The sequence below is a fragment of the Phyllostomus hastatus genome, unplaced genomic scaffold (assembly GCF_019186645.2).
Source record: "Phyllostomus hastatus isolate PE091 unplaced genomic scaffold, TTU_PhHast_1.1 phas_scaffold_129, whole genome shotgun sequence".
NCBI classification, from domain to species: Eukaryota; Metazoa; Chordata; class Mammalia; order Chiroptera; family Phyllostomidae; genus Phyllostomus; species Phyllostomus hastatus.
Window position 1 is genome coordinate 6529070 of NW_025334009.1, and position 69197 is coordinate 6598266.

At 52.2% G+C, this 69197-nt stretch overlaps 4 protein-coding genes across 14 annotated transcripts; 3 read left to right on the forward strand and 1 right to left on the reverse strand.

Annotated features, from left to right (window-relative positions):
- Positions 1-8136: 8136 nt before the first annotated feature.
- Positions 8137-15777, reverse strand: CCR3 (C-C motif chemokine receptor 3). 7 transcript variants are annotated; one of them, XM_045857062.1, is made up of 5 exons: positions 15709-15777; positions 15029-15101; positions 14477-14631; positions 14079-14152; positions 8137-9731 (listed from the first exon to the last, which is right to left on the reverse strand). In XM_045857062.1, the coding sequence occupies exon 5, from the start codon at positions 9718-9720 to the stop codon at positions 8641-8643; it is 1080 nt and encodes a 359-aa protein (XP_045713018.1). In that variant the 5' UTR covers positions 9721-9731; positions 14079-14152; positions 14477-14631; positions 15029-15101; positions 15709-15777; the 3' UTR covers positions 8137-8640. The 7 variants fall into 7 exon arrangements, with proteins under 7 accessions (XP_045713018.1, XP_045713017.1, XP_045713020.1 ...); XM_045857061.1 differs by having other exon boundaries at positions 14477-14638; positions 15709-15747; XM_045857064.1 differs by lacking the exon at positions 15709-15777 and adding an exon at positions 15253-15361.
- A 10864-nt stretch (positions 15778-26641) lies between these two features.
- On the forward strand, positions 26642-54770 carry LOC123830401 (C-C chemokine receptor type 1-like). 5 transcript variants are annotated; one of them, XM_045856576.1, is made up of 4 exons: positions 26642-27018; positions 34044-35421; positions 53012-53304; positions 54120-54770. In XM_045856576.1, the coding sequence occupies exon 2, from the start codon at positions 34111-34113 to the stop codon at positions 35176-35178; it is 1068 nt and encodes a 355-aa protein (XP_045712532.1). In that variant the 5' UTR covers positions 26642-27018; positions 34044-34110; the 3' UTR covers positions 35179-35421; positions 53012-53304; positions 54120-54770. The 5 variants fall into 5 exon arrangements, with proteins under 5 accessions (XP_045712532.1, XP_045712531.1, XP_045712530.1 ...); XM_045856575.1 differs by lacking the exons at positions 53012-53304; positions 54120-54770 and adding exons at positions 36338-36630; positions 37445-38432; XM_045856574.1 differs by lacking the exons at positions 53012-53304; positions 54120-54770 and adding an exon at positions 41275-41312 and having other exon boundaries at positions 34044-36630.
- Positions 46639-52998, forward strand: LOC123830403 (C-C chemokine receptor type 1-like). The gene is given in 3 exon segments (XM_045856578.1): positions 46639-46994; positions 50715-51111; positions 51113-52998. Coding segments are annotated over 2 exon segments (1068 nt in total). The 5' UTR covers positions 46639-46994; positions 50715-50781; the 3' UTR covers positions 51851-52998.
- A 2909-nt stretch (positions 54771-57679) lies between the features above and the next one.
- LOC123830400 (C-C chemokine receptor type 1-like) lies at positions 57680-64466 on the forward strand. The gene is made up of 2 exons (XM_045856572.1): positions 57680-57910; positions 61595-64466. The coding sequence occupies exon 2, from the start codon at positions 61662-61664 to the stop codon at positions 62730-62732; it is 1071 nt and encodes a 356-aa protein (XP_045712528.1). The 5' UTR covers positions 57680-57910; positions 61595-61661; the 3' UTR covers positions 62733-64466.
- Positions 64467-69197: the final 4731 nt, after the last annotated feature.

Consider the following 69197-nt stretch of genomic DNA (forward strand, 5'->3'; position numbering starts at 1 on the left):
GTATTTTTTTCTGGAGCTTTGATCTGTTCTTTCATTTGGGCCATGTTTTTGTCTCGATACACCTGTCAGATAGTAAGGGGTGGAACCTTAGGTGATCACCAGGGTGGGGCAACCTATATGGCTGTTGTGATGCTGTACATGGGGGGGGGTCTAAGAGGGAACAGTGTTGCTTGCTCTGCTCTCTGCCAGTTTTCAGTCACTTCTCCCACTACCCACAATCAAATTGGGCCCTTCTGGTGCTGATTCCCACATGGGTCGGTTTGTATATGTTCTAGGACCTTGTGTGTCTCTCCAGCGAACTCTCCTGTGAGGCTGGGAATTTCTCTTGCTGCCACCTCAACCCTCACAGGTGTTTTCAGTCAGAGGTTTGAGGCTTCATTTCCCCACGCTGGAACCCTGGGTTGCACAGTCTGTATTGCTCCCCAGGTGTCCCTCCCAGTTTATCTGCGCACGAATGTGGGACTGCCCAGTCCACCAGCTGCAGCCTTGCTGTGAGTCCTTTCCGCCCAGCTGCCCATCTCCAACCCTCCTACTGGTTTGGATGAATGTTTCTTCTTTAACTCCTTGGTGGTTGGACTTCCATACAGTTCGCTTTTCTGTCAGTTCCGGTTGTTTTTCTGTTTTTGAATTTGTTGTTGTCCTTCTCTTGGTTTTGCCAGGAGGCCCAGTGTGTCCACCTATGCCTCCATCTTGGCCAGAAGCTGTTCTGCCCTCTTTTATTAAGCACTCTCAAAATCGAAACTCCGAGTTTTGAAACCACCCATGAAACAATTTCTGTAATTCCTTATGGAGTCTTGCTCCCTACACTGATTCTGCATTATGCCTTCCGGGCCGTGTCGAGTTCAAATCCTCGGTGCTAGGTGAGCACCCGTGAGGGGCGGCACGTGGGATGAGCCGCTGCCTTTAGTGCGCTAGGGAAAACGGCCCCTTTGGGGATGGGAGGCGTGGATGCCAGGGCGTCCGAGAGCACAGGGGGGTTGGGAGTTCACGGGTCCCCAGCATCCTTCCAGGTATTCTTATCCGGTTTTCTGAAAATGTGTGCATTTAGCTTCTGTGGTAATTAAGATTCATGCCAAGTCAGGCTCTACATTTGTTTCCGAAAGTCTTAACGTGGCAGCTTCAAGTAATCAGAGGGGTTTTTTTTGTTTGCTTGCTTTTGTTTTTTTTTTTTTTTCCCAGCATGGTCACAGAAAGGCTCTAAGTTTCAGTCTAACTCGAAGACGAAATCTGCAGTATTTGCAGAAATGTGAGGTTTCCATTGTGGCTGTTCTGTTTTTATTTAAGTTGCTCAGCGCCTTCAGAAGCAACCCCCCTATCTCTGCTTCCGGCGTTCCTCACTTTCCTCATTAGCTCAGGGGACAGCAGCATCTTCCGGCCACCCCCCACCCCCCACGCCCGACCAGGCTCTGTCCTCAGTGGGCACACAGTCCAAGGCGACAACTGGACGGAGGGTCCCTGTCACATGTGCCGCCGTTTTCCCATTCTTGATGTGATGTGAGTCTCACCTCCTGAAGTCCGGTGTCTGCAAGCTGCTCTCCAGCCCCCAGCCCCCCATCAGTTAACCCCCTTGATGGACGAACAGCCCCAGCTGCAGCCTGGAATGGCTCTATGGGCACAGGTAGGACAGCTCGCAATGTGGGAGGAGGATGGACCATTGGACCCCAGGTGGCGGGGGGCGGGGGCATGGGGCCTCTCTCTAGGCCACAGCCACAGGGTCAACCAGTTCTACCCGTCTCTGGGTGTCTTCATTTGAGTTTTCAAATTCCAGTTGGCCTTGCTCAGGTCAGGCGAGGACCAGTCACTCGTGGGTCAAACGAGTCAAAGGGGACCTGGGAGAAGCCTGGTGAGGGTCACTGTAGGCATCGCCATGAGCCGAGCAGACCCTCTGGTTTGCGTCTATAGCACAGTCACCCCCATTGCCAACAGGATACGTTCAAACCCTTGGCGTTTCAGGCCCTTAAGGCAGTCCTCAGTGCCCTTGCTCCCAGGCCTCTCTCCCCTGGCCCGCTGGCGCCTCCCTCCCACACTGACCGCTAGTCTCTGCATTGCGAACTTCCTCTGCTCGTCCCCAGCTCTGCATTTCCTTAACCCCCTCCCGTAGCTTTCTTGAGAGGTATGGCTTCCTGCCTTTAGGAGCCAGCCTAGTGCCTCCTCCTTCAGGAAGTCTTCCCTGAACACTTACCTGACACTTTCCATATATTTTCTTTTATTGCCAATTTGTTCTCCTGTGCTATATATTGTCTCCTTGTGTCGCTCAGGGTCCCAGCAGGAAATGACACACTCAAATTGGGCAATTTGAGGGGAGTTTAATAAAGGAACTATTTACATGAGTGACTGCAGGGGGTGAAGGGAGAACATGAATGACTGCAGGGTGGAGTGACAGCACTGAGTGACAGTGTTGGAAGGGAGAGTGCTGTGCCCTGAGGTGAGTGAGAGCAGGATGACCAGCCCTAGGTCTGAGGGGTGAGGGGTGGGAGACTCGGTGTGGAGGGGTCCTGAGCTAGGCTGTGGGACCAGCTGTCCGGGGGGGTCAGCCACCCCCCAGTGCCGCTGCATACAGGTGGAGGCTGGGGGACACAACACTCTGACCTTCCTGCCCTCCTTTCTTCCCGCCTCCTGCAGGTCCTCCCCTGGGCCGCATCCAGAGAGCAAAGACAATACCGACGTGGTCTGCGCAGAGCAGCTTCTCAGGCACACGGCAGGGGAGAGAAAGGCAGAGCGAGGATCTGGGTTGGGAGGGGTCACACAGTGTCCCACACACCTCGTTAGATAAGGTACAATCCCCAGGGATGTAAATGGCATCTTCTACAGCTTTGCAACTCAATTGGACAAGGTCAGACATGGACATTCCTGAGTTTCTTGCTGTAATATCATCCAAACATCGAGTTCCTCCCAGCAAGCCGGCATCTTCTCAGTGTGACCTGCGCAGGGCCTGCCGCGGCTCTGGCGGTGGCGCAGGCCCCCTAGTGTTCACATTTCCCACTGCAACTGTAACAGAAGCCGGTGTCAGCAAGGGAGGCCCATTGGCGGCTTGGGGCCAGCCTGCCTGGACCACGAACGGAGCCGGGAAGCATCGTGTCCTGTCTGAACATTGAGATTTCAAGCGGCAGCCCTTCTTCTGACGGCCTGGGTTCATATCTATATGTGTTTACTATCATTGCTTTTTTTCCCCCCTCCTTGGCCTTATTTCTCAGCCAGGACTTGGGTCTCGAACATCTTTTTGAATTCCTGCAGGATTTTGTCCTGCAAGTTTATGCAAGCTCTCTGTGGACCCGACAGGGCTGCGATTTGGGGGCGTTGAACGTGCCACCAGAATGTCGAACCCACGGGGCCCGTGCAGCATAAATAGAAAGAGTCTTTATGGTTGTGCCTCTCGGTCCCTTGAAGCTGAACGAGCGGATGAAGTTCTGGCCTCGGTGAAAACTGGGGCAGCCCCGTGACTGTGTCGCTCACCCAGGTACAGAAAAGCCCCCTGGCCACGTGAGGTCACAAAAGGATGGAGTTTTAACTCAGAGATAGAAGAGCTGATGATCCCCAAGTAAATATCAAATCTCAACTTGATTTGACATTTAAATCTGACTCTCCGCACGGCCCCAGGTTTTGGCTAAGGGGTGAACCGCCGGCAGGTAAGCGCCATCCTACTCACCTGTACCCCCCCCCCGCCCCCCCGTGCACTTCCTCCCTCCCCCAGCTCTCCCAGCCTGGCGCCCAGTCCTTCCACGGGGTGGGCACTGGGAAGAAAAGGGAAGTTGGAGTTGGGAAAGTTTCTGGTTCTGTCATAAGATGATGTCACCGCTGGGGACTGGCGGGAGTTTAAAAGTTGATTCTCTCACGGCCCATTTCGTTACGTCACCAGACACGCGCCTGGGAATATTTAACATAATCTCTGGGACCACACACAGCGCATCTCTCCTGGCTGACAGCTTCCCACCAGCCTCTCTGCTGTTTGGCAGTGCCCTGTGCATGCACCTGCTGGGGGGGGGGCCCACAGACCACCCCTGCCAGGCAGTCTCCTTGGGCGAGAACAGAAATCCTCCTGTCAGTGCCCTCTCATCTGGTCCCTGGAAAGAAGCTCATAAAACCAACTCTGAAAGTATAGAAGCACCCCAAAGTAGTGGCAATTTTTCTCTACTTCCCTCGCCAAGCAGCTGGCTGGCCTGTGTCTTGCCCTCTGACTTCCGGTGAGGTCGGTCTCAGTGCCCACTGCTTCTTTAACCCTGGGGACCGACACTGGGCTCGCGTGGCAACTCGGTCATTGCTGACACCCGCCCTGCCTTCCTCCCTTCCATCCAGGGCAGATGGCACTAGCAGCCCTCAACCAAAAAAAGAAAAAAGAAAAAGAAAAAACAAAACCCTCCGTATCGTTGCCACTGTAATCTCTTTGTCCCCAGTATCCATAAGGGGTCTCAGGAGTCGCGATACCTGTGTTTACGATTGCTTTGTAAACCCTGCACATCGAAGATCCATCAGCCCTGCCACATCAGTGAAAATGTCGACTCGCGATTTGATACATAACCGTCCGGGTTTGGCATTAGCGAGCAACAGCCGCCTGCTTCACGATTTAACCCTATTTACCTGGGCGCGAGCTGCGCCCAGCGTCCGGGGAGAGGTCCCCTGGGGGCTTAGCAGCTTGTCTCCCAACCTCACATTCTGAGCTTCCCCCACAGCCCGGTCTCCCTCGTCAAGGTGTGACTGTCAGAGCCCCGGCCCGTGGGGTGCGGATTATCAGGGACAGGGGACTTCTTCTGTAAAGGACCAGAAAGTAAATGTTTTAGAACTGTGGGCCGTACAGTCTGTGTCGCAATGACTCAACTCTGTAGCGGAGCAAAACCCACCTCAGACAATTCGTGAACAGCTGAGTGTGGCCGCTCAGGGATGCACAGAGCAGGTGCCTGCATCCGGCCCCTGCGTCACATTTCACCGGGCCTGGATTGGTTCAGTGAACGGAGAAAGAGAACGGCGCCCCCTGACTCCACTGCGGACTTACCCCGGGGCAGGAATGGAGGGAAACCCCAGGGGAGTGATGGACAGCCCACAGGCTGGGAAGGACTGGAACCTGCTCTGTTCAGCAAAAGTAAAGACTTGAAAATTTTAGTTCTGGGATTTGAAGAAAACCTACAAATTCAGGCTGGAAAAGGATCACTTTTTTTTTTTTTTTTTAAATAGCAGATTGGTGCAGCCACTGTGGAAAGCAGTAGGGAGATACCTCAAAAAAGTAAAAATGGACCTGCCTTTTTTGACCCAGTGATCCCGCTTCTGGGAATTTATCCAAAGGAACCCAAAACACTAGTTTGAAAGAACTCAAGCGCTTCTATGTTCCCTGCAGTGTTATTTATAATCACCAGGTTGTGGAAGCTGCCCAAGTGTCCATCAGCAGATGAGTGGATAAACATAAAACACCTATGGGTCATTTACACAATGCAATACTTCTCAGCCATAAAATAAAAAAAGAAAATTTTGCACTTTGTGACAGTATGGATGGACCTGGAGAACATTATGCTATGGGAAATAAGTCCAGTCAAAGAAAAGACAATACCATATGATTTCACTCATACATGGAACCTAATGAATAAAGTGAACTAACAAGCAAAATAAAGGCCGACTCACAGATGGAGAACAGGCCGACAGCTGAGGTGGGGTGAGGCGTAGGTGGGTGGAGGGATTGAGCAAAAAGGAAAAAGGACTCAAGGACACAGACAGCAGTGTGGTGATTGTGGGGGAGGAGGCGATATAAGGGGGCTAAATGGTGATGGAAAAAATACAATATCTTTTTTTTAAAGAAAAAAAAATAGCAGAGTGTGATGTTCAGCACCTGGAAGGAAGAACAGGGGAGTCCACACTGAGGAGTGGTCGTGACCCTCCGCCATTGTCAAAGTCGCTACAGCTTCCCCCCCAGCAATTTCGCCTTCCAACACGTTGACCTACCTGCCTGGACACCACCCTCACTTCCGCCCTTTGCTTCGAGGAAAAGTGGTTCACGCAGCAGTTCAAATACGCAACCCTAACGGAGTGTGCCCAGCGGGCTTCGACACCCACTTTCCTGCCAGCTTTCCCCCAGACTAGGAGGCCTCCCTGCCCCAGCCAGGCAGCCGGGTGCTGGGGAATCCCTGACCTGAGACCCCAAGAGCAGCCATCAGCCGGGGCTGACAGCGCAAAGTAACTACCGCGACTCCCTCGCCCCTAGAGTGGATAACCGAGGTGTGAGTTACACCCTTTTGCGCTCCATGCCCCCCCGGAGGGGAAGGCAGTTTGGTAATGAACCCTGGGCTGGCATCTTCCTTTTCCTGCATCCCTTCCCCGTGCCCTTCTGGACTTTTCTGTACTTTCCAACTAAACCCTTTGCTCTCACACCGTTGCTCGGGCCCTGCTCTCGGGGCACTCCCAGCCTAAGCAGGATGTCTCTTTGTATCCTTTCTGAAATGGCTTCTTTCTGCTTTCTGCAACAGGGTCTGTGGGACCCCCGCCGCGTTCCATGAGAGTCGTTTGAGTCAGAGGGGTCTCTTCTGCTAACCCGTGAGTGAGTTTTCTGGAAATGGGTCTCGTCTGACTTTGCATCACGGGCATTTTCGCTAGTCCGTGGCACGGTGCATGAGTCTCGTGTTTGCCAACTACAGGAAGTGTGTCACGTAGGGACCGGCCCTGCACCACTAAGCACACGTAGCAGCCACTAGCCGCGTGTGACAATTACAGTGGAACAAAAATGAAAATTCTACTTCTTCAGTCACACTAGCCATGTCTCAAGTGCTCAGGGCCGTGCGTGCTGGTAGCGACCACACCGGCCGGTGCAGAGGGGCTGGGCTGGGCTGGGGGGCGCAGTGGAGCACCCTGAATCCGTGACTTGGGTGTGGGCAGCTTTCAGGGGCCAGGGGAGCATAAATGAGCACGGACACCCTGCACTGTGGTTACCTAGGGCAGACGCCGCTTCACAATGCAAGTCTCTCTCTCTCTCTCTGTTTTTTTACATGTGATATATCTTCTTTTGGCTTTTGAATTTTTTTCAATCAACCATATGAGTATATTTCTCCTGGTGCTTTGACCCCTGATGCTCTCTCTCGGCCAAATTCTTCGCCGGGTGCCCCTGGCACCTCTCTTACCAGCTCGGGGGTCTTTCCTCGCCTCCACACTCGCGTTTGTCTGCTCACTCCCCTCCCCCCACCCGCATGGCCTCGGGGCCTCCACCCCATCCTCCGTGTGTTACCAGCCTTGTCTCCCTAAGGCACCCCGCTGATTGTTTTACTCCCCTGCGTGAAGCCCTTCACTAGCTCCCCTCGCCCCCGCAAGATGCCTTGCCTGACATTCACGGCCTTTCCCGGCCCACCCACCCACCCCTGCCCTCCCTATCACCCCACGCGTGTTCCTGCTCTCCCCTCTCGCATGCATATTGGGCGTGTTGTTGTCTTAAGGTGCTTCCCCACATCCTCCCCACCTTTCCAACCCTGTTCCTCTTTCAGAGGCCTGCTCGAAAGCCACTTCCTCTATGAAGTCTTCCTCTCTCAGATTCCTGCTGGAAACGCTTCCTTCCTTCCTGGACCAGGCAGAGCACTGAGCGTGCTCCTCTGTGCGCTGGGATCCCGGGTCTCCTGTCCCACAGCCCTGGCTCAGTGGAAGGTCTCACGGAAGCAAGCATTGTGCTTGTCTTAGACGTTTCCGCCTCTCTCACTTAACCAAAAGCAACGTTTGTGCATCCTGTGTGCATCCCCTCACACCCAGGTGTTGGATGAACGGGGAGAAGGGCGTCTAAGAGGACAGTGTACACACATTTCGGGGCTAAGAAGTGTCTATGAGCAGGGTCTGTAGTCTCTAGACTGAAGGTACCAGATGGTTCTTCTTCCGCTGAGCCCTCATGGGAAACGCGGTCAGTCGGTGGGCATAGAAAATGGATTCGATGTTAAGAATATTCAGAACAGGTGTGACAGACCAGGATGCTGCTTGAGAATACATAGCCATAACTTAAAAGTCGAGTCTTTGCATCAAGCAAGAAAAGACCTAGGCACATTAAGAAGTAATGTAATTGATTTATTGTATTTTTAAAAAATATTACATTGAGATGTTAATTTTTTAAAAGATTTTATTTATTTATTTTTAGAGAGGGAAGGGAAGGAGAAAGAGAGACAGAGAGAAACATCAATGTGTGGTTGCTGGGGGCCGTGGCCTGCAACCCAGGCATGTGCCCTGGCTGGGAATCGGACCTGTGATGCTTTGGTTCGCATCCTGCATTCAATCCACTGAGCTACGCCAGCCAGGGCTGATTTATTGTATTTTGTGAAATATGTTTCATGCAATCAATAGCTGGCCGAAGTTAAGATTTCAAATATACAAAGTTTTACCTGTCTGTAGCTGCATATACTAACTATTGAACATGCAGCTGCATTGAAATGCACTGAACTTTTCAGAGACTCAAGCAAAGCTCTGCTTTTTGGGGTTGGCAATAAGTACGCTGCCCAGCCACTGACCTGTGGTAATGAGTTTGGGGTGCATAGGTGTACCACGACCACTGTGAATATATTTTAATGTCTTCAAGAGCTTCTCCAGGGTTGCACTGGAAGTTCAAAGGTCTGGTATAGGGGTCAATGTCATTGGCTCCGTGTATTGACTTCATGTGCCCAGAGCATTTTCTTAAGGCAACTTTTAGCATCTCTCCTAAAAGACACCAATGAGTTCCTGCTCCATGGTTGATGGAGATGCAGAGCTGGCTCTTTCTGGCATCTCACTAGGACAAAATCGGATGGACGTGCCCGGGCACACAGCCAAGTGCCGGCGGAAGAAGTGGCGGAGGTGCTTCCGGAACCTCTCGCCAACGAAGGCGTAAATCACGGGGTTGATGCAGCTGTGCGTGTAGGCGATCACCTCTGTCGCCATGATGGCCACGTCCAGCTGATTGCTCCGCTTACAGCTGCTCTCGAAGAGAGTCATTTGGAAAGCGTGGAGGAAGAGAGCCAGGTTGTAGGGTGTCCAGAAAATGAAGAAGACCACCATGATGACAAAAATGAGCCGGATGGTCTTGTACTTCATCCTGTTGGGGCATCTCACCAGGGTTTTAATGATGCCCGAGTAGCAGACTACCATAACGAGCAGAGGCAGCACCAGACTCAGGATGTTAATTCTCACAATGTAAAGGCGCTTCCAGGTGTAAACGTCTCCCTCTGGGAAAAGGGAAACACAGGAGAAATACCCCTGCTCATCTTGGGCCCTAGAGAAGACAATTTCAGGGACGGCTATCAGCACTGTCAGGACCCACGTGACGGAGCTGCTTATGATACCGAAAAACACGGTCCGGGCTCGGATGGCAAACATGGCGTGGACAATGGCCAGGTACCGGTCTATGGTCAGCAGGATGATGAAGAAGGTCTCCCCATACAAGCCCATGCTATAAAACCCTGAGAGCAGCTTGCACATGTCATAGCCAAAAACCCACTGACCCTGCTGTGCATAGTGAATCCAGAACGGCAGAGTGATTAGAAAGAGCAAGTCAGAAATCGCCAAATTCAGCAGGTAGATGTTGGTCAGAATGGAGAGGCGCCGGTATTTTATGAGGATCACCACCACCATCACGTTGCCCAGCAGCCCAACCCCAAACACCAGGCCGTACAGCGGGGGCAGCAGCTGGGCTATCAGTTGCTGGACATTGTATTTCTCACAGGGCTCTGTAAATATATAATCGTAACTAGAGGTCCCGTAGGCCTGTAGCTCAGTCATGGGCTCGGCTGCTGGGGTTGCCATTTTTCTTGTTCCTATGATAGAAGAAGAAACAACGACCCCACAGTTAGGCACGACCACTCTTTCTGAATCCTAGTTGATTTATTATTTACCCAACAAAACCCCGTGGGATAAACTGCCTGTACATTTACAGGTATATATCAGAGCTGCCATGGGGGAGGAGTCAGAAATGCAAAGGAAGTTTTGAAAGGCGACGTGACCGGCTGTGAGAAAAGAGACAGGAATGGGGTGGGTGGCGGTGAAGAATGGGAGTGTTGACTTCTGAAAGGAGTTGAAAGAAGAAGTATAAACCAGGGGGGAAAAGAACCCAGGCTGGATGGTAATCCTATAATAATTACTATTACGACTGTAACTTTTAAGCATTTTGCGTTTTACTGTGTATAGATGACCTTCCAAATCACCTTACCGATTTAAAAACCAAGTACTTTCCATAATCATAATGATTCGTATTGTTACAAATAACTGCCCCTGTCCGTGGCCCCACGGCAAGGAGCCGTTCACCACAGCCGACGGGGAAACTGAAGCTTGAAGAAATCTAGCGATTTCCCCCGAAGCCTCTGACAAGTAAATATAAAAGTTCAGGCTAGATCTTCAGTCTCTGTGTCCAACAGTCTCTTCGTGAGATTCAAATGCAGTGATTTTTAAAGCTGACTTTTGATGGCATGGCTATGGGAATTATTATGAACTATTATGACAATCACATTATAAGCAGTATCGACCCAGGTTAATTGACTCCTTTTCTGCCCCTCGTGATACGGACACAGCCTGGGCAGCCATCAGGAACAAACCCCGTGCCTCCTCCTTCACAGGGGAGCTGCATGGGAGGGCGAGGCCAGTGGGATTTCTTATTGGATTTGATGTTTTTATATATATATATATATTTTTAATTTTATTTTAATCATTGTTCAAGTACAGTTTTCTGTCCTTTCCTCCCATCCCAGCCCACCCACTCTTCCCTCCCCAACTCCCTCCCGTTTCCTCCCCTCCTAGTTTTTGTCCATGTGTCCTTTATATTTATTCTTATAAACCCTTCCCCTTTTCCCCTGAAATTCCCTCCCCTCTCCCCTCGCCCCTCTGGTCTCTGTCAGCCTGTTCTCTGTTTCAGTGTCTTTGGCTGTATTTTGTTTTGTTGTTTAGGTTCCTGTTAAAGGTGAGATCATATGGTATTTGTCTTTCACTGCCTGGCTTGTTTCGCTTAGCATAATGCTTTCCAGCTCCATCCACGCTGTTGCAAAGGGTAGGAGCTCCTTCTTTCTTTCTGCTGCATAGAATTCCACTGTGTAAATGTACCAGAGTTTTTTGATCCACTCATTTACGGATGGGCATAAGACCAGGATCCCTAGGGTCAGGGCCTGCTTTTCTTACAATGGCAGACCTCCCCAGAGCAGGAGGAAAAACAGACAAGGAGGAAGCCCGAGGAAGGACAGTTAGTCCCCACCCTTCGTCCTTGAAGGGGCCCTGCTGATTTTCTCCTTCCTATGGGGAGGATGGAGAAGGACATGAAGAGATAAGTCAGTAGGCGTTTTGCAAGGTAAGTCCTGCAAACGCAGTAATTGGAGCCAATGGCAAGGATTTGCCATCAGATTCTGAGCCCCCGAAGGTCAGCCCAGGCAGGGTTCTGTGGAGGTGGGGTAGGCGCACAGCGGCTGGTCTTAGCTGCTGTCTCACCAGCCGCAAGACTGGGGCCAGCCCTTACCTCTGAGGTTCAGCTTGTGTGGCTGGGCACTGTGCTTAGATGTTCTGGAGTGAACATCAGAAAGGCACCTCAGGGTTCATGATCATTCAAACCTCCCTGTCTTTGAAGAGGCAGGGACCCTTTCCCCGAACCCTCAGACACCTCCCCTCATGCAAGCCAGAGCTCCTCCTAAAGAGCAGCGACAGAGAGAGGCTGGTTTGACTCCAGGCGCCCCAAGGAAAACCAGTGCCCCGGACTCCATCCACCTCCTTGGTCTTGAGCATCAGCACCCATAGCGCCTCTGAATGACAGAAATATTCATTTTTCAGCACGGATCAAATAAGGCGCAAAATGGCACGTTCTTTACCTTGTTTGATGGATTTTCCCCCTTATTGTAAACAACCACCTGGGAAGGGGAAACTACTGAGAAGAGAATGGTCTCTGAGTTCGGGAAGTTGACATTCTTTGCACGTAACCGATGCAAGGTAAGAGTCTGTCATAGTTGTGTCTTGCTTAGGTCAGGCACTTTACGTATGTTTGCTTGTCCTCACGACCTTGCAAGGCGGGCACTTATATCCCCACTTCACAGATGAGTAGAGAGAGGCTCGGGGGGGGGGGAGCTCAGTCACTACAGCACTGTTAGGGCATGACAGAGCTGGGACTCCGTCCTATGTCCTTGGTCTCCAAAACCCACACCGTCACTGCCATAGGGTTACATTTAGGAAGAAGCTCCACACCCCCAAATTACATAAATATTGATCTATATTTTAGCATCTAAATGTTTATCTATATTTTAATATCTGTATGTGTCATTTATCCATAAAAACCTATAACACATTTTAAATGTATTTTGTTATATGGCATGAAATGCATTTCTCTTTTAGTTCTGTCTACGCGGTTGACAATTTAAAGACACCATATGTTGAATACCCGCCCTCGCCTCCTTGGGCATCAAACACCAGCTTTGCCATGTATTCTCGAATGTTCCTGATTCGGCCTGTGCACTGCACATGCCACTCCACTGGCCGGGCAGAGAGCAGCAGGTGCAAACAGCCTGGGGTAGGAGAGTGCCTGGATATGACTGTAGAAGGAAAGGGGGCCAGTGTGGCCAGAAAGGAGTGACTAGTGGCTACAAATTATTTGAAAGTATAATTTGTAGCCTTGGCTGGATAGCTCAGTTGGTTAGAGCTAGAGCTTCATCCTGTTATGCCAAGGTTGTGGGTTCGATCCCCAGTCAAGGCACATACAAGAACCAACCAATAAATGCATACATAAAGGAAAATATAGTTCACAATGACCCCAACATATTATATAGATATTCATGGTTATTTTAATCACTGTCTTGTTGATGCATAATGAAGTTTCCCCCAATTTTCACTTTTATAAATAATGCTGCAGTAAACATATTTGTCGGCAGTTTTTCTTATTTTCTTAAGGTAGATTTCCCAAAGCACCATTTCTACTTGCAATGTATTTCTAAGGCTCTTGATGCATTTTGCTAAACTGTTTCTAGAAAGGGTATAAAAATGCACACACACACACACACACACACACACACTGGGCTTTGGTGAGCGGTGACGCCTGCCTCAGCGTGCATCCATCAACACAGAGAAGATCTAAAAGAAAATAATTACTTGGCCAATTAAGCGGGCAAAGGGATGTCACTATTGTTGTAACTAACATTTATTTAATTTCTTTTTAAATTGTAACGATTAGTCGTACGTACTTTCTTTACCATGCATTATCTGTGTGTGCCTTTACTCATGTAATTCTGCTGAGTGTATCTCTTTTTTCTTATTGAGCCACGCAGTTCTTCCCCGGCAGAAGTAACTCGGCCTGCATGGCTCAATGTCATGATCAGCACCTTCTAACAAGGGCTGTGTGTGTGTGCCGACTCCTCTTGCTGCCACGTGCCAAAGACCCCATGTTCCCGCCTTCCTACCCAAAGCACTTGTCAGACAACAGTTAGCTTCCATCTCCAGCCAATTCAAGGCGGCCCAGCTCTAAAAAGCTCTCTATCCCTGCCCTCCGGCACAGGTCCAGGTAAAGCAGTCAACCTTGTAGAATCAGACAAAAAGACTCCAAATCCGTCAACTGATTCATCTAACAGCCTGACTCAGAGTGGATTTCCAATGAAAACTTGAGACATATATATACATATACAAATGTAACATATAAATGTACGCACACACATATATGCCAACTGTATTTTCACGGTTTCTTACAAGTCGGTATGAATAAACACAAATCCACTCAGTGTGACCCTTTGGAGTGGCCATCTTCTCAACAGCGGAGGATTCAAGAAAGCCTGGGCCGTGTGGGCGCAGCTCTGGGCATGTGCACTGAGGGGGCATAAGAGGCGGACTCTGGGTGAGTGGGACAGGCAGACGTATCGCAGCGTGGTCGGGACAAAGACAGGGAAAATGGGAGAAAGCGAGAAGACGACAGAAGTGTGTCACAATACACCCTCCTCCATGCTACCCACTAAATGGGGGTGAGCCTCCCTCCCCTCCACCCCCTTGATTCAAGGGCACTCCTGAGAGGTATCACTTCCACCTGCCTAGACCCCTCGCTCTATCTCCTTTTTCCTAGAAACCTGACAGTCTAGCTGGAAGTCTCTTCTAAATGAACAACTTCTGTGTCATTTAACGAGTTCTCCCCCAGAGAAGAATAAAAAAAGTGGTACCTGGTAATTTAGTAAAGTCCTTTATGCGTCCAGTGATAGCTTAGGTCTCACCACTGGCGAAGTGGAGATACCATCTGTTCAGAGACATTAGAAGATGAGAAAAACACCAACTTCCTTATCTGAACAGGCTGGTGTTTCGGATTTTGCAAGTTTGAAGAAAGATATGAAGCTGGCTACTACGCACACTCGATGTTCAGTTGAGTAACCCTGGACGTGAACGTGGCTGGCATTCAGCAGTGTTTTTTTCCTCTGGGTGGTCTGTATTTGCTTGGAATGGCTCATTTTTGAGGAAGGGGGGAGGATCATTCTTGAATAAAATTGCTTTAACCCATGGGGAGGCAGGATAATAAAACAGTATTGGAATTGCCCTGGGGAGGAGGAAGAAGGGGATAACTTACCATTCTGCAGAGCTCAATGGGAGACTTCGAGGAGGTGGGGTGCAGCGCAGGTTTACACACCCCAAGAAAACCTGAGTTCGAGTTTCAGATGGAGCTCCTACTGCTGCACGACCTTGGGTTAATCATGTAATCTTGCTGGACTTCACCTTTCTCACCTGTAAACTGCAAAAAATAGTGACTATGCCACAGCGTGGGACTAACTGGAAACATAGGTAAAAGGGCCGAGCAAACATAAGGTGTGGGCAGAGCGTCATCCTAACCTAAGCCGCGCAGGACAGAGCCAAGTGCCTGCTCGATGCGCTGGGGTGCTCAGAGGGCTCAGCCTGGGGCTGAGCACAGAGCGGGAGCTCACCCTGTGGTTGTGGGAAGAGCTCTGACCATGTCTGGTGTGACCTTTGATGAAGTGGCTAAGTGGACGGGTCGATGCAATTTGTCCCATTTGGTATCATCTGCCACGTATATAGGGCTGTGCTCTATGCTTCAAATACACAGAAAAGAAGAAAGGACACTCTGCGGGAAAGTCATCTGGGGCCCCGACTTGAGGGTGCTTACCAGTCAGCAGCAGCTCACTGGGTCAGCAGAGTCCCCCACTGGAGAAGAGGTAGAGAAACTGGAAGCTTCTGGTCTGGAAAAGAGAAGTTAAGGAGGTATCAGAGAAGGGGCCTGTTGCCATGGGTTTTCTGAGGCACCCCCGGGGTGGAGAGGTTACCAGGAGGCAGATTTCTGGCCCCTGGGACGAGAGCAGTGTCAGCAGGGTGCCCCAGAAGGGGACCCACCCTGGAGCCCGCTGATGGAGCCGGGGGAGCCCAGCCTGCGTGTCCTTCCGTGTGCGGGTCACTCACACCCGTGAGGGCGGCTGCTGGGTCAGGGGCCAGGCCTGCCCTGCCAGCTGCTGCCTGCCCCTCCGCCTGCACGGTGTGGGAACAAGGTATTAACCAAACACATGAAAGAAGGAAGTAAGCGTTGTCATTTTTGTAATAAAAAATTTTATGTAAGAATAAGGAAATCTTTCTCTGTAGGTGAGGGGTTGAATAGAAAATTCCAGAGTCCTCTCCCAACTCCACTTGTGTTTGTTTCTCAGGACTCCCTTTCTGCCCTGAACCACCCCCCGCCAACTTAAGCCCCAGGGGGTACCCGCTGGCCCCCAGACATGCCTCGGACAGGCCCACCATCTCATGTTCGGTCCCTTAACTTTTTCCTTCTCCTCTCCTTTCTGCTGGGCCGAACCCTACCTGCAGTCAGGCTCCGGCTCCCGTACGGAGAGATCCGTTTCTGCGTAGAAAAAGGGCCTTCGTACCACTCACTTGGCGATGTGCTCTGGCTTCCTGGCCTGTAAACGAAGATCATATTAGCACCTAAGCCGGAGTGGGCAATGGGCGGGGTAACACAGGAAAGGGCCTGGTTTGCACAGTGCCTGGCTTGTAGGGTATGGTCAGCCAATGTCCACCACAGTGAGCCGTGTCTTAAAGGAGCAGGCCCCGGGTAATCACCTGCTCCTCTGAGGTCCCGCAGCATCTGTGGTCTACACAGCTGTCTAGTGCTCAGGGTCACCTGAAGAGTCCTGAGCGCTCCCCTCTCCCCTGGCCCCTTTCCTGCCTGGGCTCTGAGCAAAGGAAGAAATCGGAGGGCCAAGAGTGAGCTCGTTATACCAACCGGACCTCCACAGATAGGTCTACTGAAGGAAAAAGGACAGAGCTGAGCCAAGCGCAGTCTTTCCAAAGCTGACCGATTCAAAAGCCACGCCGCGTCCGGCCAAGGTGGGGGCCCGTGCGCCCACCCCGAGACCCCTGCACGAGGCGCGAGGGGCGCAGGCATGAGGGCTACATGTGGGAGTCACAGTCGGCTGCCTCCGAACTCGTGGCTGACTTGCAATTCTCCTCAAGTGATCGAAACAACCAAAGAACTTCATTTCTCTCTGCAGCAAGCTAAAGTGCTGGTGACGGTGGTCAAGGAAAGCCGGAATGAAGAGATCTAAAACGGCGATCATTCTGGGGCGGAAAACAGAGGTTTGGGATAACGAACTCAGGGTGGGGAAGTGTTGTATTTAGCAGTGACTCAGACCTTTGTGGGGGTGGCCCTACTGTGTGCTCCACGTGGAAGCAAGGCATCATGGGAACACTGGAACTGGGTGCTCTGGTCAGGGTGACGATTTCTCACCAATCGAGACATCAAGCTTCAGAAGACGTTAAAAGGGGGGTTAATGTATGCAAGGAGAAACACAGGCTCACGTGCTTCTTGGTAGAAATGTGCTGAGGAGTCTGTGCAGACTCGGGGGCGGGTATGGGGCGGCTCCGGCAGACCCGGCTCAGGCTCCCCACGCGCGGCCCGAGTCTTCCTCCTCAGCTGTTTTTGGTGTCAAAGGCCCGCGTGTCTTTCAGGTTGGGGCCCCCCTTTCACTCTCCACTGGATTCATTAAACTAACGAGTCCACCCAGTGGACCCGAGGTCTCAGGATCCGGGCGTCAGCGTGGAAGCTGGCAAGGAATTCCACGCCAGCGTCCTCCACGGAAGGACTGTCCGGTGTCACCCAGTCTGCCGTTTCTGGAGCCAGACGTGCTGCCGTCGAGCCACGAGGCTGAGTCTGCTGTCTCTAACCGAGGGCGTGGCGGGGGACCTCCCAGCTTTCTACGTCACGATTCCCTCCCACACGGTGTGGGAAACACTCGTGCAGACCCAGAGGACACTGGGTCTCTGAGCAACCCTGCAGCGGAGAACCGACTTATACTTCGCCAACCCAGAACTTTCCAAACCTATGCTTAACGCTGAGAAAAGTTCTTTTTCAAATGACACCTGCTGACGTTTGTCAGGACCAGGAATCCTCAGGAGGACTCAGAAATGCCGGCCTGACGCTGGGCCAGCACCACGCAGCTGCAAAGGCTTCCTGGCCCACTCTCTCAGGTTGGCGGGGGCTCCACAGCAGCCCCGTGAGGTGGGCGGGGTGCTCTTGTCACCCCATGTTGGAGAGGAAATGGGATTCAGGAAAGGCTTCATGAGAGCCACGGAGAGAGGGATGGCCAGAGCCGGCCCCGCCCCAGGGCTGGGCGGGTCCCCCGGGCACTCTCTTTCCCGCACCACACTGCGGTTAGACGCACAGGTGCCTGCGGTCCTTCCACTGAAGGTGAGGATGGCATCGTGACCAAGGTGAAGGCAGGGCCCAAAGTGGTTCACCCGAGGTCTACAGTGGTTCGTTCTGTCCCGGCCCTTCCCAGGGTGGGCCAGAGATTGTTGGTGCCCCTTTCAGGCTATTCAAGGTACTCGGGTCCCAGGTCCACAAGGTGTACGGGACAACCGGGCTGAGAATGCTAGCACTCTCCCATCTTCCAGATTCTCAGCATCAGATAACTAAAGCAGAAGTGTTTCGGGGGGAAACAGCCAAACAACAGAATATAAACAGCAAAACAAACAGAAGACAGGTTGGGTGCGCAGGAGCACGTAACCAAAAACCCAGCCAACCAAACAAGAACCTGAGAAGTTATGAAAGAGTCCGACACTTCTCACAGGAGAGCTCGCGTCAACAACAGCCCTGAGTGTGTGAAGGGAAGTAGTCGCCAGGGCAGCAGGCAGAAGCGCACAGCTTCCCTTAATCAGACCTGGCCTGTCCCCAGCTGGTGGGGGTGGGGGTCGGGGGGGGGGGGGTGCTGGTCTTAGGACCCACCTGGGACAGGAAGGCTGGGCGCAAAGCCAACACCTCCTTGCTTAACCTTTCCCAGGAAGTGAATGGGGAGATTTACGTCGCCAGCAGGGTCCTGGAGGAGGCGTATATTATCACTCCACCTTCTGCTACACAGTGTCCCGAGTGGTTGTACTGATCCACACCCCTGCCAGCAGCGGATGAGCATTCTACTGGATCCACACGCTCATCGACACTTGACATTCTCCGCTGTTGGCTCAGTTTTGTGTTTTCCTTCCTTTTCCCTTCAGCCATTCTGGTGGTGTGTGCTGCTGTCTCACCGTGGTCTTAATGTGCATCTCCCAGAGGATGAACCTGCGGAGGCTCCTGAATGAGCGTCTTTGCAAAGGCCTTGGCAGGGGCTCTGGGCCCCCTGGGCAGAGACAGCATGAAGCACATACGTAGAAAAGCTTCATAAACAGGAAAGGATGCTCGAAACGGGAATTGAAGATAAGAAAAAGCACCGAGCTGTCAGAGGGGAGGGGCCTGGGGGGCTGGATGAAGGAAGGTGAAGGGATTAAGCAAAACAATGCATATATATGTGTATATATATATATATATATATATATATAATCTCACACCGACATAGGCAACAGCAGTGTGGGGACAGCCAGAGGGAAGGGGGGTGGGGTGGGTGGAGCTGGGAAAAGGGGGGATAAATGGGGATGAAAAGAAACTTTGCTTGGGGCGATGGGCACACAATGCGGTGCGCAGATGGTGTTTTGTGGAGCTGTACACTCGAAATGTGTATGCTTTTGTGAACCAGTGTCACCCCAATAAATACAATTAAAAAAAAGAAAAGAAGAAAGCACTGTCGGGGGAGCACTGAAAGGGGACAAGTGGGGGAGGCCTGGAGTGTGAAGAGAGTGTGCTGGGGGCGGGGTGGGTGGGGGGAGGACTAGAGCAGGGAGGGAGTGGGCTGAGGGGTGGAGGGGGCACGGGGGAGGCTTGGAGCAGGGAGGGGGCGTGCTGGGGGAGGCAGTGCTGGCAGAGGTCACCGCAGGGCAGAGAAGCCAGTTCCACGCCAGAAGGCACGCTCCTTTGTGGACCCTGCTGTGTCTCCAGGGACCTTGGGTAGGTCTGCTGTGCCAGGGCTGAAAGGGTAGCAGATTATCACCGGAAAAATGTGAACACTCGGTCCAGTAACAAGAAAACTGCCAAGCGGGACTCAGGGGAGAGTAAACACCAAACATGAAGTCCCGAAAAAAGAACAAAATATCACTACCCCCTTCTCACTCCCTCCCCAAAACCCACAGGCGGCAGTGTGACCGAAAAGGGAAGTAGAAACTGCATACACGATGCTTCTCTCGAAGGTTCGAACTCTTGGGCGAGCTTCTGTTTGTGTGATGTGAACCAGAGCCCGCCCGAGGGGGTAAAGCTGGCCTTGCTGGGTGGAGGACACTGGGCTGTGGCCGTCCTGTGGGGAAAGGGGGCTGGGGGGTGTCTCGAAGGTAAGGGGTGCCCCTGCTGTTAGGGAACCGGGACCCAGATACCTGTGCCAAAGGCAGGCAGGCATTCAAGTAAAAGTGAGTTTCTGCTCAAACCAGAGATTTGTGCAAACTCGGGTGCAAAATTTGTTCTGTGATCAGATCCCTTTTCTCTTGAAAATTTCAGAGTAAAGAGATGTAGACATTTCCTCTGTGCCTTCCTGGCCTGCAGGCACCCTGCCGTGGGTGCTGCTAGGCGTTGCCAGCTCTGCAGGAGAAGAGAGAAATCGGTGCTGACCTGTAGCATTTACTCATTTCCAATTTCCCTGGTGTGAAGACTCGGTGACCTAGTTTGAGCTGCCAACTTAAGGTCCCTGGGAGCTGGGGAGCCTGAGTGTACTGCAGGGTTTGGACAACCACAGTAACAGTGTTCACTGAGTACTTGCTGTGTGCCGAATGCTTTATGTGCGTCATTTTATTAAGATTATAGTGAGGGCCCTGGCCGGTGTGGCTCAGCTGGCTGGAGTGTCAGCCTGTAACTGAAGCGTTGCAGGTTGGAGTACCGGTCAGGGCGCATGCCTGGGTTGCAGGCTCCATCCCTGGTCGGGGCACATACGATTCATGGTCTTGCCATCACATGGTAAGCAGCCAAGGTCTAGTGCTGAGTTTCAAACTCCAGCATAAATAGCATGCACATGGAGGACTTACTCAAACAAAGCCTCCTGGGTCCGATGCCCACTCCTGGGGGTTCTAATTTGGCGGGTTTGGGCCAGGGCCTGAGAATCTCCATTTCAAGCAAGCTCCCGGGTGATGCTGGAGTTGCTGCTGGCCCACAGACCTCACCTGGAGTTGACACCAAGTTTCAGGCCTTGCCTGACTCATGTCTGAGGCTCCTACCTGCCCCAGCGCTCCACAGAAAGAGGGCACCCCACAGACGTGTGATGAATCAGATGGGAGGGCCCAAATGCCAGCGTGGGCCAACCATGCCATTTAGAGCCTTCCGACTAGGTAGAAGAGGTGACAGGGACTTACACGTCACTGTCTGCAGGTACAGAGGGTCACCATCCACCTCTTCATTCCTGCCTGCCTCCCACCAGGCTCAACCCGCAGTGAGTTCGCAGACCCGCCGTGGTCAGGTTAGCAACCCCTGGCTCCGGCTTTCTCGGGCTCCATGGCTGTGCTCTGGGCTCTCTGCCGGCGGGAGTCGCCCCGTGGCATTTGGGCCAGGGTGGGGATGGGGGGTGGGGGGGTGCTGGGAGGGGATAGTGCTCTCCTCCACTCGTAGACCCTCAAATCTCACCCCCACCCCATCACGTCTGCTTCCTGTTAAACATCTCCCTGTGGCAGAAGAATAGCAAAGAGGAGCTTTCCCCTGCATCACCGTCACCCAGGCTCTGCCCAGGAGGGTGAGGTGGGGGGTGGAGGGTGGGCCAGGAGGAGGGGCTGTCTCTTGGTCTCTGCTGAGAATTCGCCTCTCAAGTAGCTGTTTTCTCACAAGGCTCTTCAGAGCTTCCTGTTCTCACCAATGGACAAAAAGACGAGGCAGCCCTTTTTTCTGCTAGATGTCATTGTGCCTGGGTGTGACACCAGGTGGCCATTCGCAGAGCTGGTCTGAGTATGTCAGAGGGATGGGAGGGACCCTGGGTCCTGGGTGCAGCTGCAGAGCCTCTCGATTATCCGACTCTGCGGCCACCTCCAATTCTCACCACCCCCACCCCCCGAACTTCTTGTGATTTATCTATCCAACACTGCTTGTTCCGCTCCTACCATGTGGGGGCTCAGCAGTGAACAGAAGAGGAAGCAACAGCCCTCCGGAAGCTGGCATGGCTTTGGAGGAAAACAGGGTACAGCTAAGTAAATACATATTGTGTGTCAGGTGGTGACAAGTAAATCAGGGAATGGAGTCATGGGTGTCTTTGGGGGGAGGGGGGAGGAGATTCAATTTTAAATAACAAGAGCAGAGAACACCTCACTGAGAAAGTAACACATGCAGGAGGTGAGGGAGCAGGTCATGCGGGTCAGAATTCTGAGGGAAGGGCACCCACGCAAAGGTCCTGAGGTAGAAAGGCACCTGGTGTGTTCAAGGACATCCTAGGTTCAGCTTGGCTGGAGCAAAGCGAGCAAAGCGGGGAGTGTTGGGAGGTAAGATCAGGGAGGGAACGAGGGCCGGGGGCGTGCCCCCTGGCAGGCCAGCGTAAGGACTAGGAAGAGAAGGGCCCGATCTGAGATAACTCTCGAAGCATCGCTCTGGCCGCTGTGTTGGAAAGCGACTGTGGTCTTCGGGTGGTTTGAACCACAGCAGGGGCAGTGGATGCGAGCAGGGATTGGATCTGTGTATGTTTGGAAGACAGAGCCGACAGGCACTGGAAACATTGCATGTCAGGTTCACGGGAGCCGAGTCCAGAACACCCGCAAGAGTTGGCAGGGTCAACGGGAGGGCGGCGCTGCCATTTACCGCCAGAGGAGGACGACCGTGGCGGCAAAGGGTTTGGAAGGAAGATCAGGAGTTCACCTTGCACCGTCTGTTAGGAGCCTGAGGGGAGACCTTGGGCAGAGCCTTGGCCGTGAGCCTGGATCTGCGGGAGGGGGTGGGGCTGGAGCTGTACGTTGGGGCGTCTTCGGCACGAACATGACACTGGGAGCCGTGAGAGAGAAGGGTGCCACCTAAGTGTGAGTGCAGGTGGGAGAGAAAGGGGGCACAAGGGCCGTGCCCTGGGGCACGCCAAGTTCAAGAAGTGGGGCTACTGAGCAGGAAGCAGCGGCAGGAACTGAGCCGGAGCTGCTGCTGAGAGAAGAGGGAAAGCCGGAGGGTGTGGGGTCCTACACGCAGGAAGAGGGACTGCCAAGAAGAGGGAGTGACGGCAGCGTGCGCTGTGCTGAGCGGTCAAGGCCAATGAGGCCTGAGAACCAGCCATTGCATTTAGTCCCGTGGGGGTCCCTGGGGGCCTGGACAAGAGCAGTGGACAGATGGGTTCCAGAAAGCCTGGGGAGAGTGGAGCCGGACCCCAGTGGACACAACTCTGAGGAATGTTATCGTCAAAATCGAAGAATTGAGTCGGTCATTAGAGGTAGAAGCGGAATCAAGGAAGACTGTCTACTTGTTTGCTGGCCTGCTTATTTGTTCGGTTTTTGTTTTTTAAAATAGGTTTTACGGATTGTGCTATTACAGTTGTCCCGCTTTTTTCTCCCCTTCATTCCCCTTTGCCCTAACCTCCCCTGCCACCAGCATCCCCCCCCTTTGTTCATGTCCGCGGGTCATACATCTAATTTCTTTCGCTTCTCCATTTCCTGTGCTCGCCTTAACCTCCCCCCATCTATTTTGTAACTACTATTTATGCTTCTTATTCCCTGAACCTTTCCCCCCATTCTCTCCCCTCCCTGCTGCTAACCCTCCATGTGATCTCCACTTCTGTGGTTCTGTTCCTGTTCTAGTTGTTTGCTTAGTTTTTGTTTTGTTTTGTTTTGTTTCAGGTTCAGTTGTTGATAGTTGTGATTTTGTTGTCATTTTACTGTTTATATTTTTGGTCATCTTCTTTTCCTTAGATAAGTCCCTTTAACATTTCATATAATAAGGGCTTGGTGATGATGAATTGCTTTAATTTGATCTTGTCTGGGAAGCACTTTATCTGCCCTTCCATTCTAAATGAAAGCTTTGCTGGATAGAGTCATCTTGGATGTAGGTCCTTGCCTTTCATGACTTGGAATACTTCTTTCCAGCCCCTTCTTGCCTGTAAGTTTTCCTTTGTGAAATCAGCTGACAGCCTAATGGGAACTCCTTTGTAGGTAACCATCTCCTTTTCTCTGGCTGCTTTTAAGATTCTCTCCTTCTCTTTAATTTTGGGTAATGTAATTATAATGTGCCTTGGTGTGTTCTTCCTTGGGTCCAACTTCTTGGGGACTCTCTGAGCTTCCTGGATATCCTAGAAGTCTATTTCCTTTGCCAGATTGGGGAAGTTCTTCATTATGTTTTCAAATAAATTTTCAATTTCTTCCTCTTCCTCTTCTCCTTCTAGCGTGCTTATGATTCAGATGTTGGAATGTTTAAAGTTGTCCTGGAGGTTCCTAAGCCTGTCCTCATTTTTTTTTTGAATTCTTGTTTCTTCATTCTGTTCTGGTTAAATGTTTATTTCTTCCTTCTGCTCCAAACCGCTGATTTGAATCCCAGTTTCCTTCCCTTTACTGTGGGTTCTCTGTGTATTTTTCTTTATTTCACTTTGTATCACCTTTACTAGTTCCTCTATTTTGTGACCATACTCAACCATTTCTGTGAGCATCCTGATTACCAATATTTTGAAATCTGCCTCTGATAGGTTGGCTATCTCTTCATTTCTTCATTGTACTTTTGGAGCTTTGATCTGTTCTTTCATTTGGACCATATTTTTTTTTATCTCAGTGGGCCTGTTACCTAGTCAGGGCCAGAGCCTTAGGTATTTGCCAGGGCGGGGCAACCCACATCACTGCCTTGTGGCCCTGTATGTGGGGGAGCCGAGAAGGAACAATGCCACTTGTTCGGCTCTCAGGTGGCTTTCAGTCACTTCCCCTGCTACCCACAAGCAAATTGGGCCCTTTTGGTGCTGATTTCAAGGTGGGTGGACTTGTGTACATTCTAGGACCCTGTGGATCTCTCCAAAGAACTCTCCTGTGAGGCTGGGAGTTTCTCCTGCCACCTCAACCCGCACAGGATTTTTCAGTCAGAGGTTTTGAAGCTTTACTTCCCCGTCCTGGAACCTTGGGTTGCGCAGTCTGTCTTGCTCCTCAATTGTCCCTCCCAGTTTATCCACATTCAAATGTGGGACCACCTGGTCCACCAGCTGCCACCTTGCCCTCCCAGTCCTCCAGCCACTGCCCTGCCACCCATTCTCTCTGCCCTGGCTGCCTGTCTCCACCCCTCCTACTGGTCTGAATGAATATTTCTTATTTAACAGTGTGGTGGTCGGACTTCCATACAGTTTGATTTTCTGGCAGTTCTGGTTATTTTTTGTTTTTAAACTTGTTGTCCTTCTTTTGATTGTGGGAGGAGGCAAAGCGTATCTACCTATGCCTCCATGTTGGCCGGAAGTCTCTGCTTGCTTGTTTGTTTAGGACAGGAGAAGTAGGAGGGTGTGTGTGAGCTGGTGGGAGCAATCCAGCAGAGCAGAGAAAACCAATGATACCAGAGGACAGGACTAGGTCCATGTCCTGGAGCAGGTGAGAGGGTGGGATCCCGTGCGACGTGGAAAGGATGGACTTCGATGGGAGCGTGGAGAATCCACTCACAGAACAGGAGGGAAGGCAGAGTAGAAGGGCCCAGAAAGGGCGGATGGGACGAGAGGAGGTAAGATATGCGCAAGGTCTCTTCTTATGGCCTCTGTTTTCTCTGTGATGTAGGAACAAGGTCACCAGCTAAGAATGAGCACAACAGAGTGGTGTTGGAGGTTCAGGGAAAAGGCGGAAGGTAGGAAATAATGTCTAAGAGAGGGAAAGGCGGTTGGCTCTCGTCATCTGGAGTGGTCCCAGTGAGTACGGTGGCACAGCCTCATCCGATGTCATGGGTGCAGGTGGGCAGTCAGACTGAACCAGGACAGGGCATTTAGCAGGTGAACATGACAAGATCAGGACAGAGGAAGGGAGTCGAGGCTGGGTTTACGTACAGGAGGGACAGTGACAAAGGCCCACGGACTTCAGCATGATGCCACGCAAGGGCACGAGGAGGCCAAGGGCCAGTGGAAAAATGGAAATACCAGTGAAAAGAAATGTTGGAGCTGAAGTTCTAGAAGGCGGTGGGGTCAGTGGCTGGGCCACTGGGAACCGAGATGCGCAGGGCCACAGACGTCAGTGATGGGAAGATCCAGAGGTCAGGATCGAGGGTGTGAGTGGCTGAGGGAGGGAGAAGACGAGACCGTTAGAGGAAAGGAGTTCAGGGCTGGGGAGCCACAGGAAACCTGTGCTTTCAGTAGAAGGTAAATGTGACTTCAAAGTCCTTCCATCTGGGTACACACAGCCTTTTACCATGGGACTTTACTGCTCCTCTTAGAAAGGTAGATATCACTCACTGTCCGACTCTTTGACTGTGACTTGGCTCGGTGGCTTGCTTTGACTGACAGAATACGGCAGAAGCACCATTATGTGACTTCCGAGGCTATGTCTTAATATGCTTCGCAGTTCCTGTTTCTATCTGAGACAGCCAGGCGGCAGAGCCAGGCCAGACGCCCGCCCGGAGGGTGAGAGGCCGCAGGAGCACAGAGACACCCAGTGGCCACTGCCGGAGGTGGAAGCGAAGCCACTGTGGGCCACCCACCTGGTCCGCAGAGTCACAAAATGTCATTGTGATTTTAAGCCCCTGAGGATGGAGGTTGTCTGTTAGGCAGCAGAGACAGACATAGGTGGATAGTGAAGTCATGAAGAATTATTATAAGAGAATGGTAGGGAGTAGTACCACACCAGAGCTGACTCCTAGGTTTGTGAGAAAATGTTTCTGTTCTTTTTAATTTTTGGAGCTATTTTGAGTGAACTGCTTTGTTATTTATTGTGAAAAGTGCCCAGAGTATATAATTCGGTGCGGAAAAGGGATCTCCACTCTCCCCCACGAAAAAGAAAGACTGAACCCCTCAGAGAGCGTCTGTCCCTCGTGGATGTCTCCCTACTGCAGAGGGCGGGGCGGCTCCCGGGAGGAGGTGACCTCTTGGGTAATTCAGGGGGGAGGATCTGACATGGATGCGCCCAATGCCCCCTTGCATTTTGGGATATGACCCAGCACAACAGCGCAGCTGAGCAGAACCGAGAATGGAACCAAGGACCATTGGTAGCGTTTCCTTTGTTGTGTTAGGTTGGGGTGTGTAGCATGCTGGGGTGGGGGTGGGAGTGGGGGGACGGTGAGACATGCCTGGGAGAGGCCAGGCAGGCAAGGGGAAGCAGAGAGTGAGGAGGAAAAATGACCACCTGGCTGGATGGAGCACAGGTCGGGGGTGGTGGTGGGCGGAGAGGCGGGGGAAGGAAGTGAAACAGGGTGGGAGGTGGGGGGGGGACAGTGAGGTGGTGTGGAGGGGGCAGGGCTGGGCTGGCAACTAGGGGTCACTTGTGTCACCCAAGCCCCTCCGGTCTGTCTGTGGGACACCTGCCAGTCGGGCTTCCATGTCCAGCAAGTGGCCTGGGGTCAGAAGCAGCCCCTTCTGCCATGCAGCCCGGGGCAGTGTGTCCCAGGATGAGGCGGCAGAGAGGTCCCCGTGGTCATGGCACCTCTGTCCGCTCTCTCGGAAATTAACTTCCTGCTGTCAAAATCGAAACTGAAAGGTGACAACAACAACCAGGCCGCCTGCCGCGCCTGCCGTCAGGCAGCCCAACCCTGACCTGTCCTGGTTACACAAAACCTAAGGTTTCTGGGATGTTGCGTTTGAGATCGAAAAGGAGAAGCTGAGACGGGGCTGAGTCAGGATCGGATGCCGTGGATGAGACGCAAAAAGGAAATCGGTGAGTTGGGAGAGGAGGGGCCCTCGGGCCTGGCCGGGGTTGACACTGGGCGGGGTGTCGGATTCAGGAATCAGAGTCCTAGACAGAGTCAGGGGTAGGATCTTGGGTGCGCCTTACTGACACTTCGCTGTGTTCCCACCACACGGCGGGTGGCTGCAGCCCCTGCCTAAAGCCGGTCCCGTGTGCTGGTAAGACGTCTTCTGGGTTCATGAGACAAAAGCCAGATGGAAAACAATGTGTATCAGATGCTCCACCTGTGTTAAAAAAATTAAACAGCTGTGTGTGTGTGTGTGTGTGTGTGTGTGTGTGTGTGTGCCTCCCACCTTTGAAAGGCCACAGGGAGGGACCCCCCTGGGTGTGGGCATCAGACAGGGGAGACCGCCCACGGAGCTACTTCCTGTTTAGGCCTTAAGCTATAAGAGCCAGAGAAGGCTTCCCAGCTCCCCTCTGGCCCAGCTCAGTGCTCCTGGAGAGAGATTCCCCAGGACTTTGGGCCACAGTCTGGGTGAAAAATCCAGACCCATGGTTCCCAAACTTGAGTATGCATCGGAATCACGGGAGGGCATGTTAGAGCCAAAATTTCTGACTCAGTAAGTCTGGAATAGGACCACAGAATCTGCCTCACTAGCAAGTTCCTGGGGGTGTCGATGCGGCTGCTCTAAGGTGCTAACTTTGAGAACCCCTGTTCTAGAAGGTTCCCTTCCCCACCCCCTCACCCCAGGTGCTCCCTTCCTTGGCCCAGGGCACTTCCCAGGCCATGGCATTGTTCCTTACTGCAGTGACTTGCTTCATTGTCTGTGATTCTTGCTCAGCCGTGAGCACCTGAAGAATGGGGCCCAACTCTCTTGGTCACTGCTGTGTCCCTAGCGCCTCACAGCACCTGGCGCATCCTGGGTACTCTGTGGATATTTTCTCAGTGAACAAGGGTATTTGCCTGGCATGTCCTCTCTGTGTCATGGGGGCCGCAGGAGCCTAGGGCTGAGCTGGAAAGCCAGTCAAGGATCAGGGGTATTGACCGTGGTGCTTACCTTAGCCACGACCGAGGAAGAGGCGGGCCTCACGCTCTGAAACTGACCTGCCGGCTAGGTGCTGCCCACAGCCGAGTGCGTGCCCCCCTTCCATTTGCTGTTGTGGGGCTGGGTTGAGAGCTGATGCAGGGGCGGGGGGAGCTCAGCTGTGCTCACACTGAGCACCATGTGGCCACACACCTCAACACACACCTCTACACGCTGCAGACTGCTTCCTGAAAACACAGGGCTCCCTGCCTGGGGAGCAGGGCAGACGGGAAGCCAGAATCCCCCCAGGAGCAGCCCTCAACCCGGGGTGGGCAGGTGGAGATGTCCTGGGCACTGCCTGGTTTGCTCACCCCTCCTGCCTGAAGTTGGGGTGACCCTAGGGGCCTCTGAGTTCCACAGCAGGACCGAGTTCGGCTTGCCCACGGGGGGTGGTGGCTCTCGGACCCCCTTCATGGGCTCCGTTTGTTTCTGGGCCCACTTTCCCCTCCCCCTGCGGTGTTTCCCGGGGTCCCCACAGGCACACTTCCTGTGCTTGCATCCCAGGAGGGAAACCGCAGATTAACACAGGCAACTCGAAGCTCTCGAGAACTGCACTCAGTCATTCCTTTATAGGTATGTGTACATGTATCTTCACCTAATCCTCCCTATAAAGTTGGCGTTATTAACCTTGTACAGTAGAAGAAAGAGACACTTGGAAGCCTAAATAACATGCCCAATGTAAGGGAAAGGCGGGCCTAGGGTTCAAATGCGGGACTGCCTGATTGCAGAGGCTTGGCCCTGTGTGTACCCCGCCCCCGCCCCCCCTTCCCTGCTCTCTGCACAAGGGCCACAGGTTCCTGGGCCCAAGGCTGTCGTTGTGAATCTGGTTGCCCTTTGGCCTCTCTCTCCCACCATCTCTCTGAGGCCGGGCGGCCCCAGAGGGCAGACCCAACCCGGGAGACTCACGGGATGTTCCAAGGAAGTGGATACTGAGGCACCTCGTCGCCTTGAAGGGACAAGTGACAGTTTCAGAGGACGTCCACGTTCATGATTTCTGAGTGGCGCTTGCCAGTGGGGCCTGCGGGAAAGGTTGGCGGAATCCCCGTTTCACAGAGAAGCAGGTGGAATAATCTGAGGGGCACGGGCAGCCAGCAGGCGCCGGTAGTCGTGGGGAGGACGGTCGTGAGCATCACTCATCGGACATGTTTCCTCGTGCCTGACGCCCATGATGACGTTTTTCGCCTACAAGCCAACCTCTCGCATCCTCCTGCGGGCCTAAGCGTTCAGCATACTCATCGGATGGAGGGCGAACCAAGACTGGGAAAGGCTAGTGATCTGCCTGTGACTCAAGTGAAGAGCTGGGATTGGAACGTGGCCCGTGGCGGCCCATTGCCAGGCTCCGTGCACCGGCCCTGGATTCCCTGCAGGCTGGAGGCCCCTCTCAATAAAACCGCTCTGTGGGTTTTGGGGAGGGAGCCTGGAGGGCGCGGACAGGGGAGGAGAGGCGGGGTTCAGAGCAGTCAGAAGCCCAGGGCATAGAGGGCGCCAGAGAGAAGCTGACGCTGCTCGCTGGCTTTTATCAGCCGGATCATTTTGAGGAACACAGGACCCAGGGTACTTGCAATCTTTAAAGGAAAGAAAAAAAGCCTGCTTACTGACCACAAGAGCTCCATGCCCTGCATTCGTCCCTCCCACCTCAATTCCCAGCCTGCAATTGCTCCACAAGTTCTCAGAACTGTGCTGGCACCCACCTTGCTCCACTGAGTTCCACCCTACCCCACCCTCCCGATCCCTTAAGACAGAACTCCCCAGGACGAAGTGCAATCCAGTGACCAGAAAAAGTCCTTAGAGTGACCTCAGCCTCCAGCAACTGGCCACTGGTGGGCGTTGTGGCCGTGCATGGACACCCAACCACACAAAAGGAAGACTTCTGTCCCCTTCTTGTCATTCTGAACGACCAAGAACCCCAGAGTCCTGTCTCCATCACTACACGGGAAGCTGAGGACTTCCTCCTATTCTATTGAGACCTTGAACCTTGAAAACAAAGACTCTAAACGCTCCAGAAACAAAGACTCTGTGGACAAAGCTCCTTGACACCAGCGTAAGTGGCCCTTGTCTTTTCTGCCTTGTCGTCCTCCCTGGAGGGAATCTGGTGAGAGTACGTGCGTGCAGTGTGTCTGAGCAGCCCGCAGACACTTCTGGAAGGCAATGAGCTGTGTAGCAACACTGAAAATGGGTGGATTTATGAGACTGGGCACTCGGATGTAAACCAGGTTTTTATTTTTGCTTAAAAAGGGAAGCTTTCTTGAATGATGGGTTGTTAGTCACTGACTTAGAAAATCAGCCCAGCCCTGGCCAGTGTAGCTTGCTCGGTGGGTTGGAGTTTCGTCCCATAACAGGAAGGTTATGGGTTCCATTCCTGGTCAGGGTACATTCCTGGGTTGGTGGTTTCATTCTTGATCCCCGGCCTGGGCATGTACAGTCCCTGGTCCAGGCTCATGTGGGAGGCAACCAATTGATGATTCTCTCTCGCAATGATGTTTCTCTCTCTGTAAAAGCCATGAATAAAATGGCTTTGCATGAGGATAATTTTTTTTTTAAGTAAGTTGGCCCAGTATTAAGGGACAAGAGGCACTTTCTGTAGAAGGCTATTCGAGAGGAATTTACTTGCCCAATTTTCCCCGTGTAAGTGAAAACCGTAGCTGGAATATGGAGTCAGTGCAGCAAGAGGGAGGCATGAACGAGAAAGGCCTTGGCGGATGTAAGGATGATCGGATACTGAACCCGCTTCTGAAGAAGACTAGAACCGAGGATCCTCAAGATCAGACTGCGGGCTGGGTTTGGAGGAGGTAGAATTCCACCCAGCCAAAGGCAGGGGGCTGGCCGGAGGACCTCTTGGGATGCATCTATTCTGTTCTAGCAGAGAGTCAGCAGAGCTGTGGTCCGAAGACAGAGGGGCACGGGGGCCCCATCAACTGGGGAGGGCCTCGGGTTTCCAGAGTTAGCAACGCCCAGGAGTTTGCACAGCCTGCCACCGGGCTGCGTGCCACTCACCGGCCCTGCAGTCCCCACTGTGACCGGCCGGACAGCTCTTGGGCTACTCAGACTGGGGGCAGGGGTGGGGGGAAGCATTGATTGCTGCTAAGAGCCCTAAAAAACAGTCCTGATTTCTAGTCTTGCCGATTCCCATGCGTAGATACTCCCACGATGGTGGATTTCAGCTCCACGCCGAATGTGGAGCTGAGAAAACATGCACATGACTGGTTCTCATGAGCCCGGCTAGGCCAGCTCCTGCAGGCCAGCAGGCCTGGTGTCATTACCTCACAGACCCTCTGCTCAGAGCCTCCCAGGCTGGAGGATGTTGGCACAGGGAGGTTCCAGGCTCCAGGGCCAGAGCTGATCCCCTGGGCAATGAATGAAAGGCCTTGGGGGCAGAGTTTTTGCAGCAGACTGTATACAGCGTGGCTGCCAGGTTGGATAGCAGCATGGTCCTCGGTTTTCTCCTCCTGGGCCCCCAGCCCGGTCCCCTTCTCCCTCTGGGGCAGCGTGTCCTGAGGTTGCTGCCTGGTGCCCAACAAGTTGGAAACACAGTGGATGCTGTTGAGGGTCGGGGGTATGGAGGGGACTCTCAGTTCAGAATGGCTTCTTATAACGCTGACTCAGCGTGCCTTTACCATTGCCAAAATTCCCCCCAAAACTGGGCTTAGGGGGTCAGTCTTGCACTAGCAGCTCTTTGTGCTTCCAAGCTACTTGCTGCGTGCACTGTGAACCCACTGGGCCCGAATTGCCGGGCTGCCCAGCTGATCTGCCAGCACCGCCAGTGACAGTGGAGATCAGGCATTGTCAACAGGGCTCGTTAGCGACTGCCAGTCCGGGTTTCCCCAGAAAGAGGGCTGATTACTCAACCCAGGGGCAAATCCAGAGAAGGAGGAGAGAGCCAGAGGAGTGGACTCGGCAGGAAATAACGCTGCCCCCAGCTGAGGTGCCCAACACCCTGTGTGCGCTTCATTTCCAGTGGCCAGTGCACAGTGTAAATCTCTGGGCAGGAAACAGGCATTGAGCAGAGTGTAGAGGGAAGAGCACCAGAGGCTGCGGACTGAAGCTGGGAAGTGTGATATAGGGTCCACCTACGTTACTGGTTGGTGTTTAAGTCAAAGCACCTCAGACTGGTGGCAACATACTGAAAGTTTCAAAGCCCAGTTCACATGGGGAGGGGCTGTCGTGTCCATCACTGTCGAGCAGAATTCGCTTTCTGGATGAGCTACAGAGAGACCTGGTGGGGCGACTGGGGGGGTGGGGTTCCTCAGCCAGGAAAAGACGGGTGCCTGGGACATTCCTGGTGGCAACGGGCCTCCGGGAAGGGTCCCCACAGGGAAGGCGTGCCCCAACAGTCCACTAAGATTTCCTAAGGTCCTGGTAAGTCTCCTTGGGGGCTTGTCTCGTATTTCACCCTACAGTAGCCCTTCAAGGTAACTGTTCCTTTCCCACGTTACAGAGGGGGAACCGAGGCTCAGAGGCAGATGAACGTCCTCGAGTTCGCACAGCCATAGGTTCCCCGAGTCTCAGTGAGCGGTCGGCAGGAAGCAGGAGGGGGCTAGAGACCAGGGCTTGGGGCGCTTCCTGCAGGCGGGCTCTCGAGTGGCTCTTTTTTGTGTGTGTTTGTTTCAACATAATCTTGGGTAAAGACAGCTATTTAGGAGCTTACTTCAGCTTCCACCTTGATGTTGAGCAATGCCTCGTGGCTTGAAGCTGTTCTGAGCTCTTTCTCCCCCTTTCTTCTCACCAGGTCACCCCACTCCCCCCAGCCTGTGCTTTCCTGCAAATCCTCACTGCTCTCACAAAGGGCCTCCAGAGTTACTGTCAACCTGCCTGTGCCCCCATCAGGGACCCTGCTGGTGTCCTCGGTGTCCTCAATTAAGGGACGGGGTTGGCTTCCTAGAATTTCACTATGGCCACACTATCGGGGTGTGGGTGGGATGGCTTGTGCCCTGTAGGACATCCTTGGCCCTGCCCACCAAACAACAGGAGCGTGTCCTAGGCTTTGTGACAACGCAAAACCCACATATTTTATACCCACATCAAATACCCACATATTTTATACCCACATCAAATACCCACATATTTTATACCCACATCAAATACCCACATATTTTATACCCACATCAAATACCCACATCAAATACCGACATATTTTATACCCACATCAAATACCCACATCAAATACCCACGTTTTATACCCACATATTTTATACCCATATCAAATACCCACATCAAATACCCACGTTTTATACCCACATATTTTATACCCATATCAAATACCCACATGTTTTATACCCACATCAAATACCCACATATTTTCACATGCCCCCAGCGCCCTGTGTCACCCTCGCTGAGAATCGTGTTAGCCTCCAAGGCTGTGAAAATCCATCAGTTCGTTTTCGACTCTCAGCCAGGACTATTTTCCATCCCATGTCCTTCTGTGGACTCCAGAGGAAGGGCAAGGTCGGTCCTACGCAGCTGCAGGCAGGAAAGCTGAGTGGTCTCAGGAGTGGGCAGGAGAGTGATGCGCGCCAGAATCCGGCTGCGGCTCTCATTCTCACCACGCGTGGGTCCTCACCACTCATGGGTCCTCACCACGTCAGACTTCCGTGTCACCCCCCTAAAATGGGCAGCAGTAACAGTGCCCTCCGGGGTTGGTTAGCACCAGGTTTGATGCCAAGTTCGCAGGAAGCATGAGGGAAGCATGGATGATGGAGAATGTGGGCGAGGTCTCCCTTTGTCTGGGTTCTCCGTCCCCCAGACTTTTCCTTCACGACACTCAGTGACAAGTAGTCGAAGTCACAGTTTGCACACTCATTTGCTGGTTGGCCCCTCCACTCCCCGTTAAAGTATAGTTTCCATGAGGGCAGAGGGAAGACCAGGTTCCCTTGGTCATCCTTAGGTCCCAGGGCATGGCACACAGTAGGCACTCAGCAAACAGTTGTCAAATAGCTGAAGATGTATAATCGCTGCCTTGTCTTTGTTGTCCAGAGCCCACTGCCCTTAACAGCAAAGGGAATACAGAAACCATCTTCCTGGACCCGTGGGAGAAGCCAGAATGGAAAACACCACGCTCCCAATGGACTATGATGGGGCCATAGAATATGACTATGGGGGTGCAACCCCATGCAATAAAGAGGACGTGAGGGCTTTGGGGGCTCAGCTGCTGCCCCCATTGTACTCCCTGGTGTTTGTCGTTGGCCTGGTCGGCAACATCCTGGTGGTCCTGGTCCTCATGCAGTACAAGAGGCTCAAGAGCAGGACCAGCGTCTACCTCCTGAACCTGGCCTTCTCTGACCTGCTCTTCCTCTTCACGCTGCCCTTCTGGATTGACTACAGCCTGAAGGATACCTGGGTGTTTGGCAACGGGATGTGCAAGTTGCTGTCGGGGTTTTATTATGTAGGCCTGTACAGCGAGATCTTTTTCATCATCCTGCTGACCATCGACAGGTACCTGGCCCTCGTCCACCGCATGTTTGTGCTGCGGACCCAGACCGTCACCTTTGGCGTCATCACCAGCAGCATCGTCTGGGCCCTGGCCTTCCTGCCTGCCATCCCGGGCTTTTACTTTTCTAAGACGCAGGAGGAGTTCACTGGTTGCACCTGCAGCCTTCACTTCCCTCAAGAACACCTGCAGCAGTGGAGGCAGTTCCAGGCTCTGAAGCTGAACATCGTGGGGCTGATTTTGCCCCTGGCGGTCATGATTGTGTGCTACACGAGGATTATCAGGATCCTGCTCCGGCAGCCCAATGAGAAGAAGGCCAAGTCCGTCCGTCTGATTTTTGTCATCATGCTCGCCTTCTTTCTCTTTTGGACGCCCTTCAATCTGACTGTGTTTGTGTCTGCTTTCCAAAACACCATCTTGTCCAGTCAGTGTAAGCAGAGCAAACAGCTGTACTTGGCCATACAGGTGACGGAGATGATCGCCTACTCGCACTGCTGCATCAACCCCATCATCTACGTCTTCATCGGCCAGAGGTTCCGCAAGTACCTGCGCCAGCTCTTCCAACGGCTCCTGTCCATGCCCCTGGGGAAGTGGCAGCCCTTCCTCCGCACCAATAGGCAGGAGAGGGCCAGCTCCATGCCCCCCTTCATGAGGGAGCAGGAGCTCTCTAACGGGTTGTGACTCAGCCCCTGGCAAGAGTGGCCTGCCAGGCACACTGGCGGGAGAGGAGACCACTCAGATTCCGACCCCTGGCTCAGCGCGGAGCGGGCACCGCCCGGGGGTGAGGTGGTCTACACGAAATCACTTCCGTGGCTGGAGTCTTCTCCGTACACTTCTCCCTGGAGATGAATGAGTGAACTGGGACATTCCAGAAGACGGGACAAAGGGTGATGGCGAAGGTCTTGCGCCCAAACAAGGTTGCAGGTTTGTGAACGTCAACATTTGGAAACAAAGTCCCTGAGCAACCCCCTCCTGTCTCCTCCCCCACCACCGATGAATTTGGAAATGGTGATCTCCACAGTACACTTGCCCCACTAACAGCTGCTGCCACTCCCTACCCCCCACATAATCCCCGATTGCAGGGTTTCGGCTCTTGGAAACCTTGAGGAACAAGGGACTCATGACCATGAGACCTAATGGGAAATAGGAATAGGAAACTGCTGTTGCCCTGGAACTTCCCTTAGAGAAAATTCTTGTATTCACCAAAACCAAACCACGCAGGTAGTGGGCTAGACAAAGACCGTGCGTATAATGTGTGGTACTTCTGGCAACAGCCACAGAAGGAAGGGAATCGTCACTCCCATGACCATGCCTTTCTTTCTGAGCATTTTCACAATCTCCCTTCCCTGTCAGTCGGGCGATGCAGCAGGAAACGGCTTTATTGCCGACATGACCCAGGGGCCAAAGGACACGGGTTGATTTTCTTCCTCTGGGTCTCTGGTTCGATGGACCAGAGCTCTGCCCACCACCTCGCATCCATCCTCAGAAAACTGACCGGTGTGCCCGCTGACGGCATCTGAGGCTGGAACAGAGGAGCAGACCAGGCGGGTGGGCTGGGGACTCTGCCTTGATGTAGGGGGTGGAGAAAGCCCTTCCCCCAAAGAAACGTATTTTCCCTCAATGTCCCTAACACTTCACCTCCCAGCAAGGACCTCCTATTTCTCATGTCTCTGTTCCCTTGTTCCTCAGACTTAGATTTCCTTAAAACTCCATTTCCTAGTAGCAAAAACTATTTCTAAAAATGCTTAACACAAAGGGAACAAACCCAGACATCAAGATCACCCATAAGCCCCACTACCCAAAGGCAGCCACTGTATATGTTCGATGTGCTTTCTTTCAGCTTGTTTCTTCTCTTGGTGCATGTTGATGACTGTAACGAAGATGGACTTTTGTACTCCCCAGCTCCCCTCTGGACTCCCTTCTGCCCTGGTTGTTTTTAAGTAGTAGGATGTTCGATCGCTTTTCCGGGGCAATACATTATTTCAAAGCATTGTTCTTGGTGTCTGCGCTGAATTCCATGGCAGGAATGCACTCGAATGGACTCATGACGCCATTGTCACTTGCACAAATCAATTCAATCACACATGGCGACTGAGGACCAGCTCCTGTCAAAGCAAACCCTGGGAGACACAGGTATGGGATTGGGGGGAGGGGTGCTGGGAATGTTCTGGAAGAGCCCTGTGCTCAGTGAGGTGGACACACGCCAACAGAGCCCAGGTTGGGGGGTGGGGGCTGCTGTGGAGCCTATAGTGCCAGAACAGCCAAGGGGAGAAAGGACAGCCCCGGTCAGAAAGCATGCTAAGGGGCTGGGTGTCCCACCTAGCAACACTACACCACCACTGGGCTGGCCTCTCTCCTTCTGGACACCAGTGTGCTCTTACCAAGCCACCCTCCCATTCAGGCGGGGACCTGCTATGTTTGCATGAAAAAGCTGGCATCATGAAGGTTTAGAAAACTTTTTGTCTGGCGAAGAGGAGGTCACTCTGCACTGGGCTTATGCCTCCACATAGAAAATGGGGACAAACATAGGCTTTGGAAGCCAAGGTGCATGTCAGCTCTGCCCTTGCAGCCTGCCGGCCCCCTCTACAGAGTGGAGAGAAGGAGGGTTAATGGAATGAAAAAACATTGGTCCATTGCTTTGGTGCAATAAAACTGCATCAGAAACCAAAATCTGGCCCACAACCATATCATGATAATGAATGTTTCAGGACATCCTCCAGTTCCACTTTTGAAATAGTGCTTTTTTTTCTTGTTACAAAAACAATGCATGTGCTTTGTAGAAAACTAGAAACAGGTAAAAAGCCCAAAGAGGTAAAGAGATGTGCCTGCATTCCCACTCCTCAAGTCCAGCCTCTCTGAGATGTTAGTATTTCAGTGCATCGTCTTCCAGCACTGATTATTTAAAAATAAAATAATTTTTTTCTAATTGATGTGTGTTTTCCAACAGCTATACACAAAAACACTTCAGTTGTTTGGATCTAGCCACTTCACAAGGGGAGCAGTCCAGTATTTGCTTTGGCCTCAGGGCACTGAGGAAAAAGCTCTGAGACACGAAGGGCTCCGTGAACTGGAAAGTCTGGGCCCCGGTATAGAAATGGCACTGTGTGCATTGTGGGAGCTGGCCAGCGAGTGTGCACAGGCTGCTGCCTGGCCTCTGACCTCGGGAGGAAAGTCTCCACAGGTCAGCCACATGGGCAGTCAGGAAGAAAAGCTAGGTGTGGACAGCAGCAAAGACAAAGTGGAACCTATCAGGACAAACTGCAACCCCCACGGACAATTAGACCTCACGAGGACGAAGTGTGTGGACAGTGACCTGCTCCGAAGTTGCCCTTCCCCTTGGTGACACACAGGCACCTGGCCCAGGACTCAGGAGCAGCAGGGACCAGTTGCTGCAGGTCCAGGTGCTGCCCAGCTCCCACAAGAGGAGCCAGTGGGTGGACAGCAGTGTGTGGAAGCCACCACAGGGCCTGGTGAAACAGTCTCACTTCTTCTTTGCAAATGACACACGAATTATCTCTCCTGGCAGACACTCACCTGGTCCTCTACAGGCAAGGGATTCTGGGAAATGTCAGTCCAGATGCACTAAACTGACACTGGACAAAGCCACCAGAAGGGCGATGCTCTTTTTCACCTGTGCGTTCTTTCAGGACTAGCCATTATTTTTATTTTTTATTTTTTAAAGATTTTATTTATTTATTTTTAGAGAGAGAAGGGAGGGAGAAAGATAGAGAGAGAAACATCAATGTGCGGTTGCTGGGGGCCGTGGCCTGCAACCCAGGCATGTGCCCTGACTGGGAATGGAACCTGCGACAGTTTGGTTCACAGCCCGCGCTCAGTCCACTGAGCTACACCAGCCAGGAGGACTAGCCATTATTTTTAAACAAACACATCAGAAGAAAAACTGCTCTTTCTGGGAAGAAAGAAAAAAGGGAAAGAAGGAGGGAAGGAAGGAAGGAAGGAAGGAAGGAAGGGAAGGAGGGAGGGAGGGAGGGAGGAAAAGGCAGGAAGGGAGGGAGCGAAGGGAAAAGACATCGGGAAAGTTGAGGAATGAGAGAGAGAGAGAGGAAAGAAGATGAGAAGCGGTTTCTGAGAAGAACCAGGTGGGGTGAGCGCGGCATCCAGAATGAGGGTGGGTGTGTGGCAGGAAAAGAAACTGCTCTCTGTAACACTTGCAAGTTTTGTCGGGACAAAAGCTGAGTAAAAGTTATTTTAGGTAAGGAGCCGGCTAACAGACGTTGCTAAGTAACGTTTTCTCAAGGTCACTAACCTTGCTCCTGCTTCTGAATGCTTGCTTTCAGCAGCTGGTTCCCCCTCCCTTTCTGCCTGTGTAACTGGTATATAAAAGGACTCCAAACCCAGCTTTTTTGGCTCAGGATTTGGGAATTAACCCCCCTTGAGCCCATGCGTGCGCCTAATAAAGTTTGTGCTTTGTTATCTCCCCGAGTGTGGGTGGATTTTCCACAACATTTTGGTGCATTGGCCGGGAAATCCCTCACTCGAGCAGGTATTTTGCCTCCGGTGAAGGTGACCGGGGGAGTTGGCGGGGGAGCCCTGCCGCAGGGGAGTAGCACGTGCCCTGGTGATTCCAGGCTTCCCAGGGCAGAGACTCCCATGCCAGGTCTCCGACCGCTCTAACACCTGGGCGGAGGGCTAACCCTAACCACGGACTGTCGGAGGCACCAATCAGGTATCGGTAAGTGCCCCGGGGACCGGACCCGAGACCAGTGAGGGCTGATCAGGGGCGTGTGAAAGATCCCCTTTTCCTTTGTTTGTCTGCGTCAGTTGGGAGAATTCATCATGGGTTGGGGGGGGTTTCTGCCCCAGTACTATATTGCAAGTATGTGGGTGCGCCGCCATTTTAGAGAAAATGGAGGACGAGCCAAGTGAGTGTCCCCCCTCCCCGGGGGTGGAGGTGCATGGTTGTCCTCATCTTAGATAATGGGTCATGTGAGAGCCCCTCCATCTTGGAACTGGGCAAGGTACCAGGCTAAGGGCTCTCTCTCCAGACTGCATCAGTCTGGTTCTCTGTGTAACTGGTTCTGATAAGAATGGCTCTGAAGGACATGTACTGAGGTTTAAGGAAAACGTCTGGCCTGTAGGGTGTTTGTAGGGTCTGAGCTTCAGAAAACTGCAGAATGTCCCTGCAAATCTAGGGAATTTTAGTGGAAGGTACCTGCAGTGCCAGGGACTTTCGGCTGTCCTTCCCAGAGTGGGAAAGGAACCAGGATTAAAAGAATAATGGTTAAATCTAAATGAGTAAAATTATGTATAAAGAATGTAAAGTTTTAAACCTGGAGTAAAGGAAACCTCAACTATTTGTTTTCTGGTTTTGTGAGAAAAGAGCAGTGTTGTTTCTGATCAAAAACTCTCTGTACTTAAAATCTGTTTAAGGTTGCCTGTAACCGGTTGGGGAGGATGCCTTTGCCACTCGGGACCCAGGAAGGGTCATTTGGGGCTGATAAGTGCTTCAGTCAGAGGCAAAGCAGCATGTCTCTGCCAAAAGACTGGGCCTGAAGGAGTATGTCTCTGTGCAAGAGAATGCCCCTACCTGTGTACTGTTCTGGAAACTCTGTGCTTTGGATTTTGCTCTGCATCTGCTCTGAAAAGGAAATTAAGGATTCCAGGGAAGGTTAAAACTTCACATTCTGTAGAAAAGTAAATTTTATATATATATATATATGAAGAAGGTCTGTGGGAAACTAAAGATAAATGGAAAAGTAAAAGTTTTAGAAAGGAATTATGTGGTGTTAGGTAATAATAAAAGGTATAAGGCATGGAAATACACTCTTAGTGGATATCAGAAAATGTATGAAAAAATAAAAGGGTTGTAAATGTTGCAAAACGTCTGTAGAAGTAAAGGTTTTAAAAAGCCCGGTGGATATCAGAAGGGAAAAGATTTTCCTTCAGGCTTTGTATTTTTCTCCCTACCTGATCCCTCCAGAATTTGGCATTCTGATGGAGTGAGTGAAAACATAAGGTTTCTTTGCATAAGACCAATAAGACCAGTAGTTAATAGTGGTTTTGTTAACCAAGACTTTGACTGGAACGTCACGTCTGATGGAGGCATGTATGGGTTCTGGTCATCACCAAAGAGCCCTGAGGAACTGGGATTGACTTGTGATGCTAGCGTAAGCCCACGGAAAAAGCCTGGTACTTTGGTTGGTGTGTGGTTCATGGCAATCTTTCCAGGGAAGGAAGGAAGGTTGCTTTCATGAAAGATGGCCAAAAGGAACCTGTGGGCATAATGAAAACCTCAAGGATCTGAGTGAAACAACTGGTACAGGCAAAGCCAGATGGCAGATGTGTGGCTCTGCTTCTGTGCCCTGAGGGGCGGACTGAGAAGTCAATCTGAAGGTTCCCTGTGTGAGTTCCAGCAAAGCAGAATTAAAGATCATAAGTAATCCAGGCTGCTCTTGGTGTGTTTATGCAAACAGTCAAAATGAAAAGCGGAACTCAAAGTAGTCCCTTTAATAACAGTGAGGGTGATCTTAAGGAGAAAAATTATGGTTCAAGGAAAATCACAGTGCTTAGTATTAAACATCAAAATAATGCAGCTAACTGTCTTAAAAGTTTGTTTTCATTTAAAAGTTAAAACTGGTTTTGTAATATCATCAAAAATGTACAATTTAGAGGTATAAAGGACCTGTCAAATTGCCGAATGTCATTGCAGGAAAAAACTCGCAACTGAATGCCTTCCCAAAAGACAGTCTCACAGGCACGGAGACTGGTTTGGGGACTACTGTGTGAATTAACCTGTGTGTTCTTCTGTTTTCATAGGACGTATGCCTATGACTTCATTACCTGAGTGACTGGTTGCAATATAGGCCTCACTTAAGGAGCCCATTTTTCATCATCGCCCCCTGGAGCTCAATGGTTTGGCTGAACTGAGTGGTTGGGTTAGTAAGCAGTTTGGGAGATCTGTGGGCTTCACTTTAAAGCTGATTTTCCCTTTTCTGTCTCACTGGCTTAAACAGGGAAAGTTTAAATATCTGAAAGGAGGGAAATCATATTGTAGTCCCTTCAGCCTGAGTAAAGTATAATGGGCCATAAGAGTTTTGGATAAGTGTAGCATGCCTTGTACACCTTCCTCCAGATAAGCCATACCTAAGCCCCTGCCTTTGTCATTTAATGGTTATGATTTAATTGTGCCTTTCAACTCTTTCCAAATCTGTCACCTCCAGAGTATGAACAGGATGCCAACAGTCCAGTAATGCCAGCCTTTGGACACCAAGCCTGTGACTTCCTGGTAACAGCCAACTGACCAGGGTTCTGTAAGGTCCTTCCCCTTACAGGAAGGACTTCCTCCGTGCTGCACCCCCTTTCAGGGCACCCCAAACCCACGGGTAGGTAGAACAACGTCCATTTCCAGCCGGAAGCAGTTACAAGAAGACAAGACCTTTGTCCATTGTCCTTTAAAAGAATTTAAAGTGGGTATATATCTAAAATGAAAAATCATTACAAAGTGCAGCCAAGGGGGGAGGGACCCCAAATGGGCATTTGGGATGGGGTCCATAACTCAAAGTGTCCAAGAAATTTTAAGATGTCTTCACCCCTTCCCCCACAGGTGCGAGTTGGGGAGGGACACACAGAGCAAAACATGCGGGGCTGTTTTGTACAGGAACAGCTTTGCGGCTGACCCATGGCGTGGTCATTTAGCATACCTGTAGCCTTCAGCTGGTCACTTGGATGTGCTGAATGGCTGTGACCATGCTCTGGGCCAGGGAGATAAAAAAGACTCCCCTGCCCAGGATGTGACTGGGAGGCAGGTCCCCCGAGTGGGAGCTTGAGAAGATTGGCTCCATAACATGGGGCCACACCTGCCCAGACCCATGAGAGCAGCCAGACGGGAGCGAGTACTGGCCTGTCCAGGATCTGTGGGCTGTCTACGAAGCAGCTGACAGCTGCTGCCCAGTGGTCCCGAACCCGTGCACCCTCCCGAGCCAGCTTCCCCCAACAGCAATGTGGTTTACCTGCCTTGATCTGAAGGATGCCTTCTCCTGCATTCCAGTGGCACCTTCCAGCCAACCCCTTTTTTGCCTTTGAATGACGAAAATCCACACACAGTGGTCAAGACTCAGTTAACCTGGACTAGACTGCCCCAGGGGTTTAAGAACTCCCAACTCTATTTGGGGAAGCCCTAGCAGGAGACCCCTCGCTAAGGGGGGATGGACCTGACAATTCTGCAGTACATGGACGACCTCCTCCTGGCAGCCCATCCCTAAAACGGTGCCGGGAGAGAACGCACACGCTGCTGAAGTGCCCCCCCACAGCCGTCTGTGCAGTCCTCTGTCATGGCCCTTCTCATTGCTCCGTTGGGTTCGCCTGCCCCAGTGGCCTGCAAGCTCCCTTGGGGCTCTGGCAATGTCACCAGGTGCAGAGCTCAGCAACCAGGCTTGCTGGAAGTACTCACGGTGTGATCAGGGGCGAGGACAGAAAATGGCAGAGTTGCCAACGCCCTCCAGAACCTTGTCTGATTTCTGAGGAAAATGCTCATTCTCCTGAGGAAAAGCCAGCCTGCACCCTGCGGCTGTGGAACTCGGCCCTACTACCAGGCTTTGAAGGGTCCGGACACTAAGAGAAAGCTTCCAAAACATCAAGAGGTGCCTCAGTAATGTTCCTGCCCTTGGACTGTCAACGCCGGGCGGCCTTTTAATCTGTACACCCACAAGAGAGACAAGGTAGCCCTTGAATCCTGACCCAGCCTGTCGGACCATGGCAACACCCGGTGGCTCACCTGTCTAAGCAGCTGGACCATGACACCACCGGCTGGCCACCTCGTCTGAGGGCAGTCACTGCTGCCATAACCCTCTTGCAAGGGGCATAAGTGGCTGTTGAACCCCAAACTGACTCAATACCAGGGCATCCTCCAAGGAAACCCGAGGGTGAATGTTAAGACCATGAAACAAGTCAATCCAGCCACCTACTTACTGACAGAACTTAGAGAGCTGGACCATGACTGTTTTAGAGTAACTAAAAAAGTCCACGCCAGCCGGCCAGACCTCCAGGACCAGCCCCTGGCCCAACCTGATGTTGATGTCACGCACTACATGGATGGAAGAGGCTATATGGTTAAGGGCAGGAAAGTCGCCGAGTATGCAGACCAGAAAACTGGACTTCCCTGAACAAACTTACTGCTGCAGGAGTCACCCCTTAGATCTACTACAGCCAGGCCAAGACAGCAGCAGATCCCGAAAACCCGAGGACTAGGCCTGTGCCAAAAAACCCACGCTAAAACACTGGAGGATGCCAACCAGTAAAAAAGACACCAAGGAATAGACGGTTGTTCTGCAGGGTACCTTACCTTAATTGGCACCTTCGCAAGAGCATTGACAATTGGACTAGTGACTGTGGCCCCTGAGGAATGGAATCCCTGCAAAGCGGGTCACCCTAGAAATAGTTTGTCTCTGTTTAATCTCTGTATTTGGATTTATTGTATGCTTTGCTTACCAAATGCGACCCCTGTCTCAGCCCCAGCCTGCAAATGTAATACCCCCGGGCATAGGATTATGCTCAGCAGTAAACTGGTCTCTTACTATCTCCCAGGGTCAGCTTTCAGCTCCTCCACTGACATGCCATTGGGTTGCATTCAGTCACAGCAATCCCTCTGCACTTGGGGAGGAGAGGTATATTAGACTAGAGTAACATCCAGGACCAAAAAGTACCAGACTCGGAGGTGTCAGGCATATAGGACCCTGCATCCTCCGGACCTTAGTCCCACATGGAGGGCCACAGTGACTCCTAGGGCAGCCACCACAGTGCTAGCCCTCCAGTGGTACCAATACCAGTATAAGCAGTTGTAACCCTCCCAAGGACCTCAGCCTTATAGCCAGGTATTAGTAATGCTAAAAAGGATAAAACACCTTATAGCATCAAAGGGGGGAATGCGGCAGGAAAAGAAACTGCTCTCTGTAACACTTGAAAGTTTTGTCGGGACAAAAGCTGAGTAAAAGTTATTTTTAGGTAAGGAGCCGGCTAACAGACGTTGCTAAGTAACGTTATCTCAAGGTCACTAACCTTGCTCCTGCTTCTGAATGCTTGCTTTCAGCAGCTGGTTCCCCCTCCCTTTCTGCCTGTGTAACTGGTATATAAAAGGACTGCAAACCCAGCTTTTTTGGCTCAGGATTTGGGAATTAACCCCCCTTGAGCCCATGCGTGCGCCTAATAAAGTTTGTGCTTTGTTATCTCCCCAAGTGTGGGTCGATTTTCCACAACAGGTGGTCTTCTGAGAAAACCCAGAAACGTGACACCCTCTGGGAACCAGGTGTTGGGCAGGATTCCCACCGTGCGCACGGGGAGCCATGTGCCTGGGGGTTGGGGAATGAGCCGAGAGACGGTCAACAGCAGCAGGAGGCCACCAAAAATACTGACCTGGAGCTTTCTGTTCGGGAGGTGACCCCAGCGCACCCTGTGAGCACAGGCTCTCTACAGCAGGTGTTCAAGGGCTGGGAGCCCCTGGGTAACATCTGTCTGAGCTCCACTTTTCATATTAAGAGAAAGGTGCAGTGGAAACCAGGGCAGGTATACAGACTGGAAAGAAAGGCCTTGTTGGGAGGTGCTCGTTGCTCGGGGTCCCCACTCCCCTGGACTTCCTGCTGCTCACTCTTCCCGGGGTATCCCATGCCTCTGCCTCTTTCCGCCTGGTAACAGTGTGGGTCACACCGGGTGGACTGCTGCACAGCTGCCAACAGGGATTTACTAACTAGCTCTCTATACAGACCCTCTGCCTCCAAAGAACCCGTTATTTTATTTACTTACTTCTTACAAAGTTTTCCTGAAGAGGAAGTCCTGGTGCATTTTCTTTGAAACAGTGCCACATACTAGTGATTCGCTTGTGTTGCTTCGATGATGAAGACACCTTCGGGAAGCCTAGAGGTTGTGGCCGTTCGCACTTGACATCACGGGGTTGCGGCGGGGCGTCTGCCGGGACCACTGGGCCCTGCCGTGTTTGTGCCAGTCCGCACTGGGTTCCTAAGGAGGATAGCAAAAAGGAGAAGTCATCCCCATAACTTCACTTTGAGTGTGTCTTTGCAAAACTGCAGAAGTTCAAGCAGCTTTGTACTTTTGTTCTCTCGAAACTCAATTTTCTTAATTTTCGCCAGGAAGCAGGGCTGGGAGTTGCCCTGAAAGTAAATAGAAAGTCTTTAGTAGATGTGACCACAGGAAGGCTGCAACAATGTTGTCCACAGGTGCAGCTCATTCTGAGAGAGAACTACACAGACGTTAAAGCAGTGAACAAAATAGACTGCTTCTTCCTGCTATGTCGGACACCTTTTGTATGTTGAAGGTAAAAGGGGAAACAAACAAGAAGCAAACAAAAAAAAATCCAGGGGATTGGGTAAAGAGATTCGGTAATGATGTGCTGCAGCCAGCTTATCACATTTTTATAGACCAGGAAACCGAGCCTTGAAGGGACAAATGACAGTTTCAGAGGACGTCCACGTTCATGATTTCTGAGTGGCACTTGGCAGCGGGCCTGCAGGAAAGGTTGGCAGAATCCCCGTTTCACAGAGAAGCAGGTGGAATAATCTGAGGGGCACGGGCAGCCAGCAGGCGCCGGTAGTCGTGGGGAGGACGGTCGTGAGCATCACTCATCGGACATGTTTCCTCGTGCCTGACGCCCATGACGTTTTTCGCCTACAAGCCGACCTCTCGCATCCTCCTGTGGGCCTAAGCGTTCAGCATACTCATCGGATGGAGGGCGAACCAAGACTGGGAAAGGCTAGTGATCTGCCTGTGACTCAAGTGAAGAGCTGGGATTGGAACGTGGACCGTGGCGGCCCATTGCCAGGCTCCGTGCACCGGCCCTGGATTCCCTGCAGGCTGGAGGCCCCTCTCAATAAAACTGCTCTGTGGGTTTTGGGGAGGGAGCCTGGAGGGTGCAGACAGGGGAGCAGGGGGGGACGGGTTGGAGCAGTCAGAAGCCCAGGGCATAGAGGGCGCCAGAGAGAAGCTGACGCTGCTCTCTGGCTTTTATCAGCCGGATCATTTTGAGGAACACAGGACCCAGGGTACTTGCAATCTTTAAAGGAAAGAAAAAAAAAGCCTGCTTACTGACCACAAGAGCTCCACGCCCTGCATTCGTCCCTCCCACCTCAATTCCCAGCCTGCAATTGCTCCACAAGTTCTCAGAATTGTGCTGGCACCCACCTTGCTCCACTGAGTTCCACCCTACCCCACTCTCCTGATCCCTTAAGACAGAGCTCCCCAGGGCGAAGTGCAATCCAGTGACCAGAAAAAGTCCTTAGAGTGACCTTAGCCTCCAGCAACTGGCCGCTGGTGGGCATTGTGTCCGTGCATGGACACCCAGCCACACAAAAGGAAGACTTCTGTCCCCTCCTTGTCATTCTGAACGACCAAGAACCCCAGAGTCCTGTCTCCATCACTACACAAGAACCTGAGGACTTCCTCCTATTCTATTGAGACCTTGAACCTTGAAAACAAAGACTCTAAACGCTCCAGAAACAAAGACTCTGTGGACAAAGCTCCTTGACACCAGCGTAAGTGGCCCTTGTCTTTTCTGTCTTGTCGTCCTCCCTGGAGGGAATCTGGTGAGAGTACGTGCGTGCAGTGTGTCTGAGCAGCCCGCAGACGCTTCTGGAAGGCAATGAGCTGTGTAGCAATACTGAGAATGGGTGGATTTATGAGACTGGGCACTCGGATGTAAACCAGGTTTTTATTTTTGCTTAAAAAGGGAAGCTTTCTTGAATGATGGGTTGTTAGTCACTGACTTAGAAAATCAGCCCAGCCCTGGCCAGTGTAGCTTGCTCGGTGGGTTGGAGTTTTGTCCCATAACAGGAAGGTTGTGGGTTGGATTCCTGGTCAGGGTACATTCCTGGGTTGGTGGTTTCATTCTTGATCCCCGGCCTGGGCATGTACAGTCCCTGGTCCAGGCTCATGTGGGAGGCAACCAATTGATGATTCTCTCTCGCAATGATGTTTCTCTCTCTGTAAAAGCCATGAATAAAATGGCCTTGCGTGAGGATAATTTTTTTTTAAAAGTAAGTTGGCCCAGTATTAAGGGACAAGAGGCACTTTCTGTAGAAGGCTATTCGAGAGGAATTTACTTGCCCAATTTTCCCCGTGTAAGTGAAAACCGTAGCTGGAATATGGAGTCAGTGCAGCAAGAGGGAGGCATGAACGAGGAAGGCCTTGGCGGATGTAAGGATGATCGGATACTGAACCCGCTTCTGAAGAAGACTAGAACCGAGGATCCTCAAGATCAGACTGCGGGCCGGGTTTGCAGGAGGTAGAATTCCACCCAGCCGAAAGGCAGGGGGGCTGGCCGGAGGACCTCTTGGGTTGCATCTATTCTGTTCTAGCAGAGAGTCAGCAGAACTGTGGTCCAAAGACAGAGGGGCACGGGGGGCCCATCAACTCGGGGAGGGCCTCGGGTTTCCAGAGTTAGCAACACCCAGGAGTTTGCACAGCCTGCCACCGGGCTGCGTGCCACTCACCGGCCCTGCAGTCCCCACTGTGACCGGCCGGACAGCTCTTGGGCTACTCAGACTGGGGGCAGGGGGGGGGGGGGAAGCATTGATTGCTGCTAAGAGCCCTAAAAAAGAGTCCTGATTTCTAGTCTTTCTGATTTCCATGCGTAGATACTCCCACGATGGTGGATTTCAGCTCCACGCCGAATGTGGAGCTGAGAAAACATGCACATGACTGGTTCTCATGAGCCCGGCTAGGCCAGCTCCTGCAGGCCAGCGGGCCTGGTGTCATTACCCTCACAGACCCTCTGCTCAGAGACTCCCAGGCTGGAGGATGTTGGCACAGGGAGGTTCCAGGCTCCAGGGCCAGAGCTGACCCCTGGGCAATGAATGGCTTTGGGCCAGACTTTTGCAGCAGACTGTATACAGCGTGGCTGCCAGGTTGGATAGCAGCATGGTCCTCGGTTTTTCCTCCTGGGCCCCAGCCCGGTCCTTCTCCCTCTGGGGCAGCGTGTCCTGAGGTTGCTGCCTGGTGCCCAACAAGTTGGAAACACAGTGGATGCTGTTGAGGGTCGGGGGTATGGAGGTGACTCTCAGTTCAGAATGGCTTCTTATAACACTGACTCAGCGTGCCTTTACCATTGCCAAAATTCCCCCCAAAACTGGGCTTAGGGGGTCAGTCTTGCACTAGCAGCTCTTTGTGCTTCCAAGCTACTTGCTGCGTGCACTGTGAACCCACTGGGCCCGAATTGCCGGCTGCCCGGCTGATCTGCCAGCACCGCCAGTGACAGTGGAGATCAGGCATTGTCAACAGGGCTCGTTAGCAACTGCCAGTCTGGGTTTCTCCAGAAAGAGGGCTGATTACTCAACCCAGGGGCAAATCCAGAGAAGGAGGAGAGAGCCGGAGGAGTGGACTCGGCAGGAAATAACGCTGCCCCGGCTGAGGTGCCCAACACCCTGTGTGCGCTTCATTTCCAGTGGCCAGTGCACAGTGTAAATCTCTGGGCAGGAAACAGGCATTGAGCAGAGTGTAGAGGGAAGAGCAGCAGAGGCTGCGGACTGAAGCTGGGAAGTGTGATATAGGGTCCACCTACGTTACTGGTTGGTGTTTAAGTCAAAGCACCTCAGACTGGTGGCAACATACTGAAAGTTTCAAAGCCCAGTTCACATGGGGAGGGGCTGTCGTGTCCATCACTGTCGAGCAGAATTCGCTTTCTGGATGAGCTACAGAGAGACCTGGTGGGGCGCCTGGGGGGGGCGGGGTTCATCAGCCAGGAGAGGACGGGTGCCTGGGACATTCCTGGTGGCAACGGGCCTCCGGGAAGGGTCCCCACAGGGAAGGCGTGCCCCAACAGTCCACTAAGATTTCCTAAGGTCCTGGTAAGTCTCCTTGGGGGCTTGTCTCGTATTTCACCCTACAGTAGCCCTTCAAGGTAACCCTTCCTTTCCCACGTTACAGAGGGGGAACCGAGGCTCAGAGGCAGATGAACGTCCTCGAGTTCGCACAGCCGTAGGTTCCCCGCGTCTCAGTGAGAGGTCAGCAGGGAGCGGGAGCGGGGCTAGACACCAGGGCTTGGGGCACTTCCTGCAGGCAGGCTCTCCCGTGGCTCTTTTTTGTGTGTGTTTGTTTCAACATAATCTTGGGTAAAGACAGCTATTTAGGAGCTTATTTCAGCTTCCACCTTGATGTTGAGCAATGCCTCGTGGCTTGAAGCTGTTCTGAGCTCTTTCTCCCCCTTTCTTCTCACCAGGTCACCCCACTCCCCCCAGCCTGTGCTTTCCTGCAAATCCTCACGGCTCTCACAGGAGGCCTCCAGAGTTACTGTCAACCTGCCTGTGCCCCATCAGGGCCCTGCTGGTGTCCTCGGTGTCCTCAATTAAGGGACGGGGTTGGCTTCCTAGAATTTCACTATGGCCGCACTATCGGGTGTGGGTGGGATGGCTTGTGCCCTGTAGGACATCCTTGGCCCTGCCCACCAAACAACAGGAGCGTCTCCTAGGCTTTGTGACAACCAAAAAACCCACGTATTTTATACCCACATGTTTTATACCCACATATTTTATACCCACATCAATCCCCACATGTTTTATACCCACATCAAATACCCACATATTTTCACATGCCCCCAATGCTCTGTGTCACCCTCGCTGAGAATCGTTTTATCCTCCAAGGCTTTGAAAATCCATCAATTCATTTTCGACTCTCAGACGGGACTATTTTCCATCCCATGTCCTTCTGTGGACTCCAGAGGAAGGGCAAGGTTGGTGCTACGCAGCTGCAGGCAGGAAAGCTGAGTGGTCTCAGGAGTGGGCAGGAGAGTGATGCGCGCCAGAATCCGGCTGCGGCTCTCATCCTCACCACGCGTGGGTCCTCACCACTCATGGGTCCTCACCACGTCAGACTTCCGTGTCACCCCCTCTAAAATGGGCAGCAGTAACGGTGCCCTCCGGGGTTGGTTAGCACCAGGTTTGATGCCAAGTTCGCAGGAAGCATGAGGGAAGCATGGGTGATGGAGAATGTGGGCGAGGTCTCCCTTTGTCTGAGTTCTCCGTCCCCCAGACTTTTCCTTCACGACACTCAGTGACAAGTAGTCGAAGTCACAGTTTGCACACTCATTTGCTGGTTGGCCCCTCCACTCCCCGTTAAAGTATAGTTTCCATGAGGGCAGAGGGAAGACCAGGTTCCCTTGGTCATCCTTAGGTCCCAGGGCATGGCACACAGTAGGCACTCAGCAAACAGTTGTCAAATAGCTGAAGACGTATAATCGCTGCCTTGTCTTTGTTGTCCAGAGCCCACTGCCCTTAACAGCAAAGGGAATACAGAAACCATCTTCCTGGACCCGTGGGAGAAGCCAGGATGGAAAACACCACGGTCCCAAAGAACTATGATGGGACAACAGAATATGACTATGGGGGTGCAACCCCATGCAGTAAACAGGACTTGAGGGCTTTTGGGGCTCAGCTGCTGCCCCCATTGTACTCCCTGGTGTTTGTCGTTGGCCTGGTCGGCAACATCCTGGTGGTCCTGGTCCTCATGCAGTACAAGAGGCTCAAGAGCATGACCAGCGTCTACCTCCTGAACCTGGCCTTCTCTGACCTGCTCTTCCTCTTCACGCTGCCCTTCTGGATTGACTACAGCCTGAAGGATAACTGGGTGTTCGGCAACGGGATGTGCAAGTTGCTGTCGGGGTTTTTATTATGTAGGCCTGTACAGCGAGATCTTTTTCATCATCCTGCTGACCATCGACAGGTACCTGGCCATCGTCCACGCCGTGTTTGCACTGCGGACCCGGACCGTCACCTTTGGCGTCATCACCAGCGGCATTGTCTGGGCCCTGGCCTTCCTGGCTGCCATCCCGGGCTTTTACTTTTCTAAGACGCAGGAGGAGTTCGGTCGTCGCACCTGCAGCCTTCACTTCCCTCAGGAACACCTGCAGCAGTGGAGGCAGTTCCAGGCTCTGAAGCTGAACATCGCGGGGCTGATTTTGCCCCTGGCAGTCATGGTCGTGTGCTACACGGGGATTATCAGGATCCTGCTCCGGCGGCCCAACGAGAAGAAGGCCAAGGCCGTCCGTCTGATTTTTGTCGTCATGCTCGTCTTCTTTCTCTTTTGGACGCCCTTCAATCTGACTATATTTGTTTCTGCTTTCCAAAACACCATCTTGTCCAGTCAGTGTAAGCAGAGCAAACAGCTGGACGTGGCCATACAGGTGACGGAGATGATCGCCTACTCGCACTGCTGCATCAACCCCATCATCTACGTCTTCGTCGGCCAGAGATTCCGCAAGTACCTGCGCCAGCTGTTCCACCGGCTCCTGTCCGTGCCCCTGGGGAAGTGGCAGCCCTTCCTCCGCACCGACAGGCTGGAGAGGGCCAGCTCCATGTCCCCCTCCACCGGGGAGCAGGAGCTCTCTAACGGGTTCTGACTCAGCCCCTGGCAAGAGTGGCCTGCCAGGCACGCTGACGGGGGAGGAGGCCGCTCAGATTCCGACCCCTGGCGCAGCGCGGAGCGGGCACCGCCCGGGGGTGAGGTGGTCTACACGAAATCACTTCTGGTGCTGGAGTCTTCTCCGTACACTTCTCCCTGGAGATGAATGAGTGAACTGGGACATTGGAGAAGACGGGACAAAGGGTGATGGTGAAGGTCTTGCGCCCAAACAGGGTTGCAGGTTTGCGAACGTCAACATTTGCAAACAAAGTCACTGAGCAACCCTCTCCTGTCTCCTCCCCCACCCCTGCCTCCTCCCCCACCACCGATGAACTTGGAAATAGTGATTTCTGCAGTTGACTCGGCCCATGGCCCTGCCCCCGCATGATCCCCGATTGCAGGGTTTCGGCTCTTGGAAACCTTGAGGAACAAGGGACTCATGACCTTGAGACCTAATGGGAAATAGGAATAGGAAACTGCTGTTGCCCTGGAACTTCCCTTAGAGAAAATTCTTGTATTCACCAAAACCAAACCACGCAGGCACCAGGCTAGACATAGACCGTGTGTATAATGTGTAGTACTTCTGGCAACAGCCACAGAAGGAAGGGGATCGTCATTCCCATGACCATGCCTTTCTTTCTGAGCATTTTCACAATCTCCCTTCCCTATCAGTCGGGCGATGCGGCAGGAAACAGCTTTATTGCCGACATGACCCAGGGGCCCAAGGACACGGGTTGATTTTCTTCCTCCGGGTCTCTGGTTCGATGGACCAGAGCTCTGCCCACCACCTCGCATCCATCCTCAGAAAACTGACCAGTGTGCCCGCTGACGGCATCTGAGGCTGGAACAGAGGAGCAGACCAGGCGGGTGGGCTGGGGACTCTGCCTTCATGTAGGAGGTGGAGAAGGCCCTTCCCCCAAAGAAACGTATTTCCCCTCAATGTCCCTAACACTTCACCTCCCAGCAAGGACCTCCTATTTCTCATGTCTCTGTTCCCTTGTTCCTCAGACTTAGATTTCCTTAAAACTCCATTTCCTAGTAGCAAAAACTATTTCTAAAAATGCTTAACACAAAGGGAAAAAACCCAGACATCAAGATCACCCATAAGCCCCACTACCCAAAGGCAGCCACTGTATATGTTCGATGTGCTTTCTTGCAGCTTGTTTCTTCTCTTGGTGCATGTTGATGACTGTAACGAAGATGGACTTTTGTACTCCCCAGCTCCCCTCTGGACTCCCTTCTGCCCTGGTTGTTTTTAAGTAGTAGGATGTTCGATCGCTTTTCCGGGGCAATACATTATTTCAAAGCATTGTTCTTGGTGTCTGCGCTGAATTCCATGGCAGGAATGCACTCGAATGGACTCATGACGCCATTGTCACTTGCACAAATCAATTCAATCACACATGGCGACTGAAGACCAGCTCCTGTCAAAGCAAACCCTGGGAGACACAGGTATGGGATTGGGGGGAGGGGTGCTGGGAATGTTCTGGAAGAGCCCTCTGCTCAGTGAGGTGGATACACGCCAACAGAGCCCAGGTTGGGGGGTGGGGGCTGCTGTCGAGCCTATAGTGCCAGAACAGCCAAGGGGAGAAAGGACAGCCCCGGTCAGAAAGCACACTAAGGGGCTGGGTGTCCCACCTAACAACACCACACCACCACTGGGCTGGCCTCTCTCCTTCTGGACACCAGTGTGCTCTTACCAAGCCACCCTCCCATTCAGGCGGGGACCTGCTATGTTTGCATGAAAAAGCTGGCATCATGAAGGTTTAGAAAACTTTTGTCTGGCGAAGAGGAGGTCACTCTGCACTGGGCTTATGCCTCCACATAGAAAATGGGGACAAACATAGGCTTTGGAAGCCAAGGTGCATGTCAGCTCCGCCCTTGCAGCCTGCCGGCCCCCTCTGCAGAGTGGAGAGAAGGAGGGTTAATGGAATGAAAAAACATCGGTCCATTGCTTTGGTGCAATAAAACTGCATCAGAAACCAAAATCTGGCCCACAACCATATCATGATAATGAATGTTTCAGGACATCCTCCAGTTCCACTTTTGAAATAGTGCTTTTTTTTTCTTGTTACAAAAAACAATGCATGTGCTTTGTAGAAAACTAGAAACAGGTAAAAAGCCCAAAGAGGTAAAGAGATGTGCCTGCATTCCCACTCCTCAAGTCCAGCCTCTCTGAGATGTTAGTATTTCAGTGTATCGTCTTCCAGCACTGATTATTTAAAAATAAAATAATTTTTTTCTAATTGATGTGTGTTTTCCAACAGCTACACACAAAAACACTTCAGTTGTTTGGATCTAGCCACTTCACAAGGGGAGCAGTCCAGTATTTGCTTTGGCCTCAGGGCACTGAGGAAAAAGCTCTGAGACACGAAGGGCTCCATGACCTGGAAAGTCTGGGCCCCGGTATAGAAATGGCATTGTGTGCATTGTGGGAGCTGGCCGGCGAGTGTGCACAGGCTGCTGCCTGGCCTCTGACCTCGGCGGGAAAGTCTCCACAAGTCAGCCACATGGGCAGTCAGGAAGAAAAGCTAGGTGTGGACAGCAGCAAGGACAAAGTGGAACCTATCAGGACAAACTGCAACCCCCACGGACAATTAGACCTCACGAGGACGAAGTGTGTGGACAGTGACCTGCTCCGAAGTTGCCCTTCCCCATGGTGACACACGGGCACCTGGCCCAGGACTCAGGAGCAGCAGGGACCAGTTGCTGCAGGTCCAGGTGCTGCCCAGCTCCCACAAGAGGAGCCAGTGGGTGGACAGCAGTGTGTGGAAGCCACCACAGGGCCTGGTGCAACAGTCTCACTTCTTCTTTGCAAATGACACACGAATTATCTCTCCTGGCAGACACTCACCTGGTCCTCTACAGGCAAGGGATTCTGGGAAATGTCAGTCCAGATGCACTAAACTGACACTGGACAAAGCCACCAGAAGGGCGATGCTCTTTTTTCACCTGTGCGTTCTTTCAGGACTAGCCATTATTTTTATTTTTTATTTTTTAAAGATTTCATTTATTTATTTTTAGAGAGAGAAGGGAGGGAGAAAGATAGAGAGAGAAACATCAATGTGCGGTTGCTGGGGGCCGTGGCCTGCAACCCAGGCCTGTACCCTGACTGGGAATGGAACCTGCGACAGTTTGGTTCACAGCCCGCGCTCAGTCCACTGAGCTACACCAGCCAGGAGGACTAGCCATTATTTTTAAACAAACACATCAGAAGAAAAACTGCTCTTTCTGGGAAGAAAGAAAAAAGAGAAAGAAGGAGGGAAGGAAGGAAGGAAGGAAGGAAGGAAGGAAGGGAAGGAGGGAGGAAGGGAGGGAGGGAGGGAGCGAAGGGAAAAGACATCGGGAAAGTTGAGGAAGGAGAGAGAGAGAGGAAAGAAGATGAGAAGAGGTTTCTGAGAAGAACCAGGTGGGGTGAGCGCGCATCCAGATTGAGGGTGGGTGTGTGGCAGGAAAAGAAACTGCTCTCTGTAACACTTGCAAGTTTTGTCAGGACAAAAACTGAGTAAAAGTTATTTTTGGTACGGAGCAGGCTAACAGACGTTGCTAAGTAACGTTATCTCAAGGTCACTAACCTTGCTCCTGCTTCTGAATGCTTGCTTTCAGCAGCTGGTTCCCCCTCCCTTTCTGCCTGTGTAACTGGTATATAAAAGGACTGCAAACCCAGCTTTTTTGGCTCAGGATTTGGGAATTAACTCCCCTTGATCCCATGCGCGCGCCTAATAAAGTTTGTGCTTTGTTATCTCCCCAAGTGTGGGTCGATTTTCCACAACAGGTGGTCTTCTGAGAAGACCCAGAAACGTGACACCCTCTGGGAACCAGGTGTTGGGCAGGATTCCCACCGTGCGCACGGGGAGCCATGTGCCTGGGGGTTGGGGAATGAGCTGAGAGACGGTCAACAGCAGCAGGAGGCCACCAAAAAATACTGACTTGGAGCTTTCTGTTCGGGAGGTGACCCCAGCGCACCCTGTGAGCACAGGCTCTCTAAGGCAGGTGTTCAAGGGCTGGGAGCCCCTGGGTAACATCTGTCTGAGCTCCACTTTTCATATTAAGAGAAAGGTGCAGTGGAAACCAGGGCAGGTATACAGACTGGAAAGAAAGGCCTTGTTGGGAGGTGCTCATTGCTCAGGGTCCCCACTCCCCTGGACTTCCTGCTGCTCACTCTTCCCGGGGTATCCCATGACTCTGCCTCTTCCCTCCTGGTAACAGTGTGGGTCACACTGGGTGGACTGCTGCACAGCTGCCAACAGGGATTTACTAACTAGCTCTCTATACAGACCCTCTGCCTCCGAGGAGCCCGTTATTTTATTTATTTACTTCTTACAAAGTTTTCCTGAAGAGGAAGTCCTGGTGCATTTTCTTTGAAACAGTGCCACATACTAGTGATTCGCATGCGTTGCTTGGATGATGAAGACACCTTCGGGAAGCCTAGAGGTTGTGGCCGTTTGCACTTGACATCACGGGGTTGCGGCAGGGCGTCTGCCGGGACCACTGGGCCCTGCCGTGTTTGTGCCAGTCCGCACTGGGTTCCTAAGGAGGATAGCAAAAAGGAGAAGTCACCCCCATAACTTCACTTTGAGTGTGTCTTTGCAAAACTGCAGAAGTTCAAGCAGCTTTGTACTTTTGTTCTCTCGAAACTCAATTTTCTTAATTTTCGCCAGGAAGCAGGGCTGGGAGTTGCCCTGAAAGTAAATAGAAAGTCTTTAGTAGATGTGACCACAGGAAGGATGCAACAATGTTGTCCACAGGTGCAGCTCATTCTGAGAGAGAACTACACAGACGTTAAAGCAGTGAACAAAATAGACTGCTTCTTCCTGCTATGTCGGACACCTTTTTGTATGTTGAAGGTAAAAGGGGAAACAAACAAGAAGCAAACAAACAAAAAAATCCAGGGGATTGGGTAAAGAGATTCGGTAATGATGTGCTGCAGCCAGCTTATCACATTTTTATAGACCAGGAAACCGAGCCTTGAAGGGACAAGTGACAGTTTCAGAGGACGTCCACGTTCATGATTTCTGAGTGGCACTTGGCAGTGGGGCCTGCAGGAAAGGTTGGCAGAATCCCCGTTTCACAGAGAAGCAGGTGGAATAATCTGAGGGGCACAGGCGGCCAGCAGGCGCCGGTAGTCGTGGGGAGGACGGTCGTGAGCATCACTCATCGGACATGTTTCCTCGTGCCTGACGCCCATGACGTTTTTCGCCTACAAGCCGACCTCTCGCATCCTCCTGTGGGCCTAAGCGTTCAGCATACTCATCGGATGGAGGGGAACCAAGACTGGGAAAGGCTAGTGATCTGCCTGTGACTCAAGTGAAGAGCTGGGATTGGAACGTGGCCCGTGGCGGCCCATTGCCAGGCTCCGTGCACCGGCCCTGGATTCCCTGCAGGCTGGAGGCCCCTCTCAATAAAACTGCTCTGTGGGTTTTGGGCAGGGAGCCTGGAGGGCAAGGACAGAGGAGGAGATGGGGGGTTTGGAGCTGTCAGAAGCCCAGGGCATAGAGGGCGCCAGAGAGAAGCTGCCTCTGCTCTCTGGCTTTTATCAGCCGGATCATTTTGAGGAACACAGGACCCAGGGTACTTGCAATCTTTAAAGGAAAGAAAAAAAGCCTGCTTACTGACCACAAGAGCTCCACGCCCTGCATTCGTCCCTCCCACCTCAATTCCCAGCCTGCAATTGCTCCACAAGTTCTCAGAATTGTGCTGGCACCCACCTTGCTCCACTGAGTTCCACCCTACCCCACTCTCCTGATCCCTTAAGACAGAGCTCCCCAGGGCAAAGTACAATCCAGTGACCAGAAAAAGTCCTTAGAGTGACCTTAGCCTCCAGCAACTGGCCGCTGGTGGGCATTGTGGCCGTGCATGGACACCCAACCACACAAGAGGAAGACTTCTGTCCCCTCCTAGTCATTCTGAACGACCAAGAACCCCAGAGTCCTGTCTCCATCACTACACAGGAAGCTGAGGACTTCCTCCTATTCTATTGAGACCTTGAACCTTGAAAACAAAGACTCTAAACGCTCCAGAAACAAAGACTCTGTGGACAAAGCTCCTTGACACCAGCGTAAGTGGCCCTTGTCTTTTCTGTCTTGTCGTCCTCCCTGGAGGGAATCTGGTGAGAGTACGTGCGTGCAGTGTGTCTGAGCAGCCCGCAGACGCTTCTGGAAGGCAATGAGCTGTGTAGCAACACTGAAAATGGGTGGATTTATGATACTGGGCACTCGGATGTAAACCAGGTTTTTATTTTTGCTCAAAAAGGGAAGCTTTCTTGAATGATGGGTTGTTAGTCACTAAGAAAGTCAGCCCAGCCCTGGCCAGTGTAGCTCGCTCGATTGGTTGGAGTTTTATCCCATAACAGGAAGGTTGTGGGTTGGATTCCTGGTCAGGGTACATTCCTGGGTTGCGAGTTTCATTCTTGATCCCCGGCCTGGGCATGTACAGTCCCTGGTCCAGGCTCATGTGGGAGGCAACCAATTGATTCTTTCTCGCAATGATGTTTCTCTCTCTGTAAAAGCCATGAATAAAATGGCCTTGCGTGAGGATAATTTTTTTTTAAAAGTAAGTTGGCCCAGTATTAAGGGACAAGAGGCACTTTCTGTAGAAGGCTATTCGAGAGGAATTTACTTGCCCAATTTTCCCCGTGTAAGTGAAAACCGTAGCTGGAATATGGAGTCAGTGCAGCAAGAGGGAGGCATGAACGAGGAAGGCCTTGGCGGATGTAAGGATGATCGGATACTGAACCCGCTTCTGAAGAAGACTAGGACCGAGGATCCTCAAGATCAGACTGCGGGCTGGGTTTGCAGGAGGTAGAATTCCACCCAGCCGAAGGCAGGGGGCTGGCCGGAGGACCTCTTGGGATGCATCTATTCTGTTCTAGCAGAGAGTCAGCAGAGCTGTGGTCCGAAGACAGAGGGGCACGGGGGCCCCATCAACTCGGGAGGGCCTCGGGTTTCCAGAGTTAGCAAGGCCCAGGAGTTTGCACAGCCTGCCACCGGGCTGCGTGCCACTCACCGGCCCTGCAGTCCCCACTGTGACCGGCCGGACAGCTCTTGGGCTACTCAGACTGGGGGCGGGGTTCGGGGGAAGCATTGATTGCTACTAAGAGCCCTAAAAAAGAGTCCTGATTTCTAGTCTTGCCGATTCCCATGCGTAGATACTCCCACGATGGTGGATTTCAGCTCCACGCCGAATGTGGAGCTGAGAAAACATGCACATGACTGGTTCTCATGAGCCCGGCTAGGCCAGCTCCTGCAGGCCAGCAGGCCTGGTGTCATTACCCTCACAGACCCTCTGCTCAGAGACTCCCAGGCTGGAGGATGTTGGCACAGGGAGGTTCCAGGCTCCAGGGCCAGAGCTGACCCCTGGGCAATGAATGAATGGCCTTGGGGCAGACTTTTGCAGCAGACTGTATACAGCGTGGCTGCCAGGTTGGATAGCAGCATGGTCCTCGGTTTCTCCTCCTGGGCCCCAGCCCAGCCCCTCTCCCTCTGGGGCAGCGTGTCCTGAGGTTGCTGCCTGGTGCCCAACAAGTTGGAAACACAGTGGATGCTGTTGAGGGTCGGGGGTATGGAGGGAACTCTCAGTTCAGAATGGCTTCTTATAACACTGACTCAGCGTGCCTTTACCATTGCCAAAATTCCGCCCAAAACTGGGCTTAGGGGGTCAGTCTTGCACTAGCAGCTCTTTGTGCTTCCAAGCTACTTGCTGCGTGCACTGTGAACCCACTGGGCCCGAACTGCTGGCTGGCCGGCTGATCTGCCAGCACCGCCAGTGACAGTGGAGATCAGGCATTGTCAACAGGGCTCGTTAGCAACTGCCAGTCCGGGTTTCTCCAGAAAGAGGGCTGATTACTCAACCGAGGGGCAAATCCAGAGAAGGAGGAGAGAGCCAGAGGAGTGGACTCGGCAGGAAATAACGCTGCCCCGGCTGAGGTGCCCAACACCCTGTGTGCGCTTCATTTCCAGTGGCCAGTGCACAGTGTAAATCTCTGGGCAGGAAACAGGCATTGAGCAGAGTGTAGAGGGAAGAGCACCAGAGGCTGCGGACTGAAGCTGGGAAGTGTGATATAGGGTCCACCTACGTTACTGGTTGGTGTTTAAGTCAAAGCACCTCAGACTGGTGGCAACATACTGAAAGTTTCAAAGCCCAGTTCACATGGGGAGGGGCTGTCGTGTCCATCACTGTCGAGCAGAATTCGCTTTCTGGATGAGCTACAGAGAGACCTGGTGCGGGCGCCTGGGGGGGGCGGGGTTCCTCAGCCAGGATAGGACGGGTGCCTGCAACATTCCTGGTGGCAACGGGCCTCCGGGAAATGTCCCCACAGGGAAGGCGTGCCCCAATAGTCCACTAATATTTCCTAAGGTCCTGGTGAGTCTCCTGGGGGGCTTGTCTCGTATTTCACCCTACAGTAGCCCTTCAAGGTAACCCTTCCTTTCCCACGTTACAGAGGGGGAACCGAGGCTCAGAGGCAGATGAACGTCCTCGAGTTCGCACAGCCATAGGTTCCCCGAGTCTCAGTGAGCGGTCAGCAGGGAGCGGGAGGGGGGCTAGAGACCAGGGCTTGGGGCACTTCCTGCAGGCGGGCTCTCCAGTGGCTCTCTTTTGTGTGTGTTTGTTTCAACATAATCTTGGGTAAAGACAGCTATTTAGGAGCTTACTTCAGCTTCCACCTTGATGTTGAGCAATGCCTCGTGGCTTGAAGCTGTTCTGAGCTCTTTCTCCCCCTTTCTTCTCACCAGGTCACCCCACTCCCCCCAGCCTGTGCTTTCCTGCAAATCCTCACGGCTCTCACAGGAGGCCTCCAGAGTTACTGTCAACCTGCCTGTGCCCCATCAGGGCCCTGCTGGTGTCCTCGGTGTCCTCAATTAAGGGACGGGGTTGGCTTCCTAGAATTTCACTATGGCCACACTATCGGGGTGTGGGTGGGATGGCTTGTGCCCTGTAGGACATCCGTGGCCCTGCCCACCAAACAACAGGAGCATCTCCTAGGCTTTGTGACAACCCAAAACCCACATATTTTATACCCATATCAAATACCCACATGTTTTATACCCACATCAAATACCCACATATTTTCACATGCCCCCAGCGCTCTGTGTCACCCTCGCTGAGAATCGTTTTAGCCTCCAAAGCCGTGAAAATCCATCAGTTCGTTTTCGACTCTCAGCCAGGACTATTTTCCATCCCATGTCCTTCTGTGGACTCCAGAGGAAGGGCAAGGTCGGTGCTACGCAGCTGCAGGCAGGAAAGCTGAGTGGTCTCAGGAGTGGGCAGGAGAGTGATGCGCGCCAGGATCCGGCTGCGGCTCTCATTCTCACCACGCGTGGGTCCTCACCACGCGTGGGTCCTCACCACGTCAGACTTCCGTGTCACCCCCTCTAAAATGGGCAGCAGTAACGGTGCCCTCCGGGGTTGGTTAGCACCAGGTCCGATTCCAAGTCCGCAGGAAGCATGAGGGAAGCATGGGTGATGGAGAATGTGGGCGAGGTCTCCCTTTGTCTGGGTTCTCTGTCCCCCAGACTTTTCCTTCACGACACTCAGTGACAAGTAGTCGAAGTCACAGTTTGCACACTCATTTGCTGGTTGGCCCCTCCACTCCCCGTTAAAGTATAGTTTCCATGAGGGCAGAGGGAAGACCAGGTTCCCTTGGTCATCCTTAGGTCCCAGGGCATGGCACACAGTAGGCACTCAGCAAACAGTTGTCAAATAGCTGAAGACGTATAATCGCTGCCTTGTCTTTGTTGTCCAGAGCCCACTGCCCTTAACAGCAAAGGGAATACAGAAACCATCTTCCTGGACCCGTGGGAGAAGCCAGGATGGAAAACACCACGGTCCCAAAGAACTATGATGGGACCACAGAAATTGACTATGGGGAGGGTGCAACCCCATGCAGTAAACAGGACTTGAGGGCTTTGGGGGCTCAGCTGCTGCCCCCATTGTACTCCCTGGTGTTTGTCGTTGGCCTGGTCGGCAACATCCTGGTGGTCCTGGTCCTCATGCAGTACAAGAGGCTCAAGAGCATGACCAGCGTCTACCTCCTGAACCTGGCCTTCTCTGACCTGCTCTTCCTCTTCACGCTGCCCTTCTGGATTGACTACAGCCTGAAGGATAACTGGGTGTTCGGCAACGGGATGTGCAAGTTGCTGTCGGGGTTTTATTATGTAGGCCTGTACAGCGAGATCTTTTTCATCATCCTGCTGACCATCGACAGGTACCTGGCCATCGTCCACGCCGTGTTTGCACTGCGGATCCGGACCGTCACCTTTGGCGTCATCACCAGCGGCATTGTCTGGGCCCTGGCCTTCCTGGCTGCCATCCCGGGCTTTTACTTTTCTAAGACGCAAGAGGAGTTCGGTCGTCGCACCTGCAGCCTTCACTTCCCTCAGGAACACCTGCAGCAGTGGAGGCAGTTCCAGGCCCTGAAGCTCAACATCGCGGGGCTGATTTTGCCCCTGGTGGTCATGGTCGTGTGCTACACGGGGATTATCAGGATCCTGCTCCGGCGGCCCAACGAGAAGAAGGCCAAGGCCGTCCGTCTGATTTTTGTCGTCATGCTCATCTTCTTTCTCTTTTGGACGCCCTTCAATCTGACTATATTTGTTTCTGCTTTCCAAAACACCATCTTGTCCAGTCAGTGTAAGCAGAGCAAACAGCTGGACGTGGCCATACAGGTGACGGAGATGATCGCCTACTCGCACTGCTGCATCAACCCCATCATCTACGTCTTCGTCGGCCAGAGGTTCCGCAAGTACCTGCGCCAGCTGTTCCACCGGCTCCTGTCCGTGCCCCTGGGGAAGTGGCAGCCCTTCCTCCGCACCGACAGGCTGGAGAGGGCCAGCTCCATGCCCCCCTCCACCGGGGAGCAGGAGCTCTCTAACGGGTTCTGACTCAGCCCCTGGCAAGAGTGGCCTGCCAGGCACGCTGACGGGGGAGGAGGCCGCTCAGATTCCGACCCCTGGCGCAGCGCGGAGCGGGCACCGCCCGGGGGTGAGGTGGTCTACACGAAATCACTTCCGTGGCTGGAGTCTTCTCCGTACACTTCTCCCTGGAGATGAATGAGTGAACTGGGACATTGGAGAAGACGGGACAAAGGGTGATGGGAAAGGTCTTTCACCCAAACAGGGTTGCAGGTTTGCGAAGGTCAACATTTGCAAACAAAGTCACTGAGCAACCCCCTCCTGTCTCCTCCCCCACCCCAGCCTCCTCCCCCACCACCGATGAACTTGGAAATAGTGATTTCTGCAGTTGACTCGGCCCACAGCCATGCCCCGGCATGATCCCTGATTGCAGGGTTTCGGCTCTTGGAAACCTTGAGGAACAAGGGACTCATGACCTTGAGACCTAATGGGAAATAGGAATAGGAAACTGCTGTTGCCCTGGAACTTCCCTTAGAGAAAATTCTTGTATTCACCAAAACCAAACCACGCAGGCAGCGGGCTAGACAAAGACCGTGCGTATAATGTGTGGTACTTCTGGCAACAGCCACAGAAGGAAGGGGATCGTCACTCCGATGACCGTGCCTTTCTTTCTGAGCATTTTCACAATCTCCCTTCCCTATCAGTCGGGCGATGCGGCAGGAAACAGCTTTATTGCCGACATGACCCAGGGGCCCAAGGACACGGGTTGATTTTCTTCCTCCGGGTCTCTGGTTCGATGGACCAGAGCTCTGCCCACCACCTCGCATCCATCCTCAGAAAACTGACCGGTGCGCCCGCTGATGGCATCTGAGGCTGGAACAGAGGAGCAGACCAGGCGGGTGGGCTGGGGACTCTGCCTTCATGTAGGAGGTGGAGAAGGCCCTTCCCCCAAAGAAACGTATTTCCCCTCAATGTCCCTAACACTTCACCTCCCAGCAAGGACCTCCTATTTCTCATGTCTCTGTTCCCTTGTTCCTCAGACTTAGATTTCCTTAAAACTCCATTTCCTAGTAGCAAAAACTATTTCTAAAAATGCTTAACACAAAGGGAACAAACCCAGACATCAAGATCACCCATAAGCCCCACTACCCAAAGGCAGCCACTGTATATGTTCGATGTGCTTTCTTTCAGCTTGTTTCTTCTCTTGGTGCATGTTGATGACTGTAACGAAGATGGACTTCTGTACTCCCCGGCTCCCTCTGGACTCCCTTCTGCCCTGGTTGTTTTTAAGTAGTAGGATGTTCGATCGCTTTTCCGGGGCAATACATTATTTCAAAGCTTTGTTTTTGGTGTCTGCGCTGAATTCCATGGCAGGAATGCACTTGAATGGACTCATGACGCCATTATCACTTGCACAAATCAATTCAATCACACATGGCGACTGAAGATCAGCTCCTGTCAAAGTAGACCCTGGGAGACACAGGTACAGGATTGGGGGGAGGGGGTGCTGGGAATGTTCTGGAAGAGCCCTGTGCTCAGTGAGGTGGACACACGCCAACAGAGCCCAGGTTGGGGGGTGCGGTGCTGTCGAGCCTATAGTGCCAGAACAGCCAACGGGAGAAAGGCCCTTGGGGACAGAAAGCACGCTAAGGGGCTGGGTGTCCTACCTAACAACACCACACCACCACTGGGCTGGCCTCTCTCCTTCTGGACACCAGTGTGCTCTTACCAAGCCACCCTCCTATTCAGGCGGGGACCTGCTATGTTTGCGTGTTATCTTTGCATGAAGAAGCTGGCATCACGAAGGTTTAGAAAACTTTTGTCTAGCGAGGAGGAGGTCACTCTGCACTGGGCTTATGCCTCCACATAGAAAATGGGGACAAACATAGGCTTTGGAAGCTAAGGTGCATGTCAGCTCTGCCCTGGCAGCCTGCCGGCCCCCTCTGCAGCGTGGAGAGGAGGCGGCTCAGTGGAACCAAAAAACACCGGTCCGTTACTTCAGCGCAATACAGCTGCATCAGAAACCAAAATCTGACCCACAACCATATCATGATAATGAATGTTTCAGGACATCCTCCAGTTCCACTTTTGAAATAGTGCTTTTTTTTCCTTGTTACGAAAGCAATGCATGTGCTTTGTAGGAAACTGGACACAGATAAAAAGCCCAAAGCAGTAAAGAGATGCGCCTGCATTCCCACTCCTCAAATCCAGCCTCTCTGAGATGTTAGTATTTCGGTGCATTGTCTTGTGGCACTGAGTGTTTAAAAATAAAATAAAGTAATTTTTTTTCTAATTGATGTGTGTTTTCAAACAGCTATACACAAAAACACTTCAGTTGTTTGGATCTAGCCACTTCGCAAGGGGAGCAGTCCAGTATTTGCTTTGGCCTCAGGGCACTGAGGAAAAAGCCCTGAAACAAGAGGGAAAGTCTGGACCCTGGGTTTAGAAATGGCACTGTGTGCATTGCGGGAGCTGGCCAGCGAGTGTGCACAGGCTGCCGCCTGGCCTCTGACCACAGGAGGAAAGTCTCCACAGGTCAGCCACATGGGCAGTCAGGAAGAAAAGCTAGGTGTGGACAGCAGCAAGGACAAAGTGGAACCTATCAGGACAAACTGCAACCCCCACGGACAATTAGACCTCACGAGGACGAAGTGTGTGGACAGTGACCTGCTCCGAAGTTGCCCTTCCCCATGGTGACACACGGGCACCTGGCCCAGGACTCAGGAGCAGCAGGGACCAGTTGCTGCGGGTCCAGGTGCTGCCCAGCTCCCACAAGAGGAGCCAGCGGGTGGACAGCAGTGTGTGGAAGCCACCACAGGGCCTGGTGCAACAGTCTCGCTTCTTCTTTGCAAATGACACATGCATTATCTCTCCTGGCGGACACTCACCTGGTCCTCTACAGGCAAGGGATTCTGGGAAATGTCAGTCCAGATGCACTAAACTGACACTGGACGAAGCTGCAAGGAAGGGTGATGCTCTTTTTCACCTGTGCGCTCTTTCAGGACTAGCCATTGTTTTCACAAGAAAAACTGCTCTTTGTGGGAAGAAAGAAAGAACGGAAGGAAGGAAGGAAGGAAAGAAGGAAAAGGGAGGGAGGAAGGGAGGGAAGGGAAGGGAAGGGAAAAGAGAAAAAGAGATCGGGAAAGTTGAGGAAAGAAGGAGAGAGAGGAAAGAAGATGAGAAGCAGTTTCTGAGAAGAACCAGGTAGGGGTGAGCGCGCATCCAGAATGAGGGCGGGTGGTCTTCTGAGAAGACCCAGAAGCGTGACACCCTCTGGGAACCAGGTGTTGGGCAGGATTCCCACCGTGCGCACGGGGAGCCATGTGCCCGGGGGTTGGGGAATGAGCCGGGAGATGGTCAACAGCAGCAGGAGGCCACCAAAAAATACTGACCTGGAGCTTTCTGTTCGGGAGGTGACCCCAGCGCACCCTGTGAGCACAGGCTCTCTAAGGCAGGTGTTCAAGGGCTGGGAGCCCCTGGGTAACATCTGTCTGAGCTCCACTTTTCATATTAAGAGAAAGGTGCAGTGGAAACCAGGGCAGGTATACAGACTGGAAAGAAAGGCCTTGTTGGGAGGTGCTCATTGCTCGGGGTCCCCACTCCCCTGGACGTCCTGCTGCTCACTCTTCCCGGGGTATCCCATGCCTCTGCCTCTTCCCGCCTGGTAACAGTGTGGGTCACACCAGGTGGACTGCTGCACAGCTGCCAACAGGGATTTACTAACTAGCTCTCTATACAGACCCTCTGCCTCCAAGGAGCCCTCTTATTTTATTTATTTACTTCTTACAAAGTTTTCCTGAGGAGGAAGTTCTGGAGCATTTTCTTTGAAACAGTGCCACATACTAGTGATTCGCATGCGTTGCTTGGATGATGAAGACACCTTCGGGAAGCCTAGAGGTTGTGGCCGTTTGCACTTGACATCACGGGGTTGTGGCGGGGCGTCTGCCGGGACCACTGGGCCCTGCCGTGTTTGTGTCAGTCCGCACTGGGTTCCTAAGGAGGATAGCAAAAAGGAGAAGTCATCCCCATAACTTCGCTTTTGAATGTTTCTTTGCAAAATTGCAGAAGTTCAAGCGGCTTTGTAGTTCTGTTTTCTTGAAACTCAGTTTTCTTTCTTTTCGCCAGGAAGCAGGGCTGGGAGTTGCCCTGAAAGTAAATAGAAAGTCTTTAGTAGATGTGATCGCAGGAAGGATGCAACAATGTTGTCCACAGGTGCAGCTCCTTCTGAGAGAGAACTAGACAGACGCTTCCTGGAGGTCCAGCACTTTGTTAAAGCAGTGAACAAAATAGACTGCTTCTTCCTGCTGTCTCGGACACCTTTTGTATGTTGAAGGTAAAAGGGGAAACAAACATGAAGCAAACAAAATAGCAAAAAAAAGAAAATTCCAGGGGGTTGGGTAAAGAGATTTGGTAATGATGTGCCGCAGCCTCACAGTTCCCAAGAACCGCTGTCTTCCCAACTCCATAATAAAAGTCATATGATGTTGGTATCTTGAACCTGGACATGGTTAAGGGCATTTACACCTGGGAAATGGGCAGTGCTGCACATCAGGGATAGGGTGTTTGGTGGGTTGGTTGGTTTTTGTTTTGTTTTGCTTGTTTTGAGAGACAGCTGTTAAACACCGGGATCCCGCTGTTCATTGTACGTGAGGTCTGTCCAGAAAGTGGCCAGCCATATAATATAAAAAATAGAGACATTTATTGAAGAAGAAATAACAACCATTGTACATAGGACAATGACCCCTCAATTCCCTTCAAAGTAGGCATCTTTGGACCTCACGCAATTTTCCCAATCGCCATCAGCCACGCTATTCTATTTCCCTGAATCTCATCTACAGTCTGAAATCTCTTCCCTTTTCAAAGGTAATTTTAGTTTTGGGAAGAGCCAGAAGTCGCAGGGCACCAAATCTGTGCTGTAGGGGGCCTGAGTCACCTGGGACATTTGATGTTTTGCCAAAAAAGTCTTGCATGAGATGTGATGCATGAGTAGGCATGTTGTCATGATGAAGCTGCCAATCACCAGCTGCCCATAGCTGGGGTCCTCTGAATCACATGAATAGTTTCCATGGAGGAATGTTCAAGCTTAATGCAAAATTGTATGCAGATTCATTGCTCTATTTGCTCAGTCATTTTGAATGCGACGGCCACACAGCACACATGCTCACTCAACGGCATCTACCACCCCCACTGACTAGTACAGTGAAGTCGTCATTGTTCACACATGCGCATTCCAGCCCACTCTCCTGGGCTGCCAGGTTCAGGTTACATCGACATTGAGCAAGCCATTCTTGTTATATTAACAATGGCTGGACTTTTTCTGGACACACCTCATATTCACGAAATGGGATATTAAGCTCTTATACATATTAACATCGGAGAAGAATGTTTCGTGATGAAATAGAATGTGTGTGCGAAAGACCAACTCAGACCCTCCCCTCACACTGCGCACAAAGATTAATTCAACATGAATCAGACTTCTGCAGACGTAAAAGCTGAAACAAACTCTTAGAAGGAGACACAGAAGAAAGCCTTCAGGCTTGAGCTAAGCAAGGGTTTGCCAAGTGTAAGGCCACAGCGCGGTTCCTATATGAAAAAAAAACACAAAAAACTAAAATGGACCTGATCAACATTCAAACGTTCTGTACTTCCAAAGATACCATAAAGAAAATGAAAAGCCAGGAAATAAAAGACCAGAAGAAAATATTTGCAGAACGCACATCTGATAAAAGACACGTATCCAGATTACAAAGAGCTCGTACAACCTAAATGTAGCCACACGTATGTAAGAGGAAGGACGGGGGAGATTTGGCTGCAAAAGGACAGGCGGCGCAACAACAAAAGCAGAAATTGAGTGATGGGTTACAAGTCGAGGATGACGTCAGCCAAGAGATACCCAAAGAGGCCAAGGACGGATTGCTTCCTGGGGCCACCAGGAGGAACCAGGCCGGCCAGCACCTCCCCTTCAGCCTCATACGATTCATCTCAGACTTCTGGCCTCCGCAACGGCAGGAAAATACATTCGTATTGTTTTCGGCCACTAAATGGGTGTCATTTGTTACAGCAACAACAGGAAACAAAGACAGACACCGCGGCCGGCCACGATTCCCACCCTCCCTGGAGTCGGTCTTCCGGTCACCCCTCGTCACTTTACTCTTTTCCCGTCCGGATGCCTGATACCAAAATGTCCTCGAGGCATCTATTATGTTTAATAGTCGAAACTTTATTTCAAGAAGGTCTTGATAACTGTTGAAGTAACTGTGGCAAGACGAGGTTCAAAACCCGTGACTTTCACTTCCACATGTAACCCTTTTGGAGGCTGAAAGACTCTGGAAGGTCATCTCGGTGCGGGGGATACCCCCTGCAATAGGCCAGAAGCAGGAAGTCATCCAGCAGCATTTGCATTCTTCTAGTAACTGGGAACAAACTTTCTTCTATGAATTTACAGAGGGATTGCGCCCTGGTTCCGGGTCAGCTGATCTCTAAGGAGCCTGAGAC

Coding starts and splice junctions, on each gene's coding strand:
- CCR3 (XM_045857062.1), bottom strand. CDS start 9,720: ATGGCAACCCCAGCAGCCGAGCCCATGACTGAGCTACAGGCCTACGGG.
- LOC123830401 (XM_045856576.1), top strand. CDS start 34,111: ATGGAAAACACCACGCTCCCAATGGACTATGATGGGGCCATAGAATAT.
- LOC123830400 (XM_045856572.1), top strand. CDS start 61,662: ATGGAAAACACCACGGTCCCAAAGAACTATGATGGGACCACAGAAATT.